A 58146-nucleotide genomic window follows, 5' to 3' on the forward strand; every position below is an offset into this window, starting at 1 on the left:
CTTTTTCATACAAAATTCTGCATTCACAAGATCTAGAAACACCTAGCCATATTCGAAGTTGCCTTCGCCCTAGACGTGAAAGGTTTAATTTCTGAGGGTTTGGTCCCAAATCTCTATTTCAATTATTTAATTTAATTGTTTGATTATTATTTTCCTTGAAGTTACTAACGTGTGTATTTTTTTATTAGAAAGAGGTACGAAGCATCAAAGTAAGTGCTTTATTGGTTTTAATTGATATTATGATGTAGAAATCATGTTTACATTGTTATTATGATATTCCTAGTATCATGTCTAGGGTAATTTAATATTAAATATGATTGTTACGATGCTTCCTACGTTCTTCCTAATATTTATGATTGTTAGTATCATGTTAGGGCTAAAGATTTGATTTTTATTGCTTAGTGACATGCTAGGGTTTGTTATTAATCTTGTTAGTATCATGCCTAGGATCTTGCTATTTTTATTATGCTTTAATGTTGATATGATTATTTTAATTATGATTTATTTTAATTATGATTTATGATTTTATGATTATTATTGTTATAATTGATGATGATTAAAATTATTATTTATTATTTATTATGTTGCTTGATATTTATTTTTATTGCTTGATCACAACTTTATTGCATGTTAAAGGGAATTTGTACTTGTAATCACGCTTAATAAGATAATTAATAATCTTGTTTAGGGTTAATTGTGATTATGATATCAAGTGATCGCCAATAATAGTTTATTTGTGCATTAATATTCAACCAACATAGATAAACAGGTTTAGGGTTAATCCTATTGATTGCATGTTAATAAAAAAGCGCATATGAATACGATCAGAATAAAGTAGAGGCCTATTATTAGGGCAGGTTCAATCTCTTTTAGGTTGGATTTGTACTTTCATCCCCGAACCCTTATTTGGTTCTAGACCTTATGGAGTTGACGATCTTTTGGATCGTTAAGGGGTGTAACCTTCATCCTATGAACGGTTTACAAGTTCCTAAAACTTGTTGGCGACTCTTTTGCTCTATCTTCTTCCCTTTTGGACGCCATCGTACTTTAGTGTATGATCACAGTGGGGTTCAAGCTAGTGGGATTTAAAGCTTGTAATTATTCCCCACACATACTTGGACACCTTGTCCAGGGTCATTTGATATCTGGGATAAGTGGTCAAAGTGTACCACGCTCTCCAACCGTGTGGGCTGCGGCTAAGATAGTGCATGTGAGCAAAAGCCTCCAAGCCAGGATTGAGCCCCTACATCTCGTAGGCGTCGACATATCCAACGATATTAGCCCATGAGTTTGGGGTTAATTGTTAGACACCTAGGCCATAGCCTCTCAGGATGGTTTTCACAGCGTCATTGAGGGGGAACTGGAGGCCAGCCAGAAACACTACCTCATAACAGCCAAAGTAGGCATTAGCTGTAATACCCCATATTTTCATACGTATTTTCTAATTAATTAATTAAGAATTATTTTATAAAAATGGTATTTTAGTAAACTCATTACTTGGAGCCAAAGTAATATTTTAATTTTGGCGTCAAATATAAGTATTTAATCATTTAAATAATTAATTAATTTTGGATTTCTAAATTAATAATATAGGTTTAATCATCTTTTTTTAAGGTCGATCCATACTTTATTATACTAACTATTTCAAGAGAAATATCTAATATACATTATGTATTTAACTAATTTTGATATTATCTAAAATATTTATTTATTCAATTATTTTATTTTGATTTTCGTTTTTTTAAAAAAAAATAAAAATAAAAAATAAATAAATTTTTGTGAACGTGAGCTTATCATGTTTTTAAGAGTGATTTTATCACCATAGTTTGTTAATAATTATTTAACTTAACCTCTAATTCTATATCTCATTTTGTTCCTATCTTCCTTCTCCTAATCATATGTGTATCCATTTAATTTTTCTTATCTTTTAACCAACCTACTAATCTAAACCAAATGTTACTCAAATTCATTCAACAAACTTAAACTTATCATGTTCTTATTCTAGTCTCATTCCACCTTAAGCACTATCCTTTCTACACCCTCAACACTATAAATAGACCCTTAATTCTTCCCACTTATTCACACCAATTCTCTACTTTTCTTCTCCTCTTTTTACACAAATCATCCCGTTTATCTTTGAAGCCAATTTTCGGGAACTTCTGGTCAGTTTTGGGGTATTTACGTCACAGAATATTGTTGCTCTTGAAAAATACTTGAGGTTAGGCTCAAGAATTACCCAATTCGGAGTTATATCGTAGGAGTTATAGCCTCTGCAAGTTCTGCCTATTCTTTCCAACGCAAATCCAATTCTTCTCTTTTCCTTGGTTTCTTATCTTTTCTTATTCTCTTTTCTTATTCAACTATTATTATTATTTTTATTATTATTATGGGAGATTTATAAATAATTATTATGAGTAGTTTTAATTATATAAAATCAGATTTTTAATAATATTTATGTTGAAAGGTTCATGTACATATAGTTGGGAGGTTTTCATTTAATTATTTGTGAACCTTATATTGATTAAGGTTATATTTATTTGTAGGGTGTATTCAATCAAGGTTCTTGAGGTTCTTTTTGTGTGGTTTTTCTAGCAAGGATCAAGGTACGTTTAGGTGGCTAGATACCTTTGAAAGTAATTGGTTTGAATAACATGTTTTACATGATTTGATTAGTGATTGAATTAAATTGATTTTGAAATAAATTATGTTTGAAGGTATTTATTTTAATAAAATTATTTGAATGATTGATTTTTAAATCATGTTTTGAATGGTTTGGATTACTTATCGCGTTTAAATAATATTGGGAAATATTGGATATTAAAAGGATTTATTGAACCATTGAATTATTATTAATGTTTTATAAGCATGTTAGTATGTAATCCCACTACGCGGATTTGGTTTTATTGATAAGGCATTGGACTTTGTATGACCGGTTCTTTCCTCAAGAATAGCCTTGTAATATAAGAAGACTAGTTTGGGGGGTGTGCACACTTGGGTGAGGAATTGGATTAAAAGGAATTGGTTCTTAATAAAGGAATTGGTTTTATCAACTTTATTTTGAATATTAAATCATTGGAATCGGTTTTTCGAATAATGAGTTTTGAATTTATTGGATTAATTATTGGAATTGGTTTTAAAATCATGTTTGCAAATAAATTAAGCTTACACTATCTTGCACTTATCGTACTTAGCATATTTTGCTAATCCGTTTTTTTATTTGTTTTGGTTCGCCCTGTTTACCGTAATGGTAAGCAGTATTGACTATTTTTAGGTGGATTCATGAATGAGCATATGAGAGTCCAGGGATTTGCTTCACTTAGTTTAGGATTATTGGTCTTGTATTTATTTTTGAGCACTCATAACAATGTTACTATTTTTATAAGTATTAATAAAAGAAAGTTGAGTTTCCGCTGCAAGTTTTGTTGTTGAGTTAAGTATTTTGAGTAGCCTTGTGTAATCACGCGGCGGTAATACGCCCAAGTTTATCTCTACGATATAATTATACGTATTATACTGGTATTTCCGTAGAGGGAGATTTGGGGGTGTTACATTAGCGTTCTCCTGATCGTCCTTCCAAGAGACGGTACCTAGCGCAAGCGGAACCCGAATCGTATATCCTTCCCCCAAGGGCCGTTTGAGTACAAAGTTTTCAATCCCCTTCTCCATGCTCTCTCTATCTTTGGCAGAGACCTTCGTTTCCCAATTTTCCTCTCCTCAACCTCACTATCCTCAAGTGGGGATAGAGGAGCATCGCTGCTATCCTCAGAGCTAGACCTTGATGCGTAGTTTCCCCGTCTCTATCCTGAGAGAATTCTTCGCTGTTTGACCCCGAGTCAGACGCCGAACCCTCCCCGTCTCTATCTTGGGGGCCAACCTCATCAAGTTCAACTTGGGAGACAGCTTACTCGTTGTCTCTACCCTCAGCTTCACCTAAAACCGTATCACTAGGGATCCCAGACGGGGAGTACTCTCCCGAATCATCCTACATCACTCCCCCTTCAATCGAGGTCACTTCATTAGACGACACTTCCAATGTATTGTCTCTTCTCCGCCGTCTGGTGGCTGTTTGTTTGGTTCTAGCCATTGTGTCCTACACAGACATAGAGACGGTCGGTTGGGGGGATGTACAAAATTGCTCCATGCACCTAGAGCCGGCACTCCTAGCCCTAGACTCAGCCGTACCAGGAGGCCGGCTGACTACTGACCTAGGTTGTGCTGTGTCTTGGTGATGAATCCATTTATTTAATAAAAGTATACAAATGAAAAAGAATGAGCAGAAGGGGGTAGAGACGGTACCTTTAAGAATCTGACTCTGAAAGGGGACAAGCGTTGACCGACTATAGTAGGTTGGCTGAAGGTAACCTTGCTTGTATATAACACAAGCGATTGCTAAACCGGTTGGGGCAGGTGAAAAAGAAACGACGTTTCTGTTTTAACACAGACAGTAGTCAGACTCTCTCTCTCTCTAGAAACTTTTAACTTTCTCTCTCTAAAAAGTTTTGGAAACGTCCAAAATAGGGAGGGTAAAACCTGTATTTATAGAGGGGTAGATATAGGGGCATTCTTGTAATTCCCCCGGAATGTGAAAGGTTAAAATTTCACAGTAAAAAAAATGGTGGCTGAGTAACACGTGTCACAGATGCCACGTGGCGCGTCACGTTGCATCTGTAAGGGGCAAATGTTTTGGGTAATTTTACCCATGTCACGTGGCCAACCAGGTGGTGACATACGTGTCAGACCCAGATTAGTCCTAATTGGACCAATCTCCATTTAACATGTGTCATTCCCAGAATCTGGGAGAAAAGACGACCTTCAAGGGCCCAAATCCCGAGAAAGCCGTAATTCGGCGCAACCCAGCAGAATTAGGTCAGAGCGACCTAATTAGGGACACATTTTTGAATGACCCTATAAATAGGGAGATTCCCCCCATTTCGGGGACATCTAGAAATTTATTACAGCATACCCTACATTCTCTTACATCAAAGAAACACCTGATCTCGGAATCCGAGAATATCTCAGTTTACTTTTCGCACCTTTTTACATTCTCCAAACATGTTCTAACTTGATCGTCGGAGGCGGAGCTCCAACCACCCGCAGTCTTTGTTATTTTGCATGTACAGGCGTAGTCATACCAGTTTTCGAGCCGTAACTCTTTCGAGGGACAAAAACACCCAAAACACCCATTAAAATACATCTTTTATTTATGGCTAGGGTGGCTAATGCTCACAATTAGCCATGTCTCATGCAAAACTAGCCATGTGTGGGGTTTTTTTTTAATTTGGTATAATGTCACAACATTTGTTGTTGGTGACATTAATAATAGGGAAAATATGTAAATGAAAATTTTTCGATACAATTTTCCACACACTATTGTTAAGAGTTCAATAAAAGAGTCAACTAACATCAAACGAATAAATTGATAAACATTCTAAGGCATATAATTATTCAAACACTGTTGATAAGTGTCCTCTCAAATTTTTTAAAAGGTAGGAAAAAAAAAAAAAAAAAAAAAACTACACCATAATACTATTTATAATTGACATAACTCTATTTATAAGAGTTTGGTTAACTTTTTTTTAAAGATGGGGACGGGGATGAGTATAAAAGAAACTTGAAAATACCCCGTAAACTTGTTTTTTCCTACCAACAACAGTTGACTCAAGTGGTAAATGATTTGTTGTTGCTTAGGAAAGTCTCGAGTTTGAGATTCACCGTATCCAAAAACTCTTATTAAAAGACTCACCCAATAATCAGGGTCAAAGCCAAGCTCCGGGTAAATTGGGTGGGCATCCTTAAAAAAAACAAACAATGGTTTTTCTACATGGTACCCCTAAGTCATTGGGTTTTCTACATTGTACCCTTCAAAATCCTAAGTTCTACAAGGTGCCCTTGAGTTTTTGGGTTTTTCTACATGGTACCCTTGAGTTGTAAATTAAATGACTCTAACTTAAAGTTGGGAATATTTCAAGCGTTACCCCTAGCTTGAACCCCACTGTGATCATACACTAAAGTACGGTGGCGTCCAAAGGGAAAGAAGATAGAGCAAAAGAGTCGCCAACAAGTTTTAGGAACTTGTAAACCGTTCACGAGGTGAAGGTTACACCCCTTAACGATCCAAGAGATTGGCAACTCTAATTGGTCTTGAACCATGACTGGTAGTTCGGGGATGAAGGTACAAATCCAATCTAAAAGAGATTGAACCTTCCCTAATAATAGGTCTCTACTTTATTCTGGTCGTATTCATGTGCGTTTTCTGACTAACATGCAATCAATAGGTTTAACCCTAAACTTGTTTATCTATGTTGGTTGAATATTAATGCATAAATAAATCTATTATTGGAGATCACTTGAATTATAATCAAATTAACCCTAACAAGATTATTAATTATCTTATTAAGCGTGATAACAAGTACCAATTTCCTTTAAACATGCATAAAAGGTGTGATTAAGCAATAACAATAAAATATCAAGCAACATAATAATAATCATAATAATTATTATAACAATTATAATCATAAAAATAATCATAAATCATGTTAAAGCATAATAATAGCAAGATCCACTAACAAGATTGATAACAAACCCTAGCATGTCACTAAACAATAAAAATCAAAGCTTTAGCCCTAACATGATACTAACGATCATAAATATTAGGAAGAAAATAAAAGGCATCATACTTTTAATCATACTTGATATTAAAGTTACCCTACACAAGATACTAGGAAGATCAAAATGCCCTAACATAACATTAGGAATCATAATAACAACCTAAGCATGATCTCTACATAATAATATCAATAAAAACCATTAAAGCACTTACTTGGATGCCTCGTATCTCTTTCTAATAACAAAATACACACGTTAGTAACTTCAAGGAAAATAATAAAACAACAATTAAATTAAATAATAGAAGGAGAGATTTGGGACCAAACCCTCAGAAATTAAAACCTTTCACGTCTAGGGCGAAGGCAACTTCGAATAAGGCTAGGTGTATTTAGGTCTTGTGAATGCGGAATTTTGTATGTGAGAAAAGGCTAGTTTAGAAAAGAGAGAGAGAAAATATATCAAGAATTTCTTGATGAGAGTTGGTGAGAATTTGTGAATGAAAATGGAGTTTTTAGAAGGCTATTTATAGAGAAAATAAGCCAAAAATATAAAAAATCAAAACAGAGTTCTAACGCGCAAAAACAAGGTCAGCGCCAGACGCTGACATTAGTGCCAGGCGCTAATGACTTGCGTTTGGCGCTGATTAAATTTCTGACGCGTTTTCTAAAATCAGATAGAAATTAACCGTACAAGAGGATAAAATCGTATTTTTCAAAAAAATTCTTTTATTCTGATTAAAACTCTAATAAGTCAACAAAAGTCAATTTATCAATGCTAATTGAATTAGGAATGAAAGGAACCTTTTAGAAAAATCTAGAAGACTAAAACCATTGCATTAGGAATGATAAATTCATATTGGGCCCTCCTCTAGATCATTGGGTTCATATTGGGCCCTCCTCTAGATCATTGGGCCGCATATAAGGCTCAAACCGGACCCAGTTTAGTAATTTGGCCATAACTTCCTCAATATTCATCGGAATTGGGCTTATAATATATCGTTGGAAAGGTCTTTTCAAGCCCTATCTAACAACACTACTATTGGACCCATATCATGGACCAACCAAACTAGATTGGCTGTTTTCTTAAAATATTTTTCAAAAACAGAGAGAAAAGAAAATAAATTAAAACTATCCGCAACACTAGACTTTTAACACTTTCACTTCATTCGATTACGATTTGACGTGAAAGGTACTCATCACCGGCTTTGGTTTTGGGGAGACACAAATGGGTGTCTACAGAAGCCCCCACTTTGACTGAGTTTGGAGAAACGCAAGTTTCGAAAACAAAAGTCAAAGTATCGATAGGGACGGAGAATGATTCAGAACGTTCTGCGATCCTAAATCACTCTTGTAACACCGATACCTACAAACTAGCGTTAGTTAAACAGATAAAAGAGTTAAGAAACGCGTATCTTGCACCGTCGAGCACACGTCTCTAAAGGTAACCGATTTGTTGCTGCTTTTTGTTTTGACGACCTCCTACAAGCTAGAGAATGCCGCCTGAAGACTGCTACGCTTGTAACTGCCTCCAACTTTGCCATGATAGACTTCTGCAAGCTAGAGAACCCCATCGAAGATTGCTTCTCTTGTAACGACCTCCAGTTGTTTGTGACAACTCTCCGCAAGCTAGGGAACGCTGCCGAAGATATCCTCGCTTGAAACTATCCTCATTTTTTGCGATAATATTCCAAAGGAAATTACCGAAGACCCACGCTTGTCGATCTCTAAAAGCTCGCTTGAACTTTGTTTCCGCTATTGAACCTGTATGTTGGTGCCTTTTGCTGAATGAACCAGTATGTCGGTGCCTTACTGTATGAACCAATATGTCGGTGCCTTGTTGAAGGAACCAATATGTCGGTGCCTTTTGCGACAAGCCAATGCTTAGGTGCTTTAAGCTAAGTGAGATGATCATTCATCAGGTCGATCACTTTATGTAATTGTAATCAAGCCAATTACTAAAACCATGTCAAATTTCTTAGAGGGGATAACTAGCATACCAAGGATCCTAAAATATATTGCACAAGGTTGGAACAACCGTACTGAGTGGCTGAACGTTCTGTCGCCGTTGAAATAACATTAGCGCCGCTTATCTGGCTGTAGCGCTAGGCGTTAAGACTTATCGACTGAGTCAAGGTCTGACGCTTGGCGCTAAAGTCGGGTTTTCCTTAAATACCCTTCTCTTCTTCATTTCTGCTGCTGTTGTTCACGTTTCTTGCTCGAGAAATCTCATAACTTCATTTGATTTGTTCTTGCTCGTTTCTCAACCGAATTCACTCAAACTTGTTGCAAATCAAAGCTTATTCCATCCATTTTCTCGATCTATGTAAGTTTCCTCCAAACTCACGTCGGTTTTAATGAATTTTGCATGCATTTATCCACAAATTTCTTGAAATTTCAAAATTTAAAATGCTAAATTCTCTTTGTTTATCAAATTTTATGCCACGAAATTGCTTGATTATGTGTATATATTGCCTTGGGAGTAATTTGAGACTTGTTTGACTCAATTTGGTGAAGAAACGAACAAATCACCATTGTTAAACCTCTTAAGGCCGGGAAGACAATGTGGCTTGTTCTTGATATTTTTGCTAGCAATTCTTGTCCAATTTGCCACAATAATTACTATAGTATTGCAAGAAATTGTTTGAATACTTGAAAAATGCCGTGTATGCTCAATTTAAATTTGTGCTTTGTTTTAGTACTACGTACTCTGTTTTTTGCGAACATAGTATCATGCGGCTAGGCGAACCTTAGATACCATAGAGCCTTAATTTATAATGATTCTGCACAATGTATCATGGCTAGACAACGAGGCTCTGGTTCACGGTCTCGAGACGTTCGACGGGAGCATGAGCCTGTAGAGGACGACGCTGATTCGTCCACTTCGCTCGGCCGACTCCCTAAGTGGGATGAGCGGACCTTGTACTTCTCTCCCGTCCATCATATCTCTGAGAGGGTGAGACGGGGCGTCACAGTTGGGAGGACACGTTGTCACGGTTCCGGTTGCGACGGTTTGGGCGACCTGTACAAGATGTACATCGCCAAAGAAGACGAGACGAGACTTCTATGGGAGTCTTGCGGACTGACTGCACTGTTTGAGACCTCAGAGGCCATGATTGCCTCTAGCGGGGGTCACCATGTAGTCCGTGCCCTAGTGGAGTTCTTTTGGGACACCACCAACCCTTTCCACTTTCCTTGGGGTGAGATGATGGTCACTCCGACCGACTTCAGTCTCATTACGGGACTGGAGTTTAGCTCCGTGGCACTGCCGTTCGACAGCGAGATTAGCGTCTTTTCTCCCGAGGTCGAGGAGTTGTTGGGTCCGATTGCTGTTTGGGCTCGAGCTGAGGTGGAGTCGACTCAGTTCAGTGCCAGAAAGATTCGTCGCTCGACTCTAGCAGCGGCTTTTGACGATGGTGCGACTACCCGAGAGCAGCGGGTGCGCATCTTTGCACTTATCTTGCTGTCAAGGACGTTCTCTCCTGACAAGGATAGTAGGGCGCTGCTTTACTACCTTCCTTCTGTCCCTGATCTACACCGGATCGAGACTTACGACTGGGCCAGCTTGGCCTATGCTGATTTCATCCGAGCGTTGCGAGACTCGTGTTGACATCGGTCCTTCGCGAGGAAGTTGCTCTATCCGGCTTTTGGAAATCGTAGAAGTACACTTTATTCCCTGTAAAGTTTAACTCTAAGCTTTAGTTAGCACTCGCTGATAATTTTTGCCTTTTTTAGATCTGGTTCTACGAGTACTGCCCCTCAACTGCGCCGGCGAGATCGTCGTCGCGCAGGTTTCCAGTTAGTACTTCCTGGGGAAGCCGCCGTGTGGGGATGTCCACTGCCTATGTCCGAGATTGGATCATCTCGGTATGGTTCTTTACCTAATTTGAACATTTTGTGATGCCTTGAATAAATTCTTGTCTGATATACGCTCTTTGCAGGAGCCTGATGTGTTGTACCGACCATGGGTCGACTTGGTAGTCCCTGGGCTAGCCGCGCAGTATTCTGCCGAGCGTCGCTATTTCTTGGGGACTTATGGAGCGATTGCGTATCTTGGAGAGAGAGTTGCTATTCAGCATTCCTCAGATAACTTTGTCGTTCCTGCTCCTCCACCGCGTCACATGTTTAATGCCGCGATGTTGGTGAGCATGTCAGAGGGAGTCGGTACCCCTTGGCGATCTTACACAATCCCTGGGCAATGCTATGAGGAGGAGCTACTGCCGTTGTTAGATCCAGTTCCTCTACCTGCTGAGGATGTGGCGGTATGATTTTCAGCTCTTACCTTAAGTTAAGTAGCCCCCAAGTGATACTTTACTGATTTTGATTTACTTTGTCAGGGTGGTCCTACTGAGTTCGTGCCACCCCGTATGTCCATCCACTATCAGGGGACATATGGGCCGATTGAGGAGATGATTCCTCCGGCTCCTGAGGGCGAGCGCTTTATGGAGCGGTCGATTCCTCATCACCAGACTCGGGTACACTTATTCATTTGCAACTTTTGTCCATATATGTTATGCATGTTTACTGACTTATTTCTTTTGACAGTTCTCACGCGAGGTGGTTTCGGCGATGGCACGATGCATAGATTCCTTCCGTAGCCAACTCGTCCGGATGGGGAATGTGGCTACATGTCGTCGAGATGACGCCGTTCAGGAGGTAGCTTCCCTTCTTATGTTTTTGCATTACCGCTTCTACTTTGCATGTTTCTGATCTTAGTTTCTTTTGCAGGGTCAGCCCATCCCTTCTCGTACCCGCACGAGACCTGAGGTGCGAAGGGATCCGGCGAGGTCTAGCTCGAGACGTCGCCGCACTAGTTCGAGTGGTCAGAGTGGTCGTTCTGAGGCTGCCCGTACCGAGGCGGTAGAGGGCTCAGGCTCTTCATCTGAGGGTGCACATGTTGCGCCGGTAGGCCGGGGAGAGGCTACCTCGGCTCTTAGAGGTGGTGGGATGTACGAGGTTGGCTCGTCATCGTAGCAGCCTCCGCAGCCTCAGCCTTAGGTTGATCTTGGGTGGACGGGTCCTGTGCTGAGTTTTCCTCCTCCCGAGGAGACCGGAGCCGGATCCGGAGCTGGTGGAGAGGTTACTCCTCGTACGGCGCAGTTTTATGAGATGATGGGTGTACGTCCCCCAGCGCCGTAGTTTGTTCCTGTGTTTTTTATTATTTCATTTTGACTTTTTATAGATCTTTGCCTTTAATTAGACTCATTCTTTAGACATGTTTGTATATACATACTATTACGAGTTTATTCATCATTTATCGTGGTTTTTCATTTTTTTATTATTTTTATGTGCAAAAATAATTTTGCGCAAAAAATTCCGTCATTTTTATTATTGATGGAGGGTATCCGACTTTCTCCCCCAAAAAGAAAAAAATGAAAAATAAAAGTCACATAAAAAATATTGGATTTATAAAAACTTGGAAGTTAATCTAAATAAAAATCCAAAAATTAAAATATTAATTATATCAATTAAGAGGAAGGAATAAATGAATTTTTAAAAAAGATATAAAAGAAGAATAAGGAAACCGTAAAGTCATTGGCGGACTTGAATCAGGTCAAAAACGCGGTTTTTGGAAAGCTCGTACGATAGGATACATTAGCGCCAGCTGGCGCCACGCGTTTTGGTGTAGCGCCAGGCGCTACACTTAGCGTTTGGCGCCAGGCTCTGGCGTCAGGGACCAATATTTGGCGTCTGGCACTAATGAGCGCTGACTCCGAATCCTTCCTGGATTAAAACTGCGCCGATTTTGTATATAAATAGCCCCCTGCCCAGCCGATTTTCTTCATAATTTCAGCAAATAAAATTTTTCTTAGCCTTTAAAAAATAACAACATGTCTCTAGTCTCTAAAAGTTTTACCAACTACACTCATGAATGGTGTCGGTCTCTTAATGCCAAGGAGAGAAAAGAGTTAGATGTGTTTCACTTGGGGGGTATTTATGGTGTCAAAGGGGTAGATCTTGATTTAGATTTTATTCACACCGCTCTAGAATATTGGGATGTAGATACTCATTGCTTTAGATTAGGGTATGATGAAATTAGCCCTTTGCCGGAAGAATTCGGTGCTATTTTAGGCTTCCCTGCACTAGATCTTGTAGTAATCCCTAGAATAAACGAATATTATTATAAGTTTTGAACGCTTCTTCAATTTAAAGGACAAAGATCTATCAAAAATTGTAGATGGTAGCATAGTTAATTTGAAAGAATTTGCTCGCCATTATTTTGATAGACCTTATTCTGAATCTTTCCATGTTCATATAAGAAAGGCTTTTCTCTTTTGCATGCTTAATCAATATTTTCTCACTAGTGGTAAAAATAATGAGGGTCAATCAATTATATCCACTATTTTAGATCAGATTGGACCTGGGAGAAATCCAATGCCCTTAATAGTTGGAGAGACTATGCTTAGCCTTGATAAATTGAAGAAGGATCCAAAAGCACCTTTTTGGGGCTCTCCAATTTTATTACAAGTAGAAAAATAATATTTTTAATTACAGAAATCAAAAATATATTTTTGTATAGTAATAATAATTGCATTGAAATTTTTTGCAGATATGGCTAATGGAAAGATTGGAATTAATTAACCCTCCGGACAACATTGAGAAGTATACTCCAAATTGCTTCGTGAGAAGGTATTCTCTAAGATGGGGCGCCACGAATGGAAGAAGGTCTTCGAGTCTTGTAATTTTTCCATCAAGTGGGTCATCCCTTAGTGGAAAATAGAAAAGATGGTTGGTGTCAACAAGCAGTCTTTCTGCAGTCTTCCAAGCTTGTCCCGCATGACTTTTTATTATCCCTGCAGGGTAAAAAGACAGTACGGCCTACTTCAGACTATTCCTTCCGGTGATCTTCGTCGTCCTTATGAGTTCCCTGTCTCTCAGGAAGTAGACAAATTTGATGCTTATTGGAGGCTAGACCTTTATGGGAAGCAATTACCCAAAAGGTTCCTCCTTCTTTGCCCAATGATGTGAAAAAGTGGCTTCTGAAGAAACCCTCAAAGGACGTGAAGAAAAATCAGAGTAAAACTTATGTGAAGAGTCGTCTAGGTGACAAAGTGATTCCTGTTAAGGAACTCTTGGGTGAAAGAATTGAGTTTAAAACACCTATAATGCCTAAGAAGAAGAGTACTGCAAAAGATAAAGGAAAAAGGAAAGCTGACACCACAGAAAAGAAAGCTTGGGTAGAAAAGAAGCATGGGGTCCTAACTAAGGGGGAAACTATTTACTCCAAGATTGAATGTAGGTCCTCTAAAGGATGCCTACTATCTAAGGTTATGGATGAGGAAGAAGATGCAGACAAGAATTGGAAAAGGGCTAAGAAAGAGAAAAAAGATTAAGAGCATTGCTTAATTTCCAATTATTAGACTTAGTTTTTTTTTTAATTCAAAGTTAATTCATTTAAGCTTTATTTAAATTCCATCAATAATGTAATTTATTTTATTAATGAAATTCCAGCTTTTTAATTAAATTATTTACTCTAAATTTATTTTATTAAAGCAATGAAAATCGAACAATTAATTTTCCAGAAATTTTTTCGAGTACGGAAGTCGAAAATTTTCAGAAAAACACCGAAATATTCCCAGACATTTTTCAGTAAATTGATGCCACCATTCTGCGACTGGCGCCAGCTACGGCGGTCTGGCGTCAGGCGACGGAAGCTGTCAACTGTCGTCTGGCGCTGATGTTCATCGGCTGGAGCCAGAATTTTTTCTATGACGCCGATGTTTCGTCGATTTTCTGTTGAATTTTTTATTAAGTTTGGGATGTGATATTTGAAAAAAAATAAAGTGGCCGCACCCGTAAAGGGTTGCCTACGTATCCTTCCTTACGGAATCAGGCCAAACGTAGCTCTCTTGAGTATCCTACTCAAGTAATTATGGGTAATATTTCTTAAGTTGGTCAAGATTTGTCATGTTCGAGAACTCATTGCCATCCATGTCAGTTAATTTTGCTGCGCCTCCTGATAGGATTGTTTTGACAATGTAGGGTCCAAACCAATTAGGTCTGAATTTTCCCCTTGGATCTAAAACATTTTTCCTTAATGCTTTTAACACCAAGTCTCCTACTTTGATGTTTCGTGTCTTGACCTTCTTATTAAAATGCCTAGCCATACAAGTTTGGTAACATTGAGTGTGATGTAGAGCTTCTAGTCTTTTTTCATCAAGTAGAATTAGCTCTTCATATCTTGCCCTAGACCATTCAACTTCATCAAGTTTTCTTTCTAATGCGATGCGTAGAGATGGAATCTCTAGTTCGACAGTTTGTACGGCATCCATTCCATAAACCAAGGAAAATGGCGTATTTCCTGTTGATGTGCGAATTGACGTGCGATAACCCCACAATGCGAAGTAAAGTTTGTCAGGCCAATCCTTGTAATTTTCCGTCATTTTCTCGATGATAGTCCTTAGATTTTTATTAGCTGCTTTGACTGCTCCATTTGCCTGAGGTGTATAAGGGGAAGAATGATGATGTTGAATGCCATATTTTTGTAGCAATTCTTCACATTCGGATTGAAAGTGAGTTCCATTGTCACTTATCATTTCATGTGGGACTCCGTATCGCAAATAATATTTCTTTCGATAAAGAATGCTACATGTTTTGCGGTGAGTTTAGCGTATGATTGTGCTTCGATCCACTTTGTGAAGTATTCAATCGCCACTAGGATATATTCGTGACAACCTGTTCCTGGGGGAGTGATTTTGCCAATGATGTCAATTCCCCATGTAGAGAATGGCCATGGCAACGTGTAGGTATAGAGCAAGGATGAAGGAACGTGTTGCAAATTGGCATAGATTTGGCACTTAGGGCATCTTTTTACATATTGATGGCAATCCCTATTCATTGTAGTCCAATAGTATCCTTCTCGCATTATCTTTTGGACTAACATTTTGCCATTTATGTGGGTTCCATAAATTCCTTCTTGGACTATCCTCAATGCTCTTTGGGCATCCTTTTTTCCTACACATAAAAGAGCTTGACCCTTAGTTACCCTTTTATGTAGCTCGTTGTCTATGAGTACGTATTGGGAAGCCAAGAGTCTTAATGCTCTTTTTGCTCTTTTGTCAGCATGGGGAGGGTATTCTCCTTTGGTGACATAATTGAGTATATTTGAATACCACGATTCTTCTTCTTCTTCTTTGTCCTGGATTACTTCATCATCTTCTATAGCTTGAATATATGCTGGTTTTTGCCTTTTTTCTATAGTTAGAGCCATTTGCTCGATTTCCGTATGAATCCTAACCATTGAGGCTAGTCTTGCCAGGGCATCAGCAAATTGATTTTCTTCTCTGGGTAGATATGTGTATTCTACCTTCTCTAACTGATTAGTAAGGGTTTCTAGATAGGTTTGGTAAGGGGCTATACTTTCGCTTCTTTCTACCTTTTGGAGATTTGATTGATGATTAATGAAGAGTCTCCGAATATCCGTAACTTTTTTACTCCCAATGCCAAAGCTGTTTCAAGGCCTACCATGCATGCTTCGTATTCAGCAGCATTGTTGGTAACGTCAAAATCAAGCTTTATGGAGATTGGAACATGCTCTTCTTTAGGTGATACTAGTAATACTCCAAGGCCACATCCCTTTTGGTTTGAGGCTCTGTCGAAGTACAAGGTCCAAGTATCATCTTCAGTGACCATTAAGTCTTCATCTGGAAACTCATTGTCGTGTATTGGCGTCGAGTCTTCTATTGGAAAGTCCGCTAGAAAATCTGACACCATAGATCCTTTGATAGCTTTTTGTGGCATGAACCTTACACCAAACTAGGCTAAATTGACTATCCATCTTGATATGCGCCCATTGAGTGTAGATCTCTCGAATAGATACTTAAGTGGATCTAATCGGGAGACTACAAAGACTGTATGCACGAGCATGTAATGTCTTAACTTGGTTGTGGCCCACACCAAGGCGGGGTACAATTTCTCAAGTGGTGTATAGCGTGCTTCATATTCAAGCATTTTCTTGCTTAGATAGTAGATTGCATTTTGTTTTCCTTCTACTTTTTGTGCTATCATAGCCCCCATTGTCTCTTTGGGAACTGTTAAGTACAGCCTAAGAAGTATTCCCGGAAGTGCTGGCGCTAATACGGGAGGATTTGCGAGATAGGTGTAGGCGTCGCTCGAAGTGCCCCTACGTTAAAAGCATGTGGTGAATATGCTTGGCACTCATAGGATGTGGGAATTGACATATACGATTAGGGACAAGGAAAGTAGGGAGCCGTCAACAAGTTTTTAAGGAACTTGTAAACCGTTCACGGATCATAAAAGGCAACCACGATAAATGGACAACGATAGGCAACAACGATTGACTCGTGAAGGTTATACCCCATTCATAATCCATGAGATTACTAACTCCATATGGTTTGGAACCACGAAAGGAGGATCGGGGATGATGGTACGAAGTGAGTTATGGAGTCACATTCGCCCGTATTGGCCTCTACTCGATTCTTATAGTGAAAAGTGATTCCTGCAATCTCAAAGGCATACAAACAAAGATTCAATTCGCTCCAAACTATTATTAATCTAAATTGGTTTAATATTAATGCAACATATAATTCTAAAATATTGTGATCACTTCATTTAATAACAAGATTAAAAAGAACCTAAACCGGTTGTCCAAATTATCATATTAGGCGTGATTTTCAATTACATATTCCCTTTAAACATGCAATATGGTGATCAATAAATATAATAAAATAAACATTAATATTGGAAGCAATTCAACAATAATAGTGTTAGTCAAATCAAATATAAAATAACCCTAATCATGATACTAGCAATATTAAAATAAAATAAGAGTAATTAAATTGATTAATTACTCACATTCTACGTGTTCCTTTAAATTGCTACATCATGAATAAACTGTTTGTAACTTCAATAAAAATATAAATCAAATGGAAATTAAATTAAAGTAGAGTTGATTTGGTCCAAACCCTCAATTAATTATACCTTTCACGCCTTGGTTTAAGGACGGAACCTCGGGTTAAGTATGGACTCCTTGGAGTGCTTAGGGGAAGTATTATGGAAGAATAGGGAGGCTAGTATTTAGGCTAAAGAGGGAGAAAAGAATTACTTTGTGATCAAGCTTGTTGATTATTGGAAAAAAGGGGAGATATGACCTCTATTTATAGAGAAAAAAGAGGGTCGAAGAATCAAGAAAAGATAAGAATTCGAATCGGATAAAACTCTTGCGATAGACAGCAGTTTTTGCGATTTTTGTTTTTATCATATCTTTTGATCCAGAAATCAGATATAAGATGAATAAGATATCGTTGGAAAGATCTTGAAGTCTACTTTCTAACCCAATTAGAAACAAATTAAAATATTTTGTATAACAAATGATATAGCCGAAATAGTGAGATGGTGTCAGTTTTGGATATAGTTTGACATTTTATTCATATCTTTTCCGTTATAGCTCGGAAATGATATTATAATATATCATTGGAAAAATAATTTCAAGGGCTATCCAACCATATAAAATTTGGATAAAAAATATGTGTCACGAAAATAATATTTGTCTATCTTTGAACGTCTTTCAATTCGGATAGAAATAGGATTTTCAAAAAGAAGAGTTTTATTCAATTTCAAACTCTTTAATCTTATCTTTTCAAAAATGATAATTAGGATCTTCTAGAAACTTATAGAAGTTTCTAATTAATCCTAATTGTTTTAGGAATTGGATTAAATCATTTGGACCCTCCACATGATCATTGGGTCGTAGGAAAGGTGGGCTTAGGTTCGGTTTGGGCTCAGTTTAAAATTTTGGCCATAACTTATTCATTATAACTCGGATTTGGGCTTATAATATATCGTTTGAAAGCTATTTTCAAACCCATCCAACTATTCAATCATTGGACCCAGATTATGAACCAAAATAAACTGGGATAAACGTTTTTTTTTTAAATGAATGATTTTAAAGGACACGAAATGAATTATTTTGGGTTTAAAGGCACGAAAAAAGGAAAACAAATTATGGTTTGAGGAAATGGGCTAGGATTTGTGTTGGTTTATGAAATGGAAATATGGATTTAAGCACTCCAAGATTAAATACTCAACCCGACCAATAATGGCGGTGAAAGGTTGTTCATCATCGGGTTTGGTTTTGGGGAGACATTTTTAGGTGTCTACAGAAGCCCCCACTTTGACTGAGTTTGTAGAAACGTCAGTTTCGAAAACGATAGTCAAAGTATTCAATAAGGACGGAGAATGATTTAAGACGTTCTGCGATCCTAAATCACTCTGTATACGCCGATACCTGTAAAAAATGTTAATTCCATAGATAAAAGAGTAAGGGATAGAACGCTTATCTGACACCAGTGTATCGGTGACAAATGAGTTTGGTATTTTCCTATGATTGAAGGAATCTACCGGATGACGTTTGTTGAAATGCTTTCCATGCTTGAGGAAAGCCGATAGATGAGTTTGGTAGCTTTCTAAGCCTGAAGAAACCTAACGGATGACACTTTCCATGCTTGAGGAAAGTCGACATATGTTTTTGGCGTTTTTCTATGCTTTAAGAAATCCACCAGATAATACTTTCCATGCTTGAGGAAATTCGACAGATGATGAGATTGCAAGTCTCTGTGTATCGAGAACCTTGCGTCATGAAATGATGGTCGTTCGATTGTCCCCGAACGTGGGCTGTAGATGGTCCGCTTGTCCCCGGACGTGGGCTGTAGTTGGTTCGCTTGTCCCCGAACGTGGGCTGTAGATGGTCCGCTTGTCCCCGGACGTGGGCTGTAGTTGGTCCGCTTGTCCCCGAACGTGGGCTGTAAATGGTTCTCTTGTCCCCGAACGTGGGTTGTAGATGGTCCGCTTTTCCCCGGACGTGGGCTGTAGATGGTCCGCTTGTCCCCGGACGTGGGCTGTAGCTGAGACCTGCAAAAATAAATTTGCCAATGGACTCGTATATATTGTGATTGACTTGACCACTAACTTCACCAAGTTTGACTTGATGTGACATGACATGTGTATGGCTTGTGAGTGTGTGTGTGTGTGTATATGTGCGTGTGCAGACACAAGCAAATGAAGATGCAAAAGAAAAAAATTTCCGTCAATTTTTTTCATGAGTGGAGGGTACCGACTTTCTCCCGAACAAGAAAGATGTGAAATGAAGTTTTGTTTTCGAACTTCCCTCGATAAAAATTTTCTAAAAGTTTTTGAACTTCCCCAAAAGAAAATAATGAAAAAGGGAAGAAGTTTTGAACTTCCTCCTTAAGCAAGATGAAAAGAATCGTATGGATTGAATTTCTTGTCTTGAAAATATTGTATGCATGATGAATGTTATTAGGCTAGGAGGCTAAGGACAATTACATCATGTGACACAATAGATGAATGAACTTAGGTCATGGAGCTAAGCATCATATATGGTGTAAAGAAGCGATCTTGAACGTCACTTAGGTCTGGAATCTAAGCACGTATATAGATGAAATGATTGATGAGTATTGCATAATGAATGTTTCTTAGGTCAAGGAGCTGAGAACGATATGCTTTGTATGATTACAAATCATTGATATATAAATGTTGCTCAGCACATTATGCGATGCATGAAACAATGAATATTGCTCAGGTCAGGAAGCTAAGCAAGTATACAACGTTTCTTCTAATGAATGTTATCTTGAAAGATGATGAAGCATGCGCGGTAGGGAAACAAGATTTCATGATAAAGGGCTCTTAAAGGGAAGGATGATTGATATGTATATGGATGTGTGAGTGAAGTGTGTGAATGTGATACTTAGGCTGGCTGCAAGGGTTATGGCGATGGAAAGAGATGTGAGAAGAGTCAAAGATGATGACTCTTTAGGCTAGGTAGGCTAAATGATGTGGGTTCAAGCCCCCAAGTCTAGCTCTAGATGGATAGGGGTAAGCATTGGATATTCTTTGACTCAATCAAGCATGGATATGAATATAAATGTGAATGTGACCACACCTCGATGTGAGGTTGCCTACGTATCCGTTAGGAATCAGGCCGAACGTAGCTCTAACCGAACTTTGCACAAGTGTATGTAATATGGTTAAGTTGATGGTTTAAAGAAGAAAAGGGTATAAGGCTCAAGACCCGAGAGAATCCCCAAGATGTGTAATTGTGAATTTGAAAATTTTGAATTTTGCAAGTTTATTTTCATTTTTTTGTTTTGATTTTTTTTTTAATTCTTTTTAATCAATGTAGGCAATCTCAGATCATGCGATCCATCACTCACTTAGCATTCATGTTTTTCAGGCACGGTACCAAGCACTCGATGAGAGACGCAATTTGAGACATGTTCATATCAAAGACATTGGAACACTTGCCCTTAGACATTGTTTTATTGTTGCTTTGCTACTTTTTTTTCACTTGCTTACAAATTACACACCTTCCCATCCCAACGTTAGACGAGGCTCAAAATTATTGATGAAGAAATGAATATGTGATTGAATGGTTAATGGAGAATGAATGGGTTGCAAAGATTCCTCAAATCATTGGTATACCTTGTATTCGGTTTGACTCTTTTTTTTTTTTTTTTTTTTTTGCGCATGACATGATCAAATGCAAAGGAAAGAAATGCTCAATGATGGAACATGGCATATACACATAAGGATAAGGAGAAACTATGCTAGACTTATTAGGGGAAAGGGATGAAACGAAAGAAGAAAAAAAAAATGAAATCTTGTATAGGGACTTGTTTTGTGCTTCGTCTTCATGGTTGCTTATGAATTATTTTTTACCGCCAAGAGGAACAAGAATTTTGTTATTGTTGATGCTTTGATTGGAAGAAAAGAAGGAAGGAATGACGTTCCCCCTTATTCTTCCAACTCTTAACTAGTGATTCTTGAACTCGAGTACTATGGAACAAAATGAGCTCACTTAATGCATTGACTCAATACTTGGATTGGAAAGGAAGAGTGTATGAAAGAATTTTGAAAACCAATGGGGAATACTCCACCCATTCCTATTACGACGGAAAACGACACATGCATGGTCCTAGTATACGATCATAAACAATATAGTGCATTACTCGAAGACAAAGTGTGTGCAATGACTCAACATGTGAGATTAGGTAAGTTTATTAAGACTCGTGGTATGATCGTATGGCTAGACATGAGGACTTTGTGAAAAACAAAAGACCCAATGACCAAATAGCATGGAAGACTAAAAGACAAACTAGCTTGATTAATTTTGTCCAATTTTAATGTTTATGCTATTTACTAGGTGAAAACGGTCCATTGTCAATCGTTAGTCATAAATAAGAACAACCACAATCAAAGACAAAGAACACATGTTAAGGTTAGCACAAAAATCGATCACAAGAAACTAGGAAGAGGACAAGGAATTCTAGAAGAGTTAAGACTCATGGGTATAAAAAAATAAAATAAAAATAAAAATCTATAATCCTATGTGATTTGACACGGATTAAAGGACCGGGTAAGACTAGATTGACACGATTTTTTTTAAAAAAAATAAAATAAAAAATAAAAAAAAGGTAACGCTAAAAAGACATCTAAACTGGACAGGTTGTAGTATATCAATTATAACTTTTGATATGTGACTCTTATTTGGACGAAACCAACTTAAAATCAAAGATAAAACTCGGGGCTACATATCCATAGGTGGCACGACACGTAACTTTGTCTAGAACTCCGGCTATGACCAAAAAACAAGTTGACTCTTGTGCAGTATACAGGAATAAAAATCCGAGTTGACTCAAATTTAAAAAAAAAAATCTATGACTCGACTCTAAAAAAATAAAATAAAAAGGGTTTGATTAAAAAAAAGTCAATAAAAAAATGCACATATAAGCATATTGTCACGCATGATGCAATGAAGTTCGCAACCTAAAGTCAAGTTCTATGTTCGACTATGGTCAAGCTTTTTGGAGTCAAAGGGTACCATGGTTAAGAGTTTGGACGCGTTAGCAAGGTAGCCTCCCTTGAGGGTGTATGCCAACGGGCGGCTCCGCGAGTTCGTGATGAAATCGAACTCGACTCCATGGTTTGGATGGATTTAAAAACTCGGATGAACCCTTATTGCCATGAGCGTTTTCGGGTTGATAGAGCATAAATCCCCCGGGCTAGCCACATACGTAGAACACGTACTATTGTGGCAAAATAGGTAACCTAAAAAAATCATATGCATATGTGACAATGCCAATTAAATCACAGTAATATTTTTCAAGAATCTTTCAAGTCTCATCCACTCATCTCAATTAAATACCGATCACTCAAATCGATAAATAACCAAGAATCCTCCCCAGTGGAGTCGCCAAATTGTAGGCGTCACTCAAAGGGTGCCTACGTTAAAAGTATGTGGTGAATATGCTTGGCACTCATAGGAAGTTGGAATTGACATATACGATTAGGGACAAGGAAAGTAGGGAGCCGCCAACAAGTTTTTAAGGAACTTGTAGACCGTTCACGGATCATAAAAGGCAACCACGATAAAGGGACAACGATAGGCAACAACGATTGACCCGTGAAGGTTACACCCCATTCATAATCCATGAGATTACTAACTCCATATGGTTTGGAACCACGAAAGGAGGATCGGGGATGATGGTACGAAGTGAGTTATGGAGTCACATTCGCCCGTATTGGCCTCTACTCGATTCTTATAGTGAAAAGTGATTCCTGCAATCTCAAAGGCATACAAACAAAGATTCAATTCGCTCCAAACTATTATTAATCTAAATTGGTTTAATATTAATGCAACATATAATTCTAAAATATTGTGATCACTTCATTTAATAACAAGATTAAAAAGAACCTAAACCGGTTGTCCAAATTATCTTATTAGGCGTGATTTTCAATTACATATTCCCTTTAAACATGCAATATGGTGATCAATAAATATAATACAATAAACATTAATATTGGAAGCAATTCAACAATAATAGTGTTAGTCAAATCAAATATAAAATAACCCTAATCATGATACTAGCAATATTAAAATAAAATAAGAGTAATTAAATTGATTAATTACTCACATTCTACGTGTTCCTTTAAATTGCTACATCATGAATAAATTGTTTGTAACTTCAATAAAAATATAAATCAAATGGAAATTAAATTAAAGTAGAGTTGATTTGGTCCAAACCCTCAATTAATTATACCTTTCACGCCTTGGTTTAAGGACGGAACCTCGGGTTAAGTATGGACTCCTTGGAGTGCTTAGGGGAAGTATTATGGAAGAATAGGGAGGCTAGTATTTAGGCTAAAGAGGGAGAAGAGAATTACTTTGTGATCAAGCTTGTTGATTATTGGAAAAAAGGGGAGATATGACCTCTATTTATAGAGAAAAAAGAGGGTCGAAGAATCAAGAAAAGATAAGAATTCGAATCGGATAAAACTCTTGCGATAGACAGCAGTTTTTGCGATTTTTGTTTTTATCATATCTTTTGATCCAGAAATCAGATATAAGATGAATAAGATATCGTTGGAAAGATCTTGAAGTCTACTTTCTAACCCAATTAGAAACAAATTAAAATATTTTGTATAACAAATGATATAGCCGAAATAGTGAGATGGTGTCAGTTTTGGATATAGTTTGACATTTTATTCATATCTTTTCCGTTATAGCTCGGAAATGATATTATAATATATCATTGGAAAAATAATTTCAAGGGCTATCCAAACATATAAAATTTGAATAAAAAATATGTGTCATGAAAATAATATCTGTCTATCTTTGAACGTTTTCAATTCGGATAGAAATAGGATTTTCAAAAAGAAAAGTTTTATTCAATTTCAAACTCTTTAATCTTATCTTTTCAAAAATGATAATTAGGATCTTCTAGAAACTTATAGAAGTTTCTAATTAATCCTAATTGTTTTAGGAATTGGATTAAATCATTTGGACCCTCCACATGATCATTGGGTCGTAGGAAAGGTGGGCTTAGGTTCGGTTTGGGCTCAGTTTAAAATTTTGGCCATAACTTATTCATTATAACTCGGATTTGGGCTTATAATATATCGTTTGAAAGCTATTTTCAAACCCATCCAACTATTCAATCATTGGACCCAGATTATGAACCAAAATAAACTGGGATAAACGTTTTTTTTTTTAAATGAATGATTTTAAAGGACACGAAATGAATTATTTTGGGTTTAAAGGCACGAAAAGAGGAAAACAAATTATGGTTTGAGGAAATGGGCTAGGATTTGTGTTGGTTTATGAAATGGAAATATGGATTTAAGCACTCCAAGATTAAATACTCAACCCGACCAATAATGGCGGTGAAAGGTTGTTCATCATCGGGTTTGGTTTTGGGGAGACATTTTTAGGTGTCTACAATAGGCTTTGATCTTTTCAAAGGATTTTTGACACTCGTCATCTCATATTACTTGTACATTCTTCTTAAGCTTTTTAAAGATTGGTTCACATATTGTCGTCAATTTTGATATGAACCTGCTTATGTATTGCAATCGGCCAATAAATCCTCGAATCTGCTTCTCGATTTTAGGCGGTGGCATTGACATGATTGCCTTGATCTTGGTTGGGTTTATCTCTATTCCTCTAGAGATTATGACATAACCCAAAAGCTTGCCTGAGGTGACTCCAAAAGTACACTTAGATGGGTTCAACCTCATATTGTATTTTCTTAGCCTTTCGAAAAATTTTCTTAAGGCTACTTCATGACCTGGGGATCTTTTGACTTTACAATCATGTCGTCCACATATACTTCGACTTCTTTACGCATCATGTCATGGAGTAAGGCAGTCGCTGCACGTTGGTAAGTAGCACCCACGTTTTTCAACCCGAATGGTATTACCGTGTAGCAGTAAGTACCCCATGGTGTTATGAAGGTTGTTTTCTCCATGTCTTCTTCTGCCATGAGAATCTGATTATAGCCTGCGTATCCATCCATGAACAAGAGAAGTGCGTGATTTTCTGTGTTATCCACCAGAATATCGATGTGTGTTAAAGAGAAGTCGTCCTTTGGACTTGCCTTATTTAGATCTCGATAGTCGACACACATTCTTACCCTTCCATCCTTTTTCGGAACTGGGACGATGTTGGTGACCCATTCGGGGTATTTGGATACCTTGATGAAACCTGCAGTTATTTGTTTTTGAACTTCTTCTTTTATTTTAAGAGCTACGTCGGGTTTCATTCGACGTAACTTTTGTTTTACAGGTTTCATTCCCGGAATTAGTGATATAGTGTGTTGAGCTATTTCTCTATTAATGCCTGGCATATCTTCATATGACCAAGCAAATACATAGATGAATTCTTTAAGCAAGTTAATTAAATTAGTTTTTTCTTGTTCATTAAGTGTTAATCCGATTTTAACTTCTCTTTTATTGGTTGAATCATTTGAGATATCAACCGTCTCAGTTTCTTCAATTATCGGTGTCTTCTTTTCAAGTGTTTCCATTGCTTTAATAAGTTCTTTGTCTTTTCATTGTTAGTTAAGCAATTCTCATCATCTTGGGTTAAAGCAGAACACAAGAAGTAAGGAGAAGAAGTCATATTATTATACTCTGAGATCATTACATCAAAGAGTCATATGTCCTCAGGGACTTGATCACTAACTATTCTAGGAAAATGGATAAAATAGAAGGTGATAAAACTAAAGATCTAGATGACTCTATAGGGAGAGACTCTGACTCAAACGACTCTTCAAACATCGGTCCTTTCCTGTCGTGATGGAGATCTTCCTTCCACTTGGAGTAGTCACCTTGACGGTCTTGCGCCACCCTTGTAGTGATACTTCCGCTGGAGTGATTAGCTTTGAGGGACCGAAGCTTTCGCTTTGTAGGACTATCTGAATGAGCGAGGAGTTATCCCTTTTGTATGTCGGCTCATCCTTTTATCGCCCAAATAATAATCCCAGGACATTAAAGTCAAAGCATGGGGGTGCTTTCTCCTTATGGACAGGAGTTGGGATTTTGTTTGTGAAATAGCAATCTAAGAAAATTTCGAATCCCGGTTGCCTTATGCTATTTACGATAAATGGTTCGGGAAATTCGTAGCATGGATAGTCCTCTCCTTCTTTCATGAATTGACCATTAAGGGTAAGAGGGTACTGATCCATTGGGATTGCTTTCTTTTGAATGCGAGCGTCCCTACATGCCTTCGAATTTTCTTGGGCTCTCTTGAGATCTTTCTTAGTCGGTTCAAAAACAATTCCGAAAGTGTCTAATTTAGGGAGGCCAGGTGATTCCAGCAGTTTTGCTATTCCTTTTTTCTTTCCTAGGGTCATCCCAGGAAAATGTCCTTGTTTACAGAATAGCATTCACGATCATGTTGGAATGGGGGTCGTGGAAGAGAGGGGTCCTTTCATCCTCTTGGATTAAGGAGACCTCTTCGTTGAAGCCCCACAAATCTTCATTGTCTTCGTCATAGGCGAAGCATCGATGGTAATAGGAATTCCTCCCACTATAGCTTTTACTTGTTGGTGAAGAGATGAGGGGACAGCCTTTAGGTCATGAAGCCAAGGGCGTCCCAACAATAGATTGAATGAACTTTAATATCTACTACTTGGAAAGTAGTAGCGTGTTCTATCACTCCCGCCGTTACATTCATGGTAATTTTACCAAGAGCTTGACGACGAGTGTTGTCATAGGCTCTTATTCCTTGCGTTGACGGGGTTAAGTCTTCATCCCTTATACCTAACATCCTCGCAGTTCTAAGTGGACAAACATTAATGGCTGATCCATTGTCTACAAGAGTCATAGGGACGTTCATTCTCTTGCAAACCACTGTGAGGTTTAATGCCTTATAGTGTTTGTCACCTTCTGGGGGCAAATCCTTGTCGGCAAAGGTGATCAAGTTGATAGGACTAGGGAGATCACTCGTGAGGAAATTAGCCAACCCCTCAGGAGTGGTGTCAGAATCTATCCCTATTTTGTCCAAGGCATTCATTACAGCCAACCTATGTTCTCGAGACGTTGCTAGAAGCTTCGACGCGTTCATCTCGACTTTGGTTTTCTTGAATTGTTTGACGATGTCATTATCTTCAATGATAGGTATGGAAACTTTTTGTGTGATTGGCATGGGTTGTGTTGAAACACGAGGTTGCATTCTCCCAGATCTTGTGAGGACATCTATCGATGAATCTTCTTCGACCCAAAAATCATCCATGGCATATGACACTGAGGGTGGAGGTCCTACCGTGTCTTTTAAATAGACGTCTTCTTCGTCGTTGTCCCAAACTCCATTAATATTTATATCTTCTTCTCGTGGAACTTGGACTAGCTTGTTATCATCAATCATTTTCTGAATTAAATCCTTGAATTTAAAACAATTTTCGATAGTATGACCCCTGATTGATGATATTGACAATAATATATATCTGTCCTTTTTAATGATTCAAATGGTCTCAGTTCGAGAGGTTTGATTTCGCCACTCTCGGAGAGCATTTTGAACATTTGTGAGTATGGGATCCCAATTGGAGTGTAGAGTCTATTACTCTTCTTGGGTTTATCGGTGACTTGTAAAGGAAAGCGTTTCGCCTCATAAGTCGTTCCATGGCGTGAACTCTTTTCAGGGTTTATTTTTTGAGGGTGGACCCTCGTCATATTTCTTCTGAAGTTCTTTTACAACTTCGAGGGCTTCACGTAGCAAGTGCGATCCTTCCATCATAGACAGTGTAAGCAATTGTATGTCCTCTTTACTTGCTAATTCTGGAAGGTTATCCATGGCGTCGAAAAAGATCTTCTCCTCTTCTTCGATAGCATGGATTTCTTTGACAATTTTGATGAGAGATGAAGGATCAACCTCGTTTTCCTCATCAGAGATGGCCAAGGAGTGAGCGAGAGGCGCGTTATCAATACTTGGCTTCTTACTGGCAGGGGGCAATGGCAGCTTGTTGTTGTCGATTAAGTCTTGGATAGCTTCTTTAAGCTTCCAACGGTTCTCGGTAAGATGGCCCCTACCTTGGTGATACTTGCAATGTGCATTGGGGTTCCAGTTAGCCGTCCTCTTTTAGACTGGTGGGTCCCCTAATGGTTCAATAGGAGTTATAAGACCTTCTGCATTTAATCGGTCAAATGCGGTGTCATAACTCATGCCAATAGGAGTAAAGTTCCTCCTAAATGGTTTTTTTTTGTCCTTGATTATTCATAGCAAGGACTTCATTTAGGTTAAAAGTGCTAACATTGTTTGAGTGGGTGGTTTTGGAAGAAGAAGGATTGTCGTTCTTCTTGCCTTTCCAGCCACTGTTGGAGTTATTGTTGGCAGCTTTCAACTTAGCCAGGTCGTCTTCAATATTAATTCCAATGTCGTAGACAGCCTTGAAGGTATGGAGATTATTATGATATTTGAGATGCTTGGAGTACTTTTCTTGAAGGTTTTTGATGAATAACCTTACGGACTCTTTTTCACTGGTCACCTCAATCATCTTAGCTGAAATGAGGTGAAGCCTTCATTCTCCTTCTGCTTGAGGATTTCAAGTTCCCTATGGTCGGTATCAACTTGAATATTGCATTTGTATCTATCAACGTAAGCCTTTGCTATGGACTCCCAGGTGGAGGTTTTTTCTTTCTCGAGAGAAAAGAACCATTGCTGGCAAACGGTTTCGAGAGATAGTGAGAACAGAGAGGGGAACACTTTCTTGTCGATACCCTTAATACTCATTATTGTTTCGAAGGCTCTTAAATGAAATAAGGGTTATCAGTTGCTTTGAATTTCGGGATGTCGTTGGCATTAAACTTTTGTGGAAGAAGATCCTTGTCCACTGAGACCCCTTGTGAGCTAATCCCTTGAAACTTGTAGTTGCTAGATAGCTTGCTTAGACTCTCTTGCATGAGGTCCATCTGTTGTTGTTTCACGGGATCATCGATCTTGAGGGTTAGAATATTTAATGCCTCAGTCACGGTAACCAGTTGGTTCCTGAGCTCATTAACTTCTTCTTGTGTTGCCATTACTATCCTAGATTTCCTCTTAAGAGCGATGGGTTTGCCGAAAAGTTGGACTTGTACAAAAAGATTGTCTTTGATTAACCACCCTTCCTTTCTTGACCACGCGCTGTAATTTAAACCATTTTTTGTTTTAATTATTTGACTCAAATCGACCTTGACTTTACGGTTTTAAAGAGGAAAAAAAAAGGTGTATATTTTTGGCAAAAATAAGGTATATATTTTTAGGAATCAGTATGGTATTTAATCAAGTAATTTAAATTGGAGGATTAATATCCGACTTACCCCCCTAAAAAAATGACAGAAAAAAACGCGCATACAAGACTTTCTTAGACATGGTCAAAGGTGTGTATTGGTGTGTGCGTTATGTAGTGAGTGTAAGTGACATGCTTGGACTTTTGTGTAAGACCATGGGACTTGGTGCCTAGACTCAATTAATGACTTGACAAGGTATTATTAACAGTAAAATTTAACCGAATTAATTAGCAAACTGGTTAATTGGACACAAAGTGATTACTCGAGCAATAAACCAAACTGTTGTCAAAACGACAGGATTGGCGCCTCTTTTTGCAGTGTAGCGCCAGACGACAGAATTGTCGCCAGGCGCCACACTCCACAGAGTGGCGCTACAGTTCAAACTTTGGCGCCATTGCTGGAGCGTCGATCTGAAACTGTTTTCGGTATTATTGATCAACAGGGGTGATTAGGGGATTTTTATCCACCAATCACCGTCTGACAAGTGGACCAACCAGGTTCCGCCACGTGTCCTTCACGAAGGCCAATAGGACCCTGCCACGTGTCAATCACAGATACGTCCTCTACGGACCAATTGAGACACGCCACGTGTCCACCCATGCCAAATGGGAAAACCGGCCAACAAGGCCCAGTCCTGTCTAGAGGCCCGGTCAGCCCTAGGTTTACCCTAAACCTAGAGAGTGGCACGCTTCTCAAGACTATAAATACTTAATTAATCCTCATTAATTAAGAGATCAAGAAATCAAGAGAACAGAGAAGAACAGAAACATTACGGAACACTAATAACCGGCTAATCTCGCTAACAAAGCAGATTACCAACGTTAAACACTCTCACCTAGAGAGGTCTTATTACTTTAATTTCCGTATTAATTACTCCTTAATCAGGTACTAACTTGACCGTTGGAGGCGGAGCTCTCAGGAGTCTCCGTTATTTTGCAGGCACAGGCGTCCGGTTCCAGTCTCGGAATTGTAACTCTCCCGCAGGACATCAGAAAACCCCGAAACATTTGGCGCCGTCTGTGGGGAGAGTACTTCAGAGATGGCATCCAAGTCTGTACCGACTCCTGAAGAGAGGCGTCCCCTAGACGACCCTCAAGTTCAGTCGGACCATGACACCGAAAGTGAATTTGAAGTTGAAACTCATACAGCTCCAGACGGGACCCTAAGGGCCCGACGTACCCGTCATACCGAAAGGAGGGAACGGGAGCATCTTCAAACAGGAAGCGAGCCAGCAGGCGCACCGCCTGCTCGGCAACAGCCGACTGATGGGTCTGCTCCCATCACAAGGAACGAACTCATGACCTTCATGAGGGACTTCAAGGGAGAGATTCAAGAGTTGATCAACAAAAAGCCGCCTGCTTCAGTCAAAGAGCAGTCGGCCAAAAAACCTTCCACTTCACTGAAGAGGAAGCCAGTTCAAGGGCGAGAGGCGACTCCTCATCCTAAATCCAAGAAGCGAGAGCCACTTGCTCTTGATTTCACAAAATTCCGTTATCCTACGGGAAATAGGAAACCGGTTCGTCATATTCAGGCGGACGGGTCAAAGCAAACGTTCACAGATGCTCGGCTACTGCTAGAGCAGAAGAAGAGTGACCGATTGTCAGAGTCGGCTTCTACTTCAAATTTTCAAGACAGTTTGCGAAATGCCTCGATGAGGCATACTCAGTCGTACCATGAAAGTCAGTCAGGCGGCACCTCCCGTCAGTCCGGCTTTCATAGTGCCCAGGCGGTACCAAACTTACCATTTGTGCCGCAACAACAGTATTTTATGCAGCCACCTCCATTTGGTGGACCTGCAGCAAAAAACGTCCAACCTATGGACTGGCAGCTACGGTTGCTTAGACTTGGTGAACAGCCGTCGGCCTTCTCCAAGGAAATTACTGAAGCCGCTCAGCCGGCCAAAGTAAAAAATGTACTAGTAGGCGCCTATGACGGCACTACTAACCCAGAAGACCATCTGATGGCATTCACCAACCTGATGTACCTTCAAGGGTTGGATGATCCCACTTGGTGCAAGTGTTTCCCAGCGACTCTCAAGGGAATCGCACAGCAATGGTTCGGCAACCTGCCGACTGGTTGTGTAAACAGCTTCAGGACGCTTGCTTACTTATTTGCCTCCAACTTCGCCATGAACATTCCTGCGAAGAAAACGACCCTTGATTTGGGAACAATTCAGCAGGGCGAGAAGGAGGGGCTTCGTTCTTACATCAGGCGGTTCAACCTGATGAGAATACAGATTCAAGGGTTACCGGATGAGGTAGCTTATACTGACCTTTTTAGAGGTCTCAAAGACGGGTCTACCTTCAAATTTGATTTAGTTCGAAAAAGGGTGGCGACTCTTCAAGAGGCCTTGATTGAAGCAGAAGCCTATATACAGGCGACTGATCTGTGTACGATAAAACAGTCGGACGGGAAAAGGTTCGACAAAAGAGAAGGACGACAGAAACAGTCGTCTAACAAAGATGAGAAAAGAAAAGAGGTCTGGGCGGTTGATTCCTCTAAACAGCCGGCCCAGAAAAAGAAAAAAGAATTCAAACCATACTCCCCAAAGTATGTGTTTAACAAGGATAACCAGTCTATCCTAAAAGAAATAAAGGGACGGTTCTCAATTGAGAAGCCGGTCCCCATGAAGGGTTCTGCAAACAACCGGAACCAAGACAAAATATGTGCTTATCATGATGACGTTGGTCATCACACCAATGACTGCATCAGTCTCATGCGGTACCTAGACCGCTTGGCTGAGCAAGGTGATCTTGACACTTATGTCAAGAAATCTACGGGGAACACTTCCTCAAAAAAGCAGTCGGCCAAAAAGAATCAACAGGCCGACAGTTCCGATACAGATGATGCAGTCGTCTACACCATTGCAGGCGGCTTCTCAGGAGGCGGCCCCACTATTAGGGGCAACAAAGATAATATAAGGCGGTTAGATGTAAATTCCGTTCACCAAGAACGGCCGTCCAAATATACATTTCCTGAGATTGTCATCACTGAAGAGGATCTAGGAGGGGTAAGGGGGCCGCATGACGACCCTCTCGTTATTGAATGTAAAGTGGCCAACCAGAGAGTTGGCCGAATCCTCATAGATACCGGGAGCTCCTCAGATCTCATCAGCAGCAAATGTCTGTCAAAACTGAAATATCAGACGGACTGCATACATCCGGCCTCCCACCCTTTAATAGGGTTTGGAGGAGGAGTCGTCCACCCACTGGGACGAGTAGATTTACCCATTCGCCTGGGCGAAAAAGGGGAAGGACGACACATGGTAGTCCGGTTCCTAGTAGTAGAGGAACTCTCGGCCTACAACATGATTCTGGGTCGACCAACCCTGAATAATTCCAAGGCTGTTATAATCCCGTCTCTTATGCTGCTTAAGTTTGAAAGGGATAATGGAACAGTCGGCTCCCTAAGGGGAGATCAGAGGATGGCCCGAGAGTTCTATCTCTCGGATGTCAAGCCCACTGTTGTGGCCACTGGGTCAAGTGGAGAAAAAACAGACCTTGACAATGTCAAGGAGAGTGCGCCTGTTCAAGAAACAGGCGACAAAAAGAGAAAGGCGTCCCAGACAGAGTCCGCAAGAAAAGCAAGAAAATAGCAATCATTGGCAGAGGAGCGGCCGGATGAGTTCCGCCCTCAGCCGGCTGGTGAGCATGCGGACCTGATCTTAGACGACTCACGTCCTGACCGAACAGTCAAAGTTGGGACGACTGCTCTGAGAAACCTTGGTGACGACTTTCACAACCTATTGAAAGAATACAAGGACATCTTTGCATTTGAAGTCCATGAAATGCCAGGCATTAGTCCTGATCTGGCAGTACATAAACTCGCTGTGGATCCGAAAAAGAAGCCGGTACAGCAAAAGAAGCGGAACCATGGCGAAGAAAGAAGTCAGGCGGCAGCCGCCGAAGTTAAAAAAATTACTTGATGCAGGGTTCATTCGGCAATGTTACTTCCCAGACTGGGTTGCAAATGTGGTGCTTGTTAAAAAGCCGAATGGCACCTGGCGAATGTGTGTAGACTACACAGACTTAAACAAGGCGTGCCCCAAAGACAGTTACCCTCTGCCTAAAATTGATAACCTGGTCGACTCAACAGCGGGTCATGCCTTGATGAGTTTTATGGACGCCTATTCTGGTTTCCATCAAATTCCCTTATGGAAGAAAGATCAGGAGAAGACGGCCTTCGTCACTGATCAGGGGTTATACTGTTACACGGTCATGCCGTTTGGTCTTAAGAATGCCCCGGCTACCTTCCAACGAATGATAAACACAGTGTTCTTTGATCAGATTGGGAGAAACGTCGAGGCATATATTGATGATATGATTGTCAAGACTAAACTTCAGAAAGATCATCTGACGGACCTCCGAGAAACTTTCGCCACACTCAGGCAGCACCATGTCATGCTCAATCCCAAGAAATGTGTATTTGGAGTTAAGTCTGGGAAATTTCTCGGATTCCTAATCAATCAGAGAGGAATAGAGGCGAACCCTGAGAAGGTGCAGGCGGTCATTGACATGCAGTCGCCTCGTACCATCCGAGAGGTTCAGAAGTTAACAGGTTGTCTGGCGGCCTTGGGGAGATTCCTAAGCCGATCAGGCGACAAATGCCTATACTTTTTCCAGGCAATTAAGAAAAAGGCAAGGTTTGAATGGGGGCCGGATGCTGAGGCCGCCTTCCAGAAATTAAAAGTTCACTTGCATTCCTTGCCGAGGCTGGTCAGCCCTTTGCCCAAAGAGGATCTCTGCATGTACTTGGCCGTCTCTGATCATGCGTTAAGCGCTGTGCTCCTTGCTGAAAGGGACGGCTGTCAGCTCCCGGTCTACTTTGTCAGTCACGTACTGAAAAATGCCGAGTTGAGGTATCCCCTAGTGGAGAAATTTGGTCTTGCACTCTTCATGGCTGTTAAAAAATTGAAGCCCTACTTTTTGGCACATGCAGTCGTCGTGTATACCGACCAACCAATCAAGCGACCCCTTACCATCATGGAGTCGTCAGGACGAATGATCAAATGGGCCATAGAAATACAGAGCCTCGAAGTTACTTTCGAGCCTAGAAAAGCAGTGAAGGGGCAAGCCTTTGCTGACTTTATTGTAGAGATGACTCGTCCTCCTGACTCTCAAGTTCCAGACCAAGTCTGGAAGGTATATGTGGACGGAAGCTCTACTTCAAATGGTTGTGGAGCAGGCGTCGTATGTCAATCTCCAGAGGGCGACAGGTTCGAGTATGCTCTACGCTTCAGTTTTCAGGCTTCAAACAATGAGGCAGAATATGAAGCTTTACTAGCCGGGATCCGCATGTGCAAGGCGGCAGGGGCAAGAAAAATCGACGCCTGTTCTGATTCACAATTGATAGTGAGTCAGTACAATGGCGAATACGAAGCAACCCATCCGGCCATGATCAAGTATTTACAGGCGGTCCGACAAGCAGTCGGCTCCCTTGAGGATTTCCATCTGATCCAAGTGCCGAGATCAGAAAACAACCAGGCAGATGCACTGTCAAAATTAGCATCATCCGCCTCCTCCGATACTCCTCGAACTGTTTTTTGGGAAGTAATGGAGAAAAGAAGCATCGAGGAAAACCCTATTGGAATCCTAGACAGAAGCTCAACCTGGATGGATTCAATCAGGGCATATCTGACAAACGGTACACTGCCGGATGATCCTCAACAGGCGGCAGCACTGAAAAAACGAGCCTCCTGTTTTGAAATGATACAGGGAGAACTTCACAAGAGGGGGTACCTTCAACCCTTCTTAAAGTGTGTTACTCCTGAAAAGGGACGAGAGATACTAGATGATCTTCACTCTGGTTACTGTGCTTCTCATATAGGTGGTAGGATGCTTGCTCAAAGGGCAAGGCGGCAGGGCTACTTTTGGCCTACTTTGGAAGCAGATGCAATGGAGATGGTGAAAAAATGTGACAAGTGCCAAAGGTTTGGCAAATTAATTCACCGTCCGGCTACTGACCTCACTACCATTCACAGCCCACTACCGTTTGCTAAGTGGGGCATGGACATTCTGGGTCCATATACGCCTGCTACAGGCGGCAGAAGGTATATACTTGTTGCCGTTGACTACTTCACTAAATGGGTAGAGGCGGAGGCTGTAAAGGGAATCAAGACGAAAGATGTAATTTCATTCATTTGGAAAAATGTCATCACTCGGTTCGGGGTTCCCATGTCTATGGTTTTTGATAATGGTCCCCAATTTGAGACGCCTGTTCTCAAAAGCTGGTTGGGAGACCAAGGAATTGCACACTACTTTGCATCTGTCGGCCGTCCACAAGCAAACGGCCAGGTAGAAGCCTTTAATAAAATCATCTCAGACGGTCTCAAGAAAAAGATTGAACGAGCAGGCGGCCTATGGGCGGATGAACTACCACATGTTCTCTGGGCCATTAGGACGACTGAAAAAGGGGCGACTGGAGAAACTCCATTCCTCCTAACTTATGGTGCGGAAGCTGTTCTTCCAATAGAACACTACGAGCCGACTCTTCGAGTAATGCTATATGACGAAGAGGCAAACTGGGAAGCCATGCGCCTGGCATTAGACTCACTTCCTGAAAAGAGGGGCAATGCTGTTTTGCGCCATGAGATCTATCGCCTGAGAATGACTAGATCATACAACAAAAAAGTACACAGGCGTCCACTCAAAGTAGGGGACTTTGTACTTAGAAAAATGGAAGCAGTTGGTAGGGCTAATGAGTCTGGCAAACTAACTCCCAACTGGGAAGGACCCTACCGAATCTATGAGGAAGTCAGGGACGGTACCTACCGTCTGGAAACACCAGACGGACAACCGTTGCCTCGAACTTGGAATGTAGATAACCTAAAAAAATATTTCTTCTGAATGATGTAAAGTAAAAAGCTACTTAATAAAGTTTGCACTTACTATTCAATTTTGTATTACGAGGGGCATGCCGTCTGTACCTTTACAGTCGGCTACTCTCCATTGAGTTTTTTCACTCTATCTTCAGAGGGGCATGCCGTCTGTACCTTTACAGTCGGCTACTCTCCATTGAGTTTTTCACTCTATCTTCAGAGGGGCATGCCGTCTGTTCCTTTACAGTCGGCTACTCTCCATTGAGTATTTTACTCACAATACTTAGCTAAAAAGATTAGGGCCTGGCCGACCCTGTGCCTAACAGGCGGCTACCCTTCTTTTACTTAGCACCTACGTTCACCAAGAACTTACCAAGGCCACCGGCCGAATGATCAGACCAGGCGCCAAGCCACCTGATCAAATCTACAAAACTAATACGACCTGTCCCAACATCATAGCAGGCGTCCGACGGCATCCCTCCGGATGAAATTCGTCGCAGAGAGCAGCTCCCTTTTGGGTGGAACATTGTTCTATAAACTAATTACACGGCACCTATACGACTGTCCCCAAGGGCAACCACGTAGCCGTTTTTGAGACAAGGATAACTCTATCACTAACCAAACCAGTGGTAGCAGTTGACATCTGAGTCAGATGACCACCTGTATTACTTGGGATAAATGCAGGGGGTACCTATTGAGTTAATAGCCAACAAACATTGGCGAATCAAGGGGTCTAGCCGGCCTACGCCGCCTGGTACCTCTACTACTCAATCTAGATTGTGACGAAGACTAAGTAACTCCTATGTTAACTTAATAGTCACTCAAACTTAGTATGGAGCCTAAAAGGTATGAGTCGTCCGCCTGTTTTTAATAAACAGGGGCTCTCAACCACTACTCTTGCTAGGTTAACAAATTACGAGTTAAAAGCCAACATTGGCAATAAAGGGAAACAACCGGTACCCGCCGCTTGTTATCCTACTTAATTCCTTGGCGACTAGGTAATACTATTTACTTGGTCAGACCGATTGAATAAATAGTTCGAATACCGATTGAATAAATGGCAGACTGATCGTCTATCCTGGAAACAGACAACCAGTCGTCCAGGGGCATAGGCGGCGTACTTACTATTTGTACCTGTCTGCAACGTTCGGCCATACACAACAGTCGGTCTAGTGAACAATGGGATATTAGATATGGAATACTTAGACAAATTTGAATCAAAACAAAAATTTGATTAAAAATAAGCTGGTCATTAAAGACCAGCAAAATATTCAAAACCCCGGCCCCCTGGCCGGGTAAATACAAAGCAAACGGCACGCAGGCCGTGGAAAAAATACTTTAAGCTTAAGAAGGGGGCAGTTCAGTATTAGCAGCTGCCGCCTGGTCAGCACTCTTCTTGCTGGACTCGGCTTCAGCTGCACCCTCTTTTGATGCCTTACCCCCAAGTGGCACAAGCGCCACAACCGGCTCTCCCTCCTCCTCCAACGTATCTCCCAACGCCTCTTCTTCAGCAGCCGCCAGGATCTCTTGATTATATGTTTCCGAACACTGGCGGTACGTTCTTTCCCATGAGGCAAAGTCGACATTGGGGAACAGGCGGCCCCAGGTCATGCGCTGGATTTGAGCGGAGTCTTCCACCATCTCCCGGACGAGCTCTTTCTTCTCTTGCTCGGCCTTTTCCGAGAGCTCTTGGGTAAGACACTTCTCTTGGCTCACCAGGCGTTCTTTTACGTTGGCCAAAGATTTCTCCATGGCTTCGTAAGAGTGCATTTTTTGGCGAAGAGGTTTCAGCTCGGCCTTAAGATTTGTGACGGTCGCCTCCAGCTCGTCATTCTTCTTCTAGGCCGCCTCTAACTGAGCCCGAACAGCGGCGGTAGCCTGCGCCTGATAATAAAGAATATCAATGGTCAGTACTTCATTTTGGGCAATTTGAAACATTGCCTTATCACAGTTGGAGGCGGCCATAGCTTTTGCGGCCTTTACCTCTTTGTTTTTCCGGTCAATCGGCTTGCGAAGGCTGTTAACTCGGAGCAGGGCCTAAGTACAAAAAAAAAAAAAAAAAAAAAAAACAGGCGTCAGTTTCCAAACAAAAAAGATAACAGGCGTCCTGGAACTCAAATACTCAAAAATATGCTAAGTATACCTCAGCAAGGACCCCTGAAATCCCATCAAGGTCAAGGGTGCCGGCACCCCTGACCGCCTCCCTTTCAGATGGAGGAACTACTTTGATCATGGACTTGGCTACCTCAACCAAGTCAAGCCCCTGAGGGCCGGCTGCATCACGCGTAAAAAAGCAAGTTAGACCTAGTCAAGAAGGAAGCAAGTGTAAAAGTTTTTACAAGTAATTGTCCATACTTCTAGGCGGCCCCGCCAGGGTTTTAGAAGAAGTGGCCGGCTGCTTCTCAGCCGCCACTGTTTTCCTGGAAGACCCAGGAGAGCTTGCAACAGTCGTCCTCCGGGCCTTGGGGTCCGGCTGTTGCGAGGAAGAAGCTCTTGGAGTGCCAGACTGAAAACAAAAAGAGTTAGTATATGCATAAGACAACTCCTAAAAGAGGAAGAGTTTTCGAAGCCTACCAAGGGTGTCCCCTTGTTGGGGGAGTCGGCACAAGACTGTTGCATGAGAGAGGCCCGCAACATGGCCGCCGCAGTCTTGGATGCTGTTATTTTACTCATGGCGTCAGCTGCAAAAAATAAACAGCAAAGTTAGTAAAGATCCCAAGTAAACAAGGCGTGGAAAAAACAGAGTATTTGTCAGGCCGGCTACCTCTAGAGCACCGACTGCTGAGGCCACAGGCGGCCAAAAAGTACTCGTCATAGAGCCACTTGAAGCTCGGGACGCAGTTTAGGGGTACTTGCTCTCGTACCCCTGAAGTAAAGTTCACCCTAGTCTCTACTTTGAAGAGTCCTTTGTCTAGGATCTCTCTTTTAGCCTTTGGGGGAACAGGCGGCATGCTGCGGCCGCCTGCGAGAAGAGGCGGATCCCTATTCCACTTGTTAAAACGTTGGTTCAGCTCCGTGTCTGAACCCTCAATGATAAGGAAGGTGTTCCGCCAATCCTTCCATTTGTTCGCCTTACCTCTCGTCATGAGGTAACCCCTATGGCTTGTTAATTGATACCAGCCGGTACCTCCCGACTTAGGGGTCCGGCTGAGATAGTTCATGTGGGCGAAAGCCTCAAAGCTTGGCTCCACCCCGTACATTTCGCACCCGGCCACATAGCCGAGTACGTTTACCCAAGAGTTGGGGGCTAACTGCCATAACCCCAAATCATACCCATCTAAAATCCGGTGAACAGCCGGATGTAATGGGAAGCGCAGTCCAGCTTTGATGGCCGCCACATAGCAGCCAAAGCAGCCGTCATCATAGCTGGTACCAGCCGGCCAGACGACAGTGTCTTCTGGATCCGGCACGAACAGTAAAAATTTCGGGCCCATTCTGTGGTTAGCAATAAAGCTCTCCACTTTGTCTTGCATGGTTGCGATCCGGCCCCGGGGTACCATGCAGTAGTAGGGGGCGTTTTCCTCTCTGTAAGAGGCGGACGGCTCCGCCCAATTGTCCCCCTTCTCAACTGCATGAGAAAGTCTCGCCTCTTGTAGGCGGCTATGTCTTTCTTCTGAGCCTGGAGAACTGTGGCCAGAAGAGCTGGACTCGGACTCGTCCTCTGACGAGTCCGAAGAGGACGACTCCTCCCCTCTCCCAGAGGGGCCCGCCTCCTCTCCCTTAGAAGGAGCAGGAGGAAAATTAGACATATCAACGGTAAGATGGGAAGGGACCACCTTGGCCCCTCTCTCAGAACTGTCGGCTTGGCAGCCGCCTCGTTTCAATTCTACATCTGGCGCCTGGTCAGATGTTTCACTAATGAGCACCCTTTGGGAGGAGCCGTCTGAGTTTGATATCATAGCAGTCTTTTTTGTTCTGGCCATCACGTTCTGCATAGACACAGATACAGTCGGACTTTGTATAAAGGGCAAAGATGGGTCCAGAAAAGGGCAGGCGGCACTCCTAGTCCTAGATTCAGCCGTCCCCGGTGACCGGCTGATCACTAACTTAGGTCGTGTCGTGTGCTTCCGTGGTGCCATTTCAAAAAATAAAAAGAAAATTAAGAGTAAGAGAACTGAGTTACCTGAACGAGTGACGGTTGATGAAGTTCTGGAAATCCGGTGCAGTCGGCTTGTCAGAACAGGCGGTAGGCAGAAAAGGTCCGAAATGTCAGAGCAAGTTCAGGGGTCCGAATGTTCTCGCAAAGTTCTCAAATGTGAAAATGACCGAAGTCAGCACTTCCTTTTATAGGCAAAGTGAGAAGGCGAAGGGTCGCTTCCAAATTCAAAATTTGGGCGGGAAAATCTCTCGGCCGTTTGCAAGGTGACACCTGTAGCAGGCCGTCGCCTGTCACCGTGCGACACCTGTCACAGGCGACACGTGACCAGTCACGTGCCACCTGTGAGGGGCAAATGATTAGGGGATTTTTATCCACCAATCACCGTCTGACAAGTGGACCAACCAGGTTCCGCCACGTGTCCTTCACGAAGGCCAATAGGACCCTGCCACGTGTCAATCACAGATACGTCCTCTACGGACCAATTGAGACACGCCACGTGTCCACCCATGCCAAATGGGAAAACCGGCCAACAAGGCCCAGTCCTGTCTAGAGGCCCGGTCAGCCCTAGGTTTACCCTAAACCTAGAGAGTGGCACGCTTCTCAAGACTATAAATACTTAATTAATCCTCATTAATTAAGAGATCAAGAAATCAAGAGAACAGAGAAGAACAGAAACATTACGGAACACTAATAACCGGCTAATCTCGCTAACAAAGCAGATTACCAACGTTAAACACTCTCACCTAGAGAGGTCTTATTACTTTAATTTCCGTATTAATTACTCCTTAATCAGGTACTAACTTGACCGTTGGAGGCGGAGCTCTCAGGAGTCTCCGTTATTTTGCAGGTACAGGCGTCCGGTTCCAGTCTCGGAATTGTAACTCTCCCGCAGGACATCAGAAAACCCCGAAACAAGGGGTATACCTAAAGTCGTACTAAGTCAACTCTGGTTAAAATATTAGACTTTATTTACTCTAATTAATTAATTAATTAGGCAAAGTTCTTTTAGTCATTAATTTATTTAATTTTAGCACAAGTCAAACAAACAATTAGGAAAAACACATAGAGTATACACAACAAATAATGCACAATTAGTCAAGTAGGCACAATATGATGCAATGAGTTTGCAACCTAACCATGGCTCTAGTTCTCTAAAGTTCGGGATATAGGTTAGTCAAAGAGGGTCCATGGTTAATTGTCCGGATGCACCGCGAGGAAGCCTAACCATGAAGGGTTGGCGCGAGTGGATGGGACACCGCGAATTTAGAAAAACTCGCTTCCATGGTTTGGTGAATTCAACATTCTCGGATGTACCCTTTGTTGCTCAGAGCGTTCAATCAGGTAGATGGAGCATGAATTCCCAGAGGGTTATGTCCATATGTAGAACACATATGGGTTTCAGAAAAGTAAGAAAAAACTCAATCAGGAAGTAGGATCGAGCAAACAATGCTAAAAACTGGTCGAAATTAGAACGCGTATTTTTGGCTCGGTATTGGAAGAACTTGGCGCCAGCAAACAGAGGCTAGCGCCACTTTTTGGCTTTAGCGCTTGGCGACAGAGGTTGTCGTCTGACGCTAAAGTCAAAATACTGGCGCTAATCTTTGTTCGTTGACACTTGTTCCTACATGCCTTAGCAGCTTTCTGTGCTCGATAAAATTTTCCAGTTTCGCGCAGTGTTATTTCGATCCTAGTTGTGAAAGATATTTCTCAAATTTCCTACGTGTAAAAATCCTATATTTTAACTCATTACGGATGGTCTTTCCAATGAGATCTTTTTTTATGTATATGACAATAATGTTAATCAAAATTACGCACATGAAATACTTAGAACTTTTCGAGTCTCATCCACTCATTCTTAATCATTGCCGAAATAAATTTCAGGAATTAAAATAGAAATCCTCCCCAGTGGAGTCGCCAAAAACTGTAGGGAATATTTCAAGCGTTACCCCTAACTTGAACCCCACTGTGATCATACACTAAAGTACGGTGGCGTCCAAAGGGAAAGAAGATAGAGCAAAAGAGTCGCCAACAAGTTTTAGGAACTTGTAAACCGTTCACGAGGTGAAGGTTACACCCCTTAACGATCCAAGAGATCGTCAACTCCAATAGGTCTTGAACCATGACTGGTAGTTCGGGGATGAAGGTACAAATCCAACCTAAAAGAGATTGAACCTGCCTTAATAATAGGCCTCTACTTTATTCTGATCGTATTCATGTGCGCTTTCTGACTAACATGCAATTAATAGGTTTAACCCTAAACCTGTTTATCTATGTTGGTTGAATATTAATGCACAAATAAATCTATTATTGGCGATCACTTGAATTATATTCAAATTAACCCTAACAAGATTATTAATTATCTTATTAAGCATGATTACAAGTACCAATTTCCTTTAAACATGCATAAAAGGTGTGACCAAGCAATAACAATAAAATGTCAAGCAACATAATAATAATCATAATAATTATTATAACAATTATAATCATAAAAATAATCATAAATTATATTAAAGCATAATAATAGCAAGATCCACTAACAAGATTGATAACAAACCCTAACATGTCACTAAACAATAAAAATCAAAGCTTTAGCCCTAACATGATACTAACGATCATAAATATTAGGAAGAAAATAAAAGGCATCATACTTTTAATCATACTTGATATTAAAATTACCCTAGACATGATACTAGGAAGATCAAAACGCCCTAACATAACATTAGGAATCATAATAACAACCTAAGCATGATCTCTACATAATAATATCAATAAAAACCATTAAATCACTTACTTGGATGCCTCGTATCTCTTTCTAATAACAAAATACACACGTTAGTAACTTCAAGGAAAATAATAAAACAACAATTAAATTAAATAATTGAAGGAGAGATTTGGGACCAAACCCTCAGAAATTAAAACCTTTCACGTTTAGGGAGAAGACAACTTCGAATAAGGCTAGGTGTATCTAGGTCTTGTGAATGCGGAATTTTGTATTTGAGAAAAGGCTAGTTTAGAAAAGAGAGAGAGAATATATCAAGAATTTCTTGATGAGAGTTGGTGAGAATTGGTGAATGAAAACGGAGTTTTTAGAAGGCTATTTATAGAGAAAATCAGCCAAAAAGATAAAAAATCGAAACAGAGTTTTGAAGCTAAAAAATAAGGTTAGCGCCAGATGCTGACATTAGCGCAAGACGCTAAAGCTAGCGCAAGGCACCAGGCTTAGCGCCAGGCGCTAATGACTGGCGTTTGGCACTGATTAAATTTCTAACGCGTTTTCTAAAATCAGATAGAAATTAACCGTACAGGAGGATAAAATCGTATGTTCCTCAAAAACATTCTTTTATTCTGATTAAAATTCTAAAAAGTCAACAAAAGTCAATTTATCAATGCTAATTGAATTAGGAAAGAAAGGAACCTTCTAGAAGAATCTAGAACACTAAAACCATTCCTAATTGTATTAGGAATGATAAATCCATATTGGGCCCTCATCTAGATCATTGGGCCGCATATAAGGCTCAAACCGGACCCAGTTTAGTAATTTGGCCATAACTTCCTCAATTTTCATCGGAATTGGGCTTATAATATATTGTTGGAAAGCTCTTTTCAAGCCCTATCTAACTACACTACTATTTGACCCATATCATGGACCAACCAAACTGGATTGGCTGTTTTCTTAAAATAGGTTTTCAAAAATAGAGAGAAAAGAAAAGAAATTAAAACTATCCGCAACACTAGACTTTTCACACTTTCACTTCATTCGATTACGATTCGATGTGAAAGGTACTCATCACCGGGTTTGATTTTGGGGAGACACAAATGAGTGTCTACACTTAATTTGACTCAAACCGACACCGTCTAAATGATCTATTTACCACTTCTATATTTATATTAGATGGAGGAATCACCAATCTTCATTATTCGATATTTAGTGGAACTTTTGTATGATCATTTGAGATGGAAGATAAGAACTTTTTTTTGCTCATACTTTAACTAAAAGAGCTTGTTTTAGAGGGACTCAAGTTGTTAGTCTTTTTTTTTTTTTTTTTTTTTTTTGCGATAAACATGTTAGTTGTGTATTTGATGCCTCAAGGGTACCATATAGAACAATCCAAAAACTCAAGGGTATAATGTAAAATAAACTAATAACTCAAGGTCACTTTGTAGAAATCTGAATTTAGTAGGATACAAGGTGGAAAACTCAAAAATTCAAGGGTACCATGTAGAAAAACCAAAAAACAAAAAAAAAAAAAAAAAAAAAAAACCAAAGATTTTCTCATTTCAATACTGCATGGTCTACATCTAGCTTATTTAAACATAAAAAAAAAAAAAAATAAATAAAATAAAAAAAAAGGCTTATTTAAAGTAGTTAGCAATAACGTCCTCCTCACCTTATTTTTTTTTGTTCAGAGAGTCAGAAATAAAGAGCGAGGATGGATTCCGCTGCTCCCACATTCAAGGTACTTTCTCTAAAGCTAATTTGTTCTCTTATCTACAAGCTTAAACTAATATTTTTCGAATTATTAGTGTAATTAAACTCAAATTTCCACTCTTAGTACTCTACATTAATTGCCTATCTGGGTCTTGTTCCTTGTTTATGGACTTTAGATTATCAACTTTCCAGAATAATTTGGCAATAATTTAAATTTTGAAGAAATTAATTAGCAGCATTTTGAAGATTTTTTTTTGTACTTATACTATGGATATATTAATCCATTTACTGATATTGATTGAAAATTGTATTTGATAATGAAGATATTATGGGGTTTGGTGCAGATAATTTTGGGCTCTAAATCAAAAGCAAGAAGAGAAATAATGGTGGAAATGGGTTATGAATTCACAATTATGGTAAATTCATGGTTGATTACTTGATTTTTCTGCTACTTTTGTTATTAGTTTTCTGGGTTTTTAAATACGAAGTATAGAATTATGTTTGTCCTGCAGACTGCAGATATTGATGAAAAAGCTATCCGCAAAGAAAAGCCGGAAGATTTGGTCATGGCCCTTGCTGAGGCGAAGGTGCAATCTTTATACCCTATTTAAGTTTGAGATGTTTGCTCAACTTCATATGTTGTGTTCCTTTGCGTAGCTTAGTGAATATGTAAACTACTTTGCGATTTTTCGTGTTCAATGCATTTTGGTTTATTTGTAGAGAGTTTACTCCCTCTGTCCTTATTTGTATGCCTCACCAGAGTTTGGGGAATTTGATGGGTGACTAAACCAGTTGGACCATATGTAATTGACAAGAGAGTAAAGTGATAGGACCATTATGGGAAATGTTATACATTTAGGGAATCCGAGCATGAAAAATGGGGCGTAAATATAAAGACGGAGGAGCTATTAAGCATCCTGTAATTAAAGTTGACTTGAGCTTGACATGACCAATGGATGAGATACAAGTGTATGTATGACACTATGAGGCCTAGCAGTTTGATTTTCTTGTTCGAGTTTGAACCTGTGTTCTACAGTCCTACAGGCACTATTATATTAAGGTGAAATAACAGAATAAGAGTAATGTAAGGCATAAAGTGTATTCATGTATTCTTGTAATATATGTGGTTGTAATGTTGTATGCACTATGCCTCATAATCTCCAAATAGAGTTGTGACGGTGTAATACATTTCTTCTTGTGAAGCCAACTCGTACAAGCCTAATGGTGAGTTGTGGATATCCTTCAGGCTGATGCCGTCATCTCAAAGCTTCAAATTGCTGATAAACAAGTGAACGATAATGAGCCAACGCTTCTCATTGCAGCTGACACAGTATGCTTTCTCTTCTTTCTATCTGTGTGCTGCCCTACTGTCTGAAGTATTTGTTATGCACTTCATATTTATTCAGATTTTGCTTAATGCTCGTCTTCTGAGAGTACTTTAAGTCTTTAACACTCTTTATGTACTTTTGTTAAAATTTACACAGGCTTTCTACTTTTGGCTGTTTTTTTAGTCATGACTCTTGATCATATTTAAATTTATTGGGCAGCTCAATTTGTACTTATGTTGAACATGATATTTTGAATAAGTGGTCTCATCGCATCTTTCTTTCAATGTACCCTTCAATCTTTCTCCTTTTCTTAATTAGTGTTAACATAGACATCAGAAAATTCCATTAGTTAGTGTTGTGAGCTTGATTATAGAATCCTTGAGTGAGAAAGTTACTGTGGCTTGCTAATAGCAGTGGGCGAAGCTGGTATATTAACAGGATTTAATGTTATTACTGCAAATTTGCAGGCGATTTTTAGTAAGGATGTTGATTGTTTTGATGCTATACTGTGATTCAGTCTTTTTTTTTTTTTTTTTTTTTTTTTTTGGTGTGTGTGTGTGTGTGTGTGTGTGTTGATGCCAACCTGTAAAATGTGTCTCCATGTCCTTTTTTTTAATTCAGTTGTCATAGGTACTGGGGGCATTTATTGCGGCTGTGATTTTCAATTATCATGATGCTGTTCAAGTTCTATCTTGTTTAACAAAGTATTATAATAATTGTCTACTTACTATAGTCAAAGAAAAAAAAATTCTGTATTCTCTACCAGAACATCAGAAATAGCCTCTCCACTGATCACTCAGAGACTACGCACCACCTTGAACAATAACTGTTGTTTTAATAGTTGTGACTTTTGACTTTCGCATCCTCTTTTAAGTTTTTGAAAATTCATTGTGAGAGTTGATTTACTTGTGGTCAATGCTACATGTGATCATCTGTTATTTGTTTAGTGAATGTTGTACAATTGAGGTTAAGATTAGCACAATGCCTGTATCTTTTAACTATTACTAAAACAGGCCATGCTGACATTATTGATGGACAGTTGGACGCATGTCAACTTCTTATGAAAAATTTTCCCGCCTAAACTATATTGGGCGTCATTTTTTTCCCCTTCCCTCTTAAGTTCCAAGACTAAATATATAATAAAAATAACGAGATTGCGACTATACATATTTCGAATAAAGAATAATGACTATCTTAAAATGATAGCTATTTAAATCATGCAACGCACAGGATTAACTTAGTTTCCCCTAATCAATTTTATTATTAGCTGATTAAGCTGACCATAGATTTATCAACAGACTGATTGTAATTCTTGATATGTTGTCACTTGTTTCTTGTCTAATCTGCCATTGAAACCAATCTTATGGACATATTTCAGAGGCTAATGCTAATCCTTAGTTGTAACTTATTATTTCTTTTTCGCTTTGTGGTTGAAATACGATGTAAACTCTTGATTGCATTCATCTAGTTTTATGCTTGATGACCCTTCTATTGGAATATGGCCTCAAGGTCCGCAACATTATCAAATCTGTAGCATTAGAAGTTTGCTCCAAGCCTCCAACAATATAATCTTTTATACTCTGATGAAAGTGGTTGTGTATGTTGTCAAAAGTTATGTTACTGTTGTAGTGGATTCCATATTTACTTAATTTATCGCCATATCTTCTCAGGCAGAAGCCACATTAACAAAGCCTTCCAATGGTGATCACAGAACTGATGCTGGAACCACTATCTTAATTACAGCCGACCAAGTATAAATAGTTTCTTTTTTATTTTTTGTTATTTTCGTTTTCCTTTAAAAATGATATTCTAGTTAGTCTACGCAATATGTTTTTTCCTTTTGGAAATTATTCACCTGGCATATGTTGTAGTGAGATACATATTCTGTTTCTCAATACATCACATCGTTGTGACTTTTATGTTTTCCAACACACTAATTTGTCCATTTCTAACTACAATTATGTATTAGAAAAATTATAAAGGCTGATCTTTTGAGGATATAAATTGAGATGAACCTAATAGGCTAACAACATTGTAATAAAATGTGGTCAAAGTATGATGCATGTTTTGAGACACGCAGGAAGTAGAATCTTATTCACATATAGTCCTTACCTTTGTATATGAAATAATGTATAACAAAAACATACTAAGAAGAAGCAAAAGTAATAAATAATTCAACTAACAATATCCGAAATATAAATGGATAGATACTTTTGCCAAGTTAAATATGATTAGAAAGCAAAAACTGCAAAATGATATGGCACTCTCTTGAGCTATTTAGTGTTTCCAAAGTGTAGAACCAAGAATGCTTTCTGTCATAAGTGTCATTCCCTCTTGTCAATTGTAGGCTATGCAGTACGCACTCTTACTGTGTTTAATTGTTTAGAGACTCCACATCATATGACACTTCACCTTCCTATTTATCATTACAATAAACAATTTTATTTAATTAATCTTAGGAATAAAGGCATATAATTTCTTCAAGTATTTGCTATCCAACACACTATGGATTTGACCAGCCTCTGAGGTTAATAGCTTTGGCAGCATCATATATGCTAAGCATATGATTTCCTTGGTCGTCTTTTATCATAAAAAATGTTGTGATTCTTGTAATCAACAATATTCCTCAGGCCTGCAGTTGCTGTTGTCAAAATATCATTATCTGATATTCTAATTTCCATCATTGTCTTCCTATACTAGAAACATTGATTTTTTTTTTTTCAAAAAAAAAAAAAAAAAAAAGATTAATTAATTGAATTTGCCAGAAATAATTCTGAGAGCACTTGTCCTCGACACTTTAAATCCCTGCACATCTTGATAATTCATCATAGCTTTCAGAGCAACTCTCTTTACGGAAAGACGCATTCTTCTCATTGCCCATTGCCAAAATTTCCTTTCTAGAACAAGGCTATGAATACACATCCCATGTGCTTAACCCTTCAATTGTTAAAGAGCATGTTTCTTTGATGAGATGAAAGTCTTATTGTGGAAACACAAAATATAATTAACTTGGCTTTAAGTTCTCACAGAGAATTTATTAGTCATACTCTATTTGGTTTCTGTAGAATCCAGCATCTGGCAACCCATATTTACAATCTGCTGATTAACAGCTTATGCATTTTTTAGTTGGTGCCATGTTTGCTGATTTAGGCAGCTATTTACGTGGAAAACTGTGAAGAAGTAGGGTATGGCCTTCTCTGGCCCTTTATGTCTTTGCTCTGTCTCTCAAGCTGGGTGTTGTACCAAGAAATACCAAGTAACAGCCATTCCCATTGATCTTTTATAAGATAAACAAGTTAAGATCAGCTAATGAATTTAGCATTGAGTTGTGTCCAATTTGACCATGTGGAGACATTTTGGAACTGCGCAATTTTAGTGTGGTTAAGTTTGGTCTCACTTAGAGTGAATATATAAAATTCATCTTTTTTAAATGTGGATTTGACCATGTGGAGACATTTTGGCCTGTTTAATCGCTAAATTTAGTATCGCTCTTTACGATTTACTTGTAAGTGAGAAAGTCAACTTGTGACAGAAAAGCTGTAATGTTTTGAGGGCTTCTGTTAACATAGTTCAATATTTGACCAGCGTCAAACTGGTATGTTGGTTATAACTCTTATCGGGTGCTACGTGAAGATGTGACTTGGAAGATCTCTTATCGGGTGCTACGTGAAGATGTGACTTGGAAGAACTCAATAGTGCAGGCTTGGGTTTGGGAAACGGCTTTTCTATAAAAACAATTCCTCACTTTTCATTTGTTATGTGTTCTTCTCTCTTTTATTCAACGTCTTTGTACTTTGCAAAAAAGATGTATAAGATTATAAAAAAGAGTAATGTTCTGATACTTAATTAGTGAAATTGAAAACTAGAGTAAAATATCCAAATTTGACATCTTGCAAAGCCAAATGAGCATCTATAATTAAGCTAATGTGGGTCTTATTTACTATTTTCAACATCTGTTCACTTCATTTCATTGTGGACAAATTTATTTTCGAGGAAAATGTGAGGATTGTTGCTTATTTCTCATTTTCTTTCATTCCAGGTGGTGGTTTATGAAGGCATGATAAGGGAGAAACCATCTGGCAAAGAGGAAGCTCGACAGTATTTAAAAGGTTTATATGTGCCTCTGAGGGTGTCATTGTCTATCAATTTGTGTTAATTGGGATGTGTTTACTTATTTTTGGCATTAAGTCATACAGTAGTTTGATTATAGAACTGGACTTTTGTTCCTTCTTGGGCTTAAATTACCTTCTTTGAATCAGTCCTAGATAACAAGGGCACCATATGGCTGCTGGCCCATTGTTCGATTTAGGGTTATTTGAATCAGTACTGGTTTATGAAGGCATGATAAGGGAGAAACCATCTGGCAAAGAGGAAGCTTGACAGTATTTAAAAGGTTTCTATGTGCCTCTGAGAGTGTCATTGTCTATCAATTTGTGTTAATTGTGATGTGTTTACTTGTTTGTGGCATCTTTAAGTCATACAGTAATTTGATTATAGAACTGGACTTGTGTTTCTTCTTGGGCTTAAATTACTTTCTTTTAATCAGTACTAATTAACAAGGGCACCATATGGCTGCTGGCACATTGTTCAATTTAGGATTATTTGGCGGTGAACACTGGCTATTGTAGGTCCGGTTTGACATTCCTAAAAGGGGTCCTTGGTTTGATGAGATATTTAGTAGATGCTGACTGCTAACCCACTCTGGCCTTGAAGGTCCTACAGTGATTGTAACTCTTGTAAGCTAGAGCTTCCCTTGCTAATTGCTAGAGCTACGGAAGTGAATCCCTGCAGAATAACTATAAGAATAACAGCCCACCTAGGTTGAATTACAGCTATGGTCACGCTTTTGGTAACAGCCATGCAGTGTAGAAGTGCACTTGATCAATTAGCATTAGGAATCTTACTCTTTGTTTGATCAAGAGAGAATATACAAGGGGCGTGTATTGTAAAATAGCTTCGTAGTTTTGAACCCCTCTTGCTGCTTCTATGTGATTTCTTCCCATCCTGTTTGTCATTCCGTTTATTGACTTGGCCGGAGCTTAGATTTTTCTTTGGAGAAGGGTTCTTTCCAAAGTCAATGGGGTTTCAAATATTAAACAGAGAAGATGATGAAAGTTCATTTAGGTAGCTCTGCAGACTGTTATCTATACTTATAAGTACAATTAATTCACCATTGTTGGCAATTTGTGGTTTGAATCATCAGCTATAAAATGGTGCAGTTTCTTATCCAAAAAAATAAAAATAAAAAATGGTGCAGTTGCTGTCTAACACCTTGTGAGTGATAATTTATTCATCGCCATGCTCTGAATGCTCATCGTTTAAGTATTCTAAAATGACCAGTGACATTCCATTGGTATCCTAAGTTCTAAATAATACCACTTTGGTAATGTAAAGCTAGATGTATTATGCAATTATGATAGTTTGTTACGATGAGAACTGGAGAGCGCCATCTGTGTTCATGTTTCTCAAATTGGTTTCTCGTTTGTCTCATTGACAGATTATTCTGGAAGGAAGGCTTCAACTGTCAGCTCTGTTCTTGTGACAAACCTTCAGACAGGTTTCAGGAAAGGGGAATGGGATAGAGTGGAGGTACATTTTGGTGTGATTTATTTGAAATTAATTTACTGAGACCCGTTTCATCATCTGGATAAAATACAAACTCCTTGTACTTAGTGAGTTCAAGTGGAGAAATGAAGAAGCTTCTTATTGCATAAACCTTTTGCTTTATCTGTGTCTTCCCCTCTAATGAACTTAGCCTACCCCAACCCTGTAGATAAAAAATGTTAGCTTATTTCGTTGTTTTTTCTTCTGTTTTAGCTGTTAATAGCGAGTTTCTGCCCTGTTAGTCCATAAATTTTGCTGTGAATTGGTTATTTAATTTGTAATTTAATTGGTTCATGATGTAGCTTCCTGATTTAAACAAGTCAAATTTATGTTTGTATACCTACTCTTCTAAATCCAGGTTATTCTTGAAGACAAAAAAAATCCACTTTATATTTTGCATTTTTTGTATCTTTATTTATTTATTTATTGAGTAAACCTATCAAATGACAGAAAATTACTTCACCATTAGTTTGAGATTCAAATACATTCAAAAAAATAATAATAATAATAATAATAAATAAATAAATAATAAAAAAACCGATGCTGCAGAAAAATCCTTTGGATGGAATTTTGTGGAAAAGCTTAAAAGAAAGATCAAATTTAACTTTGAGATTTATAATCTCCTTTATAGGATGTTTCATTAACCATAGTTGCACTTTTGAATGCTAAACTGTGGCAGAATGTTCATACGTCACTCACCCTTTTGTATTTAGAAACATATTTGTTAATGCCCTCCTACTTTAATTTTGCATGTACCTGATACAAGTGCGCATGACACTTTTACTGCCATAGCTGCCCAGAGCTGTATATCTATATCTTTAGTTCCCGGATGAAAGACTGTAATACATATGCTCTGATATCTTTGCAGATTTTGTTTGATGAGATACCAGATGATACTATTGACAAGCTTGTAAGCATCCTCCTCAATATCCTTTATTCTTTCTTATGCCTCTCAAAAATCTTTCGGATATAGTATGAGAATGATTTTAAAACCTTTTGCCTGTAACTTGATCCTTTCCTTCCAATTTTCAGATCGCAGAGGGTGCAGTACTGCATGTTGCTGGTGCTCTAATAATTGAACATCCTCTCATAAAACCCTTGGTTAAGCAAGTGGTTGGTCTTCTCCACACTCTTTTCATTTGCTGCAATATTAGTTATCCACTTATCCTAGACCACTCTATATGATATATTAAGAATGCGGAAATTGAATTTGTGCAGAATATGCCATCATTGAAAAATAAAATCATTGTGCCAAGGTGATATATTCAAAGTCACAGAATATAGACGTCATACTAGATCATTTCACTCACCTTGAATATAACTACTGAAGCTGTCAACTAGTTGGATCTTGATAAAGAAATGAATTGTGTAGCGCAATTTAAGTGCACCCCTTTGTGAAACCATCATGGCTTCATATATGAAGGGGACTTGGGCATATGTTGAAAATATTGTTATTTACTCATGCAGGTTGGGACAACCGACAGTGTAATGGGCCTTCCGAAAGCAGTAACAGAGAGATTAATCGCAGAGTCACTGTAGGTCAGAGATTAAGGCAATTCGCAATTTGCAACTGATGATATTGGGTAATTGGTCACTTGATGGCAAATATGATCTTTATTTAATTTGTGATTAAGTCAAGAATAGTTGGTCTCATTGATGAAGCAGAACTCACGGCTTAATGAACAGCGTTTTAATTTTGGCCATCTATTATTATGTTGTTAGTTTCATGGAAACTATTCTTGGAAAGCAGCCAGAATACAAATTTCACGCTGTTATTGAATATTACATTAACTTGCCAGCCTTTTTGTTTATGTAATACGCTTCTTTCTTGTAGATTCTCAATTAGTATTATATACTCCTGGATTACCATGGATTGTGGTAACTCCTTGCACAATATGTTTGAGTTATTTTGCGTACCCTTTATGTTATTTTGCTTAAATGTTTTTTTTTTGTTACAACAATATGTTATTTACTTATCTACTTCAACCTCAACTCATGCTATTTATAATTTACATAAAATACCAAATACTTTTTTAAAAATTACATATATATAATTTGAATAATAATAAATTCACATCAAAATAACATTAGCAGCATTGAGTTTCAAGACATCGTGAAGAGAATCAAACACTTCAAGAGGTATTAAATTTCTATACAAGAACACATTTAAATCCTTAAATGGCTTCAAATCAATTGATTTCTAAGAAACCCAGAAAATTGGAAGAAGAAAAGAGGAGAGAGAAAGTGTCTTTGATTTGGAGTTGGAGTAGTGAGAGGAAGAGAGAGAATGAGAATAAGAGGTCTGGAAGAAGAAAGGAAGAGAAAGTGTGTGATTTTGAGTTGGAGTAGCTAAGAGGAAGAAAGAGAGTGAATGTGTGAGGAAGATGACTGAGAAAAATGGTGAAATAACATTCATTTATTTAAAATCATATACTACCTCTGTTTCATATTATGTGCAACAAAAACATCGTCACGGACTCCTAGACAAAATTTGTATGTGAGTGGTAAATGGAGAAAGAAATATAAAAAAGCATGTGATGAGGAGAGAGATAGAGAGAAAAGACAATCAATAAAAGGAAAGAAAACATTTGTTGCAAATAAAATGTAGCATCTATTTTTAGTAACTGTTGCACATAATATGAAACGGAGGTAGTATATATAAATTGAAATAATAAAAAGTTAACATCAAAATAACATGAATTTATGGTACTCCAGGAGTAAGATATAAATTGCGGTAGACTCTAAGTTCTACTCACTCTTTTTATCCATTATTCTAAGCTCTATTCAGTTAATCTCTTACTCTCTACTATCTCTCTTTGATACATCATATGGTTTATTTTAAGTGAAACACTGCTTAAAATCAAACGTTTTTTTAATTGCAACACTTCATTAAATGTGAATACTTTATAATCTTTTGGTCCTAGTTTTACCCCTAATCACATGTTTTTAATATTTTTATTCCCTCACATCCCTTATTTTTACATAAATTATTCACCCATTATCATTTTTTTAACACCCCTAATTACACAATATATATTTCAACATATTCAACTCACTTGCATAAAACTTTGTGGAGATCAAAGTGGTATAATCAAACAGGAATTCTAAGACTAATAACTTGAGTCCAAATGCACTCTAGAGTCAAAATGGTAAATTGACGTTTGGAGACAAAATAAAAAATATAAATAAATAAATAAACAATAAAAAAAGAACGTTTTGTAGAAAAAAGGACAGATGTTAATATTGATCAATTTTTTAGGTAAAAGTCTTTACTTTTGAAATATTTACTTTTCCCTCGTCGTTTTCCAGTCTCTTTCCCTAGTTATTTTCGAACTATATGAAAAAAAAATAAAAAATCTCTCTCTAAATTTTCCCCATAATATTTTTAAAAAAGAAGTCCAAAAGGACACTAAATCTCATTAATTAAAGTCATACGACATCTAAAATATATAATTAACTATAACAAAAACAAATCTAACAAAGTCAAATAAGAGTTAATAGGGGAAGGACTATGAATTCAAATACATAAATATAACAATTCAGCTCATTCTCAATTCGTTGTCTCATACAACTTTTTGAGTGGATTCGCCGCCACTTCATAATTTTTACAGAAAAATAATTCTTGTGTTGATGAGTTTGTAACTTGAATCCAAGCAATAATCAATCGTAGCCCAACATAAATGGAGACCAAATTAAATGCAAATAACACCTTGTCTTGAGCTTGAAAAAACCTTATTTATGGAACGAGATCGGAAAACCTTGTCTTTCAAATGATATTAAACCCTTTCTTTCGAGGGTGACATTATTATAACCTAAGAAAGCAATAAAAAAAACAAAGGTTGAGGCTTTCCACTGGTGAAATCCAATGGAAGCCCTTAAAAACTAACAATAAAGGCTAGAGTTTAGGAGAGAGAAAAGAGAGGGAAAGGCTAGGGTTTCCTTACGAACTGAAATTATTTTAACTTTCCCCATAATTTTGGCAACTCCTTGTGGGCGTCGTTCAAAGCCCGCCTACGTAAGCATGTTGTGAATATGCTTGACACTCATAGGATGTGGGAATTGACATATACGATTAGGGACAAGGAAAGTAGGGAGTTGCCAACAAGTTTTGAAGGAACTTGTAAACCGTTCACGGATCATAAAAGGCAACCACGATAAAGGGACAACGAAAGGCAACAACGATTGACCCGTGAAGGTTACAACCCATTCATAATCCATGATATTACTAACTCCATATGATTCAGAACACGAAAGGAGGATCGGGGATGATGGTACGAAGTGAGTCATGGAGTCACATTCGCCCGTATTGGCCTCTACTAGATTCTCATAATGAAAAGTGATTCCTGCGATCTCATAGGTATGCAAATAAAATATTCAATTTGCTCCAAACTATTATTAGGCTAAATTGGTTGAATATTAATGCAACACATAATTCTAAAATATTTGATCACTTGATTAAACAACAAGATTAAAAAGGAACCAAAATCGGCTGTCAAAATTATCTTATTAGGCGTGATTTAGTTACATATTCCCTTTAAACATGCAATATGGTGATCAATAATAATAATAGAAATCAACATTAATGTTGGAAGCAATTCAACAATAAATTGTTAGTCAAATCAAATCATCATAAACCTAATCATGATACTAGCAACAAGAATAAAAATTAGAGTAATTAAATGATTAATTACTCACTTTTCGCTTTTCCTTAAATTGCTACATCATGAATAAAATGTTAGTAACTTCAATAATTATATAAACCAAATGGAAATTAAATTAAATAAAAAGTTGAGTTGATTTGGTCCAAACCCTCAGTTAATTATACCTTTCACGCCTTGGTTTAAGGACGGAACCTCGGGTCAAGTATGGACTCCTTGGAGTGCTTAGGAGAAGTATTTTGAAATAATAGGGTGGCTAGTATTTAGGCTAAAGAGGGAGAAGAGAATGATTTTGTGATAAAGCTTGTTGATGATTGAAAAGGGGTGATATGACCTCTATTTATAATGAAAAAAGAAGGTTCGAGGAATTAAGATAAAATCCGAATTTAATCAGAATACAACCCGATAGATAGCAATTTTTGTTTTTATCATATCTTTTGATTAAGAAATTAGAATAATATAAATAATATGTCGTTGAAAAGACTTTGAAGTATACTTTCTAACCCAATTAAAACCAGATTATAATTCCTTTGTAAAATAAAAGATATGGCCGAAATAGTGGGACGGTGTCAGTTTTGGATAGAGTTTGGTATTTCATTCATATCTTATCTATTATAGCTCGGAATTGATATTATAATATATCATTGAAAATATAATTTCAAGAGATATCCAACCATATAAGATTTGGATAAAAAAAAATATGAGGCACGAAAATAATATCTGACTATCTTTGAACATCTTTCAATTCGAATAGAATTAGGATTTTTAAAAAAAGGAGTTTTATTTAATTTCAAACTTTTTAATCTTATCTTTTCATAAAGGATAATTAAGATCTTTTAGAAACTCATATAAGATTCTAATTAATCCTAATTGGTTTAGAAATGGGATTAAAGCTTTTGGACCTTCCAGATGATCATTGGGTCGTAGATAAGGTGGGCTTGGGTTCGATTTGGACTTAGTTTAGTATTTTGGCCACAACTTATTCGTTATAACTCGGATTTGGGCTTATAATGTATCGTTGGAAAGCTCTTTTCAATATCCATCCAAATATTCAATCATTGGGCCTAGATTATGGACCAATATAAACTGAACTAAACGTTTTTAAAAAAAGGACACGAAATGAATGATTTTAAAGGACACGAAATGAATTATTTTGGGTTTAAAGGCACGAAAAGAGGAAAATAAGTTCTGGTTTGGGGAAAGGAATTGGGTTGTTTATGAAATGTATTGGGATTGAATATGAATTTAAGCACTCCAAATATTAAATACTCAACCCGACCAATAATGGCAATGAAAGTTTGTTCATCATCAAGTTTGGTTTTGGGGAGATATTTTTAGGTGTCTACAGAAGCCCTCACTTTAACTGAGTTTGTAGAAACGTTTGTTTCAAAAACAATAGTCAAAGTAGTCGATAGAGATGGGGAATGATTTAAGACGTTCAGCGATCCTAAATCACTCAGTATACGTTGATACCTGCTGAAAAATGTTAATTCTATAGATAAAAGAGTAAAGAGATTGAATGCGTAT

The 58146-nt window shown here is 38.8% G+C and overlaps 1 protein-coding gene across 2 annotated transcripts; it reads left to right on the plus strand.

The window, feature by feature from the left end:
* The first annotated feature begins 44539 nt into the window (after positions 1–44539).
* LOC110715193 (maf-like protein DDB_G0281937) lies at positions 44540–53855 on the plus strand. Of its 2 annotated transcripts, XM_021893765.1 has the most exons (10): positions 44540–45057; positions 45374–45445; positions 45542–45616; positions 46276–46359; positions 48028–48108; positions 50397–50466; positions 51855–51946; positions 52830–52871; positions 52994–53074; positions 53429–53855. In XM_021893765.1, the coding sequence occupies exons 1-10, from the start codon at positions 45031–45033 to the stop codon at positions 53498–53500; spliced, it is 696 nt and encodes a 231-aa protein (XP_021749457.1). In that variant the 5' UTR covers positions 44540–45030; the 3' UTR covers positions 53501–53855. The 2 variants fall into 2 exon arrangements, with proteins under 2 accessions (XP_021749457.1, XP_021749458.1); XM_021893766.1 differs by lacking the exon at positions 48028–48108 and having other exon boundaries at positions 44542–45057.
* Positions 53856–58146: the final 4291 nt, after the last annotated feature.

This window comes from Chenopodium quinoa, unplaced genomic scaffold (genome assembly GCF_001683475.1).
Source record: "Chenopodium quinoa cultivar QQ74 unplaced genomic scaffold, ASM168347v1, whole genome shotgun sequence".
NCBI lineage: Eukaryota > Viridiplantae > Streptophyta > Magnoliopsida > Caryophyllales > Amaranthaceae > Chenopodium > Chenopodium quinoa.

Excerpts from the sequence above, each read along its gene's own strand:
- LOC110715193 (XM_021893765.1), top strand. The coding sequence starts at position 45,031 with ATGGATTCCGCTGCTCCCACATTCAAG. Across the intron at positions 48,109-50,396 it reads TCTTAATTACAGCCGACCAA|GTGGTGGTTTATGAAGGCAT; the intron begins GTATAAATAGTT and ends CTTTCATTCCAG. Across the intron at positions 52,872-52,993 it reads ATGATACTATTGACAAGCTT|ATCGCAGAGGGTGCAGTACT; the intron begins GTAAGCATCCTC and ends TCCAATTTTCAG.